Raw genomic sequence first — 60,948 nt, 5'->3', positions numbered from 1 at the left:
CAAGAAGTTGCTGGGGCCAAGTTCAACGAGGGTGTTGCCTGAGTTCTCCTCTAGGATTTTGATAGATTCTTGTCTCACATTTAGATCTTTCATCCATTTTGAGTTTATCATTTTGAGTTTATCTTTGTGTCTGGTGTAAGAGAATGGTCTAGTTTCATTCTTCTGCATGTGGCTGTCCAATTTTCCCAGCACCATTTATTGAAGAGACTGTCCCTTTTCCAGTGGATAGTCTTTCCTGCTTTGTTGATGATTAGTTGACCATAGAGTTGAGGGCCCCTTTCTGGGTTCTCTATTCTGCTCCATTGATCTATGTGTCTGGTTTTGTGCTAATACCACACTGTCTTGATGACCACAGCTTTGTAGTACAATTTGAAATCTGGCATTGTGATGCCCCCAGATCTGGTTCTCTTTTTCAACTTTCCCCTGGCTATTTGGGGTCTTTTCTGATTCCACACAAATCTTAAGATGATTTGTTCCAACTCTCTGAAGAAAGTCCATGGTATTTTACTAGGGATTGCATTGAATGTGTAAGTTGCCCTGGGGAGCACTGACATTTTCACAATATTAATTCTTCCAATCCATGAGCATGGAACCTTTTTCCATCTCTTTGTATCTTCCTCAATTTCTTTCAGAAGTGTTCTGTAGTTTTTAGTGTATAGATCCTTTACCTCTTTGGTTAGCTGTATTCCTAGGTATCTTATGCTTTGGGGGCAATTGTAAATGGGATTTACTCCTTAATTTCTCTTTCTTCAGTCTCATTGTTAGTGTATAGAAATGCCACTGATTTACGGGCATTGATTTTGTATCCTGTCACACTGCCAAATTGCTGTATGAGTTCTAGCAATCTTGGGGTGGAGTCTTTGGGTTTTCTATGTATAGTATCATGTCATCTGCAAAGAGGGAGAATTTGAACTAGTCTTTGCCATTTTGAATGCCTTTTCTTTCTTTTTGTGTCTGATTGCTGAGGCTAGGACTTCTAGCACTATGTTGAATAGCAGTGGTGAGGGTGGACATCCCTGTCATGTTCCTGATCTTAGGGGAAAGGCTCTCAGTGTTTCCTGATTGAGAATGATATTTGATGTGGGCTTTTAGTAGATGGCTTTTAAGATGCTGAGGAATGTTCCCTCTATCCCTACACTCTGAAGAGTTTTGATCAGGAATGGATGCTGTATTTTGTCAAATGCTTTCTCTGCATCTCTTGAGAGGATCATATGGTTCTTGTTTTTTCTCTTGTTGATATGATCTACCACATTGATTGTTTTACAAGTGTTGAACCAGCCTTGCATCCTGGGAATAAATCCCACTTGGTCATGGTGAATAATCTTCTTAGTGTACTGTTGGATCCTATTGGCTAGTACCTTATTGAGAATTTTTGCATCTGTATTCATCTGGGATATTAGTCTATAATTCTCCTTTTTGGTGGGGTCTTCATCTGGTTTTAGAATTAAGGTAATGCTGGCCTCATAAAACGAGTTTGGAAGTATTCCGTCCCTTTCTATCTTCCATAGAACAGCTTTAGTAGGATAGGTATGGTTTCTTCTTTAAACGTTTGATAGAATTCCCCTGGGAAGCCATCTGGCCCTGGACTTTTGTGTCTTGGGTGGTTTTGATGGCTGCTTCAATTTCTTCCCTGGTTATTGGCCTGCTCAGGTTTTCTATTTCTTCCTTTTCCAGTTTTGGTAGTTTGTGATTTTCTAGAAATGCGTCCATTTCTTCTAGGTTGCCTAATCTATTGGCATATAGCTGCCATGATATGTTTTTAAGCCATTTGTGTTTCTTTGGTATTGGTTATAATCTCTCCTCTTTCATTTGTGATTTTATTGAGTCTTTTCTCTTTTGTTTTTAATAAGGCTGGCTAATGGTTTATCTATCTTATTAATTCTTTCAAAGAACCAACTCCCGGTTGATCTGTTCTACAGTTCTTCGGGTCTCTATTTCATTGAATTCTGCTCAAATCTTTAGTAACTCTCTTCTTCTGCTTGATACAGGTTTTTGCTGTTCTTTCTCCAGTTCCTTTAGGTGCAATGTTAGCTTGTGTATTTGAGCTTTTTCCAATTTTTTGAGGGATGTTTGTATTACAATGTATTTCCCTCTTAGGACTGCTTTTTCTGTATCCCAAAGTCTTTGAACTTTGTATCTTCATTTTCATTAGTTTCCATGAATGTTTTTAATTCTTCTCTAATTTCCTGGTTGATCCTCTCATCTTTTAGCAGGATGCTCTTTAACCTCCATGTGTTTGGGTTTCTTCCAAATTTCTTCTTGTGACTGAGTTCAAGTTTCAAAGCATTATGGTCTGAAATTATGCAGAGGACAATACCAATCTTTTGGTATCAGTTGAGACCTGATTTGTGACCCAGTATGTGGTCTATTCTGGAGAAAGTTCCATACGCACTTGAGAAGAATGTGTATTCAGTTGTGTTTGGATGTAAAGTTCTGTAAGTATCTGTGAAATCCATCTGGTCCAGTGTATCATTTAAAGCTCTTGTTTCTTTGGAGACGTTGTGCTTAGAATATCTGTCATTTGCAGAAAGTGCCACGTTGAAGTCTTCCAGTATAAGTGTATTATTATCTAAGTATGTCTTAACTTTGGTTATTAAGTGATTGATATACTTGGCAGCTCCTACATTAGTGGAATAAATATTCATTATTGTTAGTTCTTCTTGTTGGATAGACCCTTTAAGTATGATATAGTGTCCCTTTTCATCTCTTACTACAGTCTTTGGGTAAACTTTAATTTATCTGATATGAGGATTGCTACTCTTGCCTTCTTTTGAGGACCATTTGAATGATAAACAGTTCTCCAACCTTTCATTTTCAGGCTGTAGGTGTCCTTAGGTCTAAAATGAGTCTCTTATAGACAGCAAATTGATGGGTCTTGCTTTTGGGGGGATCATTAAGCCCATTTACATTTGGAGTTACTATTGAAAGATATGAATTTAGTGTCATCGTAATACCTATTCAGTCCCTGTTTTTGTGGATTATTTCTTGGGGCATCCTCTTTCTTTTACAGGGTCCTCCTTAATATTTCATGCAGAGCTGGTTCGGTGGTCACATGTTATTTCAGTTTCTGCCTATCTTGGAAGCTCTTTATCTCTCCTTCTATTCTGAATGACAGCCTTGCTAGATAAAGTATTCTTGGCTGCAGGTTCTTCTCATTTAGGACCCTGAATATATCCTGCCAGCCCTTCCTGGCCTGCCAGGTCTCTGTGGAGAGGTCTGCTGTTAATCTAATAGTTCTCCCCATATAGTTTAGGGATCTCTTGTCTCTTGCTGCTTTAAGGATTTTCTCTTTATCTTTGGAACTTGCAAGTTTCACGATTAAATGTCAAGCTGTTGAATGGTTTTTATTGATTTTGGGGGGGGGGGAACCTCTCTATCTCCTGGATCTGAATGCCTGTTTCCCTCCCCAAATTAGGAAAGTTTAATTCTGTGGCACAGAGTACTGTTTCTGATTCTTTATTTTGTGGTGAGTTCTTCTTTCTAGTCATTTTTCTCAGTGCAGAGTGGCTGTATGAACAGGCTATATCAGGAATATCAACCATGACCTAGGTAAATTTCACCCTACATGATTCTGCTGAGGTCAGAAACCAGAAATTGAAAACAAAGATCAGAATGCAATAAAACAAAAGGACAACTAAAATGAAAAACAAATTTTAAAACAAAGTAGTAAAAAATAAAAAGCCAGGAATCCTAAAGAAGAGAGAAAAAAAAAAGAAGAAAAAAATGGGGGGTACTGGGAGATGGTGGTGGTGATGAAGTTGTAGTGGAGGGAGAATGTAGTCTACCTGAGGGGTCCTAAAGGGTTATCCTCTTGTTTCTGAGTATATTAAGTTCTGTATGTTAAAAGATGCTCAGTCCCAAATTTACATAAACCAGTACTTGTAGAAGGCCCCAACATTGACCACCAAAACATAAATGAGATAAATGAGGGGGGGCAGAATGGGAATGGGGAATCTCACAGAATGAACCAGCATGGTATACTACTTGGTTATGGGTGCATGCTGGTCATGTTTTAACTTCTGCCATTGTAGAACAAAATGAGGCAGAGAAAACAAAACACACACACACACACACACACAAACATATCTTGTATAACTCCCAAAATTAAGTTGAGTATGTTGAAGGGAATCTAGAAGTGGAAAATAAATCTAGGACCTGTAATTGTAGAAATAGGAAAGTCAAAAAGGAAGCATCTTAAAAATGAAGAGATGGTAAAATATTGTAGTGAAGGTGGGAAAAGAGAAAAAAATAGAAATTTACAGTCTGATATCAAAATGAGTTGTACTGGAAAAAGGAAGAGAAAAAAAAAGGAGGGGTACCCTCTGGTTCCATATACTGTAAATTCCTTGACTTCCCCTGGAGCTTTCCAGTGCTGCTCAGTCCAGAACTTGCTCTTCCCCCGTCCTTCCAGCTGGTCTTCTGGGGGAGGGGTTGCTGGGCTCTCCCCAGGGTGCCCCTCCTCTCCTAGTGACCCTGGGGGACTGGAGGCCCCACTGCCCCTCCTGGGATCCTGCCCAAGTTCCCTGATGAGTTCCTTTCCCTCTGGGAAGAATCCGGGGTGGGTTTTTTAAAGTTCCTGTTTCTCCAGGGCTGGGCTCTCCTGTCAGGGGCTCCTCATGCCCCCCCACCACTGGATTATTATTTTTTTCCGCCTTCCTACCTTGTTAGAAGTGAGAACTCTTCTCCCTGTAGGGTTCCTGCTGTTCTCTCTTTAAATCTCAGGTTGAATTCATAGGTTTTCAGGAAGGTTTGAAAGTCATCCAGGTAAGTTGGTGGGGCCAGGTGACTTGGGGACCCTACTTCTTCGCCCTCTTCTCCAACACCTATTTTTAACTTCTTAACCTGATTCAATTGGTTATATTTAATATCCAAGATTCATACTACTGTACTACAGATTGTTTTCACAGCAATGAATCTTTAGTTTTAATTTATGGTTTCACTCAACAAATGGCTTGTAGAAGTGATTTCTTATTTTGGTATTTTGAAATGACATATTTGACAGTTTAAAAAAAAACTGTTCACTCTATACTGAGTTGGGCTACACTGTTGAGTACATATTTAGATTAGAATGAATTATAATGTTGATCTGTTGCCTTTTTAAAATGTAACATTTGACAGAAAATGTGAAAATAAAGGTCTTCCAAAATATATCTAAATTCTAGTTCCTATAAATGTTACTTTACATGGGGAAAAAGACAGGTATTTGCAAATGTAATTAAATAAGGATATTGAGATGGGGATGTTACGTTGGATTACTTTGGTGGACCCTAAATGCAAACACATGTATCTTTCTAAAAGGGAGGCAGAGGAGGCCACGTAAAGATGGAGCAGAGAAAGATTTGAAGATGCTAACTTTCAAGATAAAATAATCTGGCTACACCAAGGAATACTGGCAGATGAAAGAGGCAAACAGCCTCATCTAAAGTCTCCAGAGGGAGTGTGGCTCTTGGTGGCAGCTTGATTTTGTGACAACCCCCCCGCCCCCCCACCCCAGGACACTTAAGAGAAAATACTTCTGTTGTGTTAAGCCATTAGATTTGTAGTAATATGTTACAACACAGAAAAGTAATCAAATTACCTCATACTTTTTTTTTTAATTTTTCCTCTTCCCACTCACTATTGTATTTTCTGCGTCTGCCTGGAAACAATCTTGTCTAACTTGCCAGTAACCATTCTTATTTCTCAACTTTAATAGGTGCCGGTCCCTACTGGGATCAACATAATCAATTATAAATGAAGGGATTAAATGCATTTTACACATGCAGATTCTGTGAATCTGAAAAATCAACCAGTTCAAGGACATACAGTAACTTATAACTAACTTAAATATAGATTCAGATAACACAAATTACATTATTCTTGACACTACAACTACAAAAAAATCACAAATTACAATCTGTTACCTGATGGCCAAGTATATAAATATTTATAAATATGTATATGTCATGCATATTTATAAATTCTTATCTAGCCAACTAATATACATATCTCTTATCCTGAGACCTACATGTAAATACAGTGGTGGTGTCATAAATGATAAAGCTGCATGGATTCCATTCTCAATATGGTCATGAGTAACTTGAACTCCAACATTTTGAAGTCTTGAAACATACATAAGTCCATCATCCCTCACAATATCATATTGACAGGTAAGAATATAGGTTGGTGGCAAATTCTGTAACAGGGAATCATTGGCTAGTAAGGGTGATATTCTAATATCCATAAGTCCTGGAAATGAAAAATTATGTTTTCCAAGAATTGGTTCAGTATAAACATAACCCTTCCTATACTTCTCGGGTAAAAGAGTGCTCCAATTAACAAACTGAAACAGATGTCTTGATTCCTGAGGCATATGTTCATTTCTTCTCATCGCCTCGACAAATGTTTCATCCTTGGTGAGATATAAACTCACAAGTTTTATGGCCAAGTCCCTTGGTAGAATTATACCATGCTCATTTTCTTGGTGAGATGGAAGATAAGAATCAATTATCTGTAAGGAAGGGTAAAGTAAAGCTTGTATCTTGATTTTATGTTTAAATCCAGTGTCTGTCTGGACCTGAAAAAACATAATGATGTCCTATAAGCAAAGACCTCTGAAACACCACGAGGAAGGAATTTAATAATTTAAGCAATCTTGTGATAAATCTATACAAATTGATGTGATATTATAGCTATTTTCACAATATTTATAATGTCTTTCAGTGGTATGGAAAAATGTCAAACTCATTTCAACAGTAAAGTCTTAAAAATGTTGGTTACGTGTGCGAGAAAGGGAGAAGATACAAACTCTCAGTTACAAAATGAGTAAGTCCTGGGGATGTAATGTATAACATGGTTGACTAGTCAATTATCCAAAGTTTGTATATTTGAATGCTGTGAAGATAGTAAACCTTAAAAGTTCTTATCACAAGAAATACAATTTGTAGTCATACATGATAATAGATGTTAACTAGATTTACTGTGCTGCCAGTTTGCAATATGTACAAATATCTAATTATCATGCTGTACATCTGAAACTAATATGTTATATATAAATTATATATCTACAAATTTTTTTTAAAAAATAGACATATGGGCTGTACCCAAGAGCAATTTGAGAGACTGGGAACAATGGACATAGTGAGCTCCTCAATCTGAGGTAGTGACAGAGGTAGTAGTTGTGACAGTAGTGGCTTCATAACCACTAACAGCATAAACCCTCCTAGATTTGCTTTAGCAAATTGATGATTTATTGTCAATTGGGTTGGTACATAAAAGGGGTTCAGTACAGTGAGCAAAGGAGAATAAAATAGAGGGATGGGGGAGAGGGAAATATATACATATAATGTTGTTTTTGTCAAAAATCACCAATGCAAATAACCCAAGTAGTGTCTTCCTGGGGAAATTGACAGTATATAGAAGTTTGTGAAAATTCCTGACTCAAAAAAACCACAGTGAATAGAAGAAATAGATGTAATTACTAAATAATATTTTATCTTTATCTTAAAGTTTAAAAATTAAAATTAAAAATTAATATTACAATGAAAATATTTTAAAACTTTTTAAAGTTTAAAATAATATTATTTGGCTATTAAGTATGTTCCCAACTGTACATTTTAAGAAATATATTTAAGTGCAAAAGTACACAGACAAAAAGAAAAAGAAAAAAAAAAGCCAGTTAATAGGTAACTTACCTTCTGAAAAAATGGTAATACTTGGAAAACAAAGGGACAAAATTGATTTTTTTTTAAAAACTTGTTGATATTTACAGTTTGACATGCAAGGAGAAAATGTGTAATATTTGACAAGGAGCCCTTTTTTCTTTTTCTTTCTTCCTAAGATTTTATTTACTCATGAGAGACACAGAGAGAGGCAGAGACATAGGCAGAGGGAGAAGCAGGCTCCCTGTGCGGAGCCTGATGCAGGACTTCACATTCTGGGACCCTGGGATCACAACCTAAGCTGAAGGTAGATTCTCAATCACTGAGCCACCCAGGTGTCCCAGGAGCCTTTTCTAGAGGTGAAGGGTGTCCTGAGGTTCACCTATGACCCTGTGGACCATAGGCAAAACTTTGAAATAACCTCCAGGGAGCAAGTGTCTCAGCTAGAGCATGGCATCTGAGACAATGGCATCTGGACAAATGAAAAAACCTGCTGCTGCCCTAAGTGCAACACACCTCAGGATCCAGTCCTATGTACCTACAAGTCAATCTTTCACCACAGCAGCCAGCTAAACCCAAAAGAGTGAAAAAACTGAACTGTGAGAGGTACCTCAGAAAGGGGCATTGTATCCTATCACCTCCAGGATGCTTTCCAAAGTGCTAGAGGTTTCACAAGTTTAGAATGAAAATGAGCCAAAACAGTGTTTTCTGAATGAAACTTCTAAGTCTCTCCCAAGTGCCCTCAGGTCGATGATTTACTGAGCAAAAGTCCACCATTAACATCCCACTGCCAAAATCCCAAACCTAGACAAAGAAACAAACAGCACCACATACACAGGGAGAGGGCAAAAAGGAACCTACCAACACCCTTATCTGGCTCTCACCGCCCTCTCTGGAATGTTAGATGAAATAAGTTTTCCCACAAAAGTGACACCACTTACCACCTCTATGTCCCCATTACATCATTTGTTGCTTGGCCATTCACTGCCGCTTCCCATCCCCTGTCATCCTTTGAAGCTCATTTCAAAGTTAACCCCCTTCATTATATTGAAAGAGCACCTGCTGGTCAGATTCTCCAACTTTGGCAATTTTTCCCTGTTATCAGTCTGGTATGAATCTTCTCAGATGTTTTCTACACGTTTTATGTACATTAATAGTCACATATGTATGATTATGCCTGTGAGTACCTGACCAAAGTTCACTTCTCTTTCTCTAAACTCCTCTCAACTTCCAAAAAGCTCTCTACCTCTTTAAGGTCAATGATCATGAATGATCATTTTCCCCTTATATTACAAAAATATACATAATGGATCTTTCTGCTGGATTTTGAGTTCCACAAGTGCTGATAATATCTAACTTATCATTGTATCTCTTACTGAGTCTAAAATACTGAAATGTTCAATATAGTATAGAAAAGGCAGAGAAATGAATAAATCAATATCACTGCTCAGTTTATAATGCTCTGACGAGGACACTATCCTTAGAATCAGAAATCAGAGGCTGTAAGAAGCAGTAAGAGACATATAACAAATAGGTCCCAACAATAACACTGAATTATTGAATTATCTATAGCTCTGTTCTTTCCTTCTTAGACCCATATGGACTCAAAGACAACTAGCTGATCAGAGTGCAAAAGTGCAAATGAGCATTGATACTGATCCATAAACATTACTACCAAAAGCCCTGAGTGGACCGACCTTTAACAGAAAAGTGATTCTTACATGAATGGATATGAATTTCTCATTTCATATGGACCTAACTGCAACTCATATGTACCTGAATGCAGAAAATGTATAAGACATTTATCTCAGGACACTATTATTATTTTGAAAAGAACAAGAATGAAAATACAAAGTCAAAAAAAAAATTGAGAGAACATGTCTTGCTTGTTGCAGTATCCTTTGAGGTTTAAACACTGGTAATGTTTCTTGAATTGTCCGTTTAAATTTTTATTTTTCAGTATAAGAAAGACCTTTGGTAACTCAGTAAAAGGCTATGGAATGTGCTCAACAAAGCCCATCCTTATTCTTAATCCTTTTCAATAATTAACAGTATTTCAAGGAGAACACAATGGATAGGATGCATTTGAACTTCCCTTTTATACTTAAGTACCATTAATCCTAAATTCATGAAAACTACAATAGAATTCTCCCACATATAAACTATTCCCTCTGCCCTTCTTTTACTAAACCATGCAATTTGAGTCTCTAACTGGTTTTTCAAGTTACAGTTCATGCCACTGATAGGACTATCATGAGAGTAGTTTATTACCACCATGGTAAAGACTGATCTCCTAAGTCTGCATATTTGGGAACAAAATTTGGAACCAGTTCATAAAAGACTTCTCATCATGCTAAAAAGCTTGGAGTGACATGTGGGTCAGAGCTATTTTCACTCCTACATGAAACCTACTTGTTATATGTCTCTTACTGCTTCTTACATCCTGTGATTTCTGGTTCTAAGGATAGTGTCCTCTTAAGAGCATTATTGATTTATTCATTTCTCTGCTTTTTTAATACTACACGTTGAACATTTCACTACAACCAACCCCTATGAGTTGGGACCGGTGGCTGAGTGGTAGCCGATAGCAAAGTCAGAGAAAAGATGCTTCATGACTTTATGCCCTGTGCACAGAGGCCAATATCAGTCTACGGACTCAATGGCTTTGAAGCCCATTCAGAGCAGTTGTCTGTCAGATACTTATATCTGACATAAGGCCTGCTCCAGATAGTGTGAAGCATTACTGAATTCTCTCCCTTTCCCCAGATGCCCAAAGACCGTCTATTAAGGCATGGCGCTTTCCTAGAAAATAGTAGGTTCTTCCTGCCAAGGGCACATACAAGAGTTCCTGACTGAGTCCCTCATTATCCACTATCCTTTTCAAACCAGTCACTGGTTTTGCAAGGGTCCTTACTATCTCCTCCCTGGTCTGGATGTGTGTTATTCAAAGTCCTGCATGTTCACAGCAACTTATCCATTGCCTGTCATCCACAGAAGGAGAGACGTGTGCAAAATATTAACTTGTACATAGAATTCCTACACCGCTAGTACTAAGTCTTATTCACCTAACTTAGCAGATCTACTATTTTCAACCAGGTAAACCCAGTTCCACAGCAACTATGATGTTCCTCCCACTAATTTTCCTTTTCATTGACCACCCCCCACCCTACCTCACACCCAATTTCACCAATACACAGACAGCCAGTGAGTATTTGTGGGAACAATGAACCATTATGAAGGAATTCTGATATGAGAGGCCTTTTGGTCTCATTCTAGGGCGCATGTTCCAACGACACTGGGAGCTGGAGAACTCCCACGTGGAGCCTGCTATAGTCTGAATGTTTATGTTCCTCTAAGTTCATATTTTGAAAAATCTAATGACCAAGGTGATGGTATTAGTCAGTGGGGTGTCTGGAAGGTATTTAGGTCACTGGAGTGTAACTTTCCTGAATGGGATGAACATACTTATAAAAGAAGGCTCAGAGAGTTAGCTTGCCCTTTCCACCACATGAGGATATAATGAGAAGCTTGCAACCTGGAAGAGGGCCCTCATCAGACCATCCTGGTGCCCTGATATCAGACTTCTAGCCTCCAGAACTGTGAGAGATAAATTTCTATGGTTTATAAGTAATGCAGTATCTGCTATTATTTTTGAGCAGCCCAAATGGATTAATACAGAATCCTTCAAAAAGCCCAAAATAATCAACTTGCTTTCCTCCTTAAGGATTTATCCATATTATTATCTCAAATTAAGAAGATGTTTATGACTCGAATAAATAAAAATAAGGCATAAGTTACTTTAAAATTAAGTTGGATGAGATGGTGATGAAATTGCATTTAAATGCTATGATTAAAATTTTAATATTTGTTCCTTTAAATTAAAAATTAAGGGACTATGTCCAGAAAAGTTTCCTTGATTGTAGTGATTATTCAGATCCTTGTGACTGGCCACCAACTTTAGTGATTTTAGGACACATTATGTGATATTGCCAGAAAGTCTTCAGGAGAAATGTCTTCATTTCCTTTTCAATAATTAAAACATAATTGAAAAATAGACAAAGTCCACAAAACAAAATTATAGAAGAATCTATTTGACTTCTTAATCCATGAGACCAGCTTTTTATATTGTGAATTCTATATGTTTTTTTTTCTTTTTTGGTATACATACTGGAAAAACAAGTTGAATATATCCTCTTGAAGTCTTCTCAGAGTACAGAACAATATTGATCTCTCAGTGATAGATTCTTATTGAAACTGAGTTTTTCAGGCCATCAATCTTTAACATATTATTAAGCACAAGGTCATGAGACTTTGGGGGGAAAAAGGTTTATAATATTTACAAAGTAAAAGTTGATTTTGATGACCCAGATAAAGAACCAATCTAGTATGGGGAATAAAACTTTTGGATTAAAATATAACTCACATAGGAAGTTTAGCAGACTGTGAATAAGTAGCTTAAAGTATGATCATAAAAATAAACAAGAAAGCGTAAAGGAAGTCACCTTTTTTATGTAATTTAAGCTTATTGAGTTCTGACACAGCATTTCCAGTTGTAATAATCTCTTTGATCAGATATATCAGCAAGTTAAACAGATACTATATTCTTGTATAATTATCTAATTCAAAGAAAGGAATAATGTCAAATTTTAATTCACTGTAAGACAACTTGTACTGTCCACAAATTTTACTGAGAATTGCATCTGGTTTTGGTGGCTATGTTAATATTTAGGATTGCCCTGCTGGAAAGCAATGAGAGGTCTTCACATCTTGATGAATCTCTAGGACTATACCTGTCTTCATTTCAAAAGCTTTCCTCATTTACTAAGCCTGGGAAATATTACAATATGTAAACAGAAATTAGAGGTGTAGCAAGGTGCTTCTTGATTTGGTAATTACTGGATAGTTTTCAGAATTTCAAAGTCCATAAAACCAGTTTTAGGTGAAATTCAAGATTAGATTGCTAGGGGCACCTGGGGAGCTCAGCTGGTTAAGCACCTACCTTCAGCTCAGGCCATGATCCCAGAGTCCTAGGATCGAGCCCTGCATCGGGCTCCCTGTTCAGCAAGAAACCTGCTTCTCCCTCTGCCTGATGCTCCCCTGCTTGTGCTCTCTCTCTCTCTCTCTGTCAAATAAATAAATAAAATCTTAAAAAAAGATTAAATTTCTATATGATGTGTCATAGCAATTAATAATGTAAAAAAGGGGATAGTCTGCAATTTTCATTCCCCACCACACGTCCCACCCTATCCCAGCAAGATCTTTCAAATAAGTGATATATTATTTCAAATACACAGAAAATTAGTTCAGGTCAGAAGAGGCCTCAGGAATCAACAAGTCTAATGGTATGCAAGTTTTCTTTTTGGTAATGAAATTCTCTTTTATTTTTTTTCCCCTAAGAAAATGTATATAGAACTCTAAACATGAAGGGGATTAAAGTGAAACATCTTGGGCTGAAGGGAAGCCCAGGGTGTAGATTAAAGGTGAAGCCTTGCTAACAATTGCCATTCTGGCTCTACAGTAGGGCTTTGTAAATGTATGTGGTAATACAGAGAAATATATATGCATAGGTATATGTACATGCTCATACGTATATACATATATATTTGTATATGTGTATATATAAAATATTAATATGTGTGTGAATATAATTTTCCTGTAAGTAGTCTAACTTGATTATTTTATTTTCATTCTTAAAAGGAAATAATTTTTTTTTAAAAGAGGGATATTGCAGGTTTCATGGAAATTTGGGAAGATAATCTATTCCCTGCTTGTGTTAAATCTAACTTTTATCAACCTACCTAGAGTAACTAAAGTGCTCACAGGAGATCAGTCACCAGATAGTGAGTATCCAATCAGAGAAATAATTAGGCAGTTCATCATTCAGGAGAGCTGACTTTGGCTGTTGCCCTAGCCAATATTAACCTTACAAACTCAAATCACTGAAGCTAGCTAAAGATGCTGATCATCAAGGTCTGAGAACCCCTGGAATCATCACCAAACTAGACCTTACAGATGAAGAAAGAGATGCCAGGGGTGTCCTAGAAAATAAGATACTGCCTCTTCACAGGGGTTACGTGAGAGGGTAAACAGAAGCTAAAAGAACATCATATGGTTTCACTCATACGGGGAATATAAGAAATAGTGAGAGGCAAAGGAGGGGAACTGAAGGGGAAAAATTAGAGAAGGTGACAGATCATGAGAGACTCCTAACTCTGGGAAACAAAGGGTTGCGGAAGGGAATGTGAGTGGGGGAGATGGGGTGACTGGGTGACGGGCACTGAGGGGGGCACCTGGTGGGATGAGCACTGGGTGTTATACTACTGTATGCTGGCAAATCAAATTTCAATAAAAAAAAAAGAACACAGGTAGAAAGAAGGACATAAAGGCTGCCATATTGACAGACAAGAATCTGCTTCTCTCACACCCACCTCACAAACATATTGCTGATCAGATGGAGACCCCATACCTGCAGAAGCCCCTTAATCAGCAAAATACCAACCACATTTGAGATACTCTGCCAAACTTCAGAAAGAAATGATAAGGGCAGTTGCTTTCCACACAACACAAAGTAGAAACCTAAAAAAAACCTTCGAGCCAGAAAATCCTATCAGGAAGACCAAAGCATTGCTACAGATAGATCAACAATTTGCTGCAGACTCTGAGAAGAGAATCAAAGGGTTAGGGGATCAAGTAGATACTCTGGAACTCTCAAGAAGTGCTAAAATAAATTGTATTTTTATGAAGGCTTTTCTTCAAAGATTGTAAAGATGGAGTTCAAGTAGAAAGAATTGTGAAGAGGAATATCCTATGCAATCAAAAACATACACTGTATCAGGACAGGGTTGTTTTCTACAGACATGGTAGTCCAAGAAATAGTCAAAAGACGAATTGCAAAGCTGAGAGGGCCTTCCTTGAAGAGTGTAGATCTGGTAACACAAAAATTAATCAACACTGTCAAGATACCCCTCAAAATGGCAAACTTTCCCAGACCCTGAGAGGAAATGGAAAGGCTTGTTGCTAACCACATTTGACAGCAAGAAGTCAAGACAAAGCATTAGGTACTACTATTGATTGACACCCAAGTCTCCTACATCAACGCCAAACAGGAAGAGATTTCATTAACTTTGCAAATGCTCAGCAGAGGAGCAGTCAAGTTAGCAAGAAAAATACAAATGGAAATTAGGGTAATTTGCAGGGAGTAGCTAGCCACCAGCATCACTGGCATCATACAGGGAGGCTCTAAAGGATATTGGTTTGTCCTTACCACTGAGTTTTTCCTCATACAAAGATGACAAGGAAAAAGAAAAGAAGTATACACTTCCCCTGGCAAACCTGGAAGTTTGGGATGTGGACTTTTTGTCTAGCAAATACATGTTTCAATTCTTTAATAAAGAACAAAAGAATGTATACAAAGATTGTTGCTCTCTTGAGCTGGCCTGTGATTCACTGGAGGATGTAGGCAGCTGGAAGACCTCCCTACTAAGAACTGAAGTTTGTGCTTATGAATCTTTAACTGCAAATAATGAGGCTAGCCAAGCAGAAATCTTTTCCATGGATGCACAAGTGGAGAGACAAGTGAGGACCTTTCATAACCTAGTAGACTTCTACATATCTGCCATCCCAACATGTGATGACATCAAATTCCAAAAGTGAAAATATACCTTATAGTCAATAGTGTTAAAGCATTTATAACTTCAGAGCTCTTAGCGCAGTTATATTCTTCCGAGGACCAAAATACTCTGATGGAGGAACCTGCTGAGCATGCTCAGCACTGAGATGAGATGTTTCAAATGCACCAAACCCTTAAAGAAGCCTTTGTGAGCATTGATGACATCAACATAGCACTCCCTTCCCCCCAACTCTGCTTCCTGTGGATGACTTCTGGAAACAGCAGTCCTGCAGTTCACCACCTCCAAGCCTCACAGCCCAAAGGAGGCAGACATCAAGTGCTCCCCTCACGTGGCCTACATGGCCCAATCCCAACCAAAGGTCTGCTCCTGTCATTCTGTTCCTAGACCCTGGTCCCACTGGGGAGCTCTCCCAGTTCCATTCCAGTGGGCCCCTCACCTCTTTTTCCCAATAGCAGCAACTCATTGGAACATCTCTGCAAATTCCCTCTCAGCTCACAGGGGCCCCTCCCAGTGTCCTGAATTAGTTCCCCCAAATTTTGAGTGAGGACAAACCCACACACAATTCTTATGAGTGTCTCTTTGTGTACCTAACATCAAGCTTTCGTGTCATGAATGAAGAAGCTGCCAATCCTTGGAGACTTGGGCTCAAGAAACATAGATGATAATTGACTTGTGCAACTAGCCTGTGTCTGAATTCTCTACAATCACATCCTGGAAATGACCTAACTTATTCCCTCCTTCAGAGCCCTCTAAAAGTTTGACTTTAACCAACTGTCATTTGAACAAATGATGAATTTATGTTGTGATTTCTGACTTCAGCTGTGAGCTTTCTGCTTTCCTCACCATTCTTCTCCATTAAAGAACAAATAAATTTATGATTAGGTATTCTGAAAAAAAAAAAACAGAGAAGTTGGAATGCTTCCCAAATGATTGAATGAGGCTGTGACAAGAACTTTTTAAAAAAAATAGGTATCAATCCCTCAAATCTTTAATTTTAGCAAATGGAAACCAGTAATATATAAAAATTTGTCATCATGACCAAGTGAGGCTCATGTCTGGAATGTAAGCATAATTTTACATCTGAAAATCAATTCACATAATTTACCATGTTAAAAGAATAAGGGAAAGAAATAACAAGTCATGTGTGTTTCACAGTCATGCATCAATAGATGCATTAAAAACATTTAGGAAATTGGGGGTACCTGGGTGGCTTAGTTAGTTAAGCATCCAACTCCTGGTTTCAGCTCAGGTCCTGAACTCAGGGTGCTTAATGCTCAGCATGGAGTCTGCTTGTCCTGTCCCTTTCCCTCCCATTCTGCTCCTCCCTAGCCTGTTTACTCACTGGAGATCTCTCTCTCTCTCTCTCTCTCTCTCAAATAAATAAATAGATAGATAGATAGATAGATAGATAGATAGATAAATATCTTTAAAAAATTAGCAAATTTAATACCTATTTGTGCAAACACCATCTGCAAACTAGGAATAGAAAGGACTTCTTCAATCAACAAAAGCCAATTATGAAAAGCCTTCAGTTAACATCATATTTATTAGTGAAATATTGAACGATTTCCTCTTCAGATTTCCTCCTAAGCTATCAGAGCAAGACAACTGTATTCAATATCATCCTGAAAGCCCTAGGCAGTGCACCAATTAAGAAAAGTATAAAGGGTGGAAAGAAGGAATTAAAACTATTTCTAGTAGTGGAAGATAAGATTATGTAGAAAATTCTGGAAAATGTTTTTTAAAATATTGTAATTTATAAGTGGAACTTATAAAGATATGACTGTAAAAGGCCAATGTAAAAATCAAATTTCTATATACTGTCAAAGAAATGTTTGAAAAATACTATTTTACGTGAAAAATTTCCAAATAACTCAGGAATAAATTGAAAAAAGATTTGTAAGATATCTACACTGAAAAAGTAAAATAGTATTGAGGAAATTGAAGAGAATCTAAATAAAATATGAGCTATACCATGTGCTTTAATTGGAAGTATTAATATTATATTATTATTATATCAGTATCAATATTATCCTCAAATCTATAGATTCAATGCGTTACCAATCAAAATACAATCAGCCTTTCTATTTTAGAAATTGACAAGATATCCCAACATTTTGGTGGAAAAGATTTAGAGTAGTCGAAATAATTTTGAAGAAAGAACAAAGCTGAAGTCAAAGTAATACCAATGGAACAGAAGAGAGGGTTCAGAAATAGTCATATTATGGTAAATTGATTTTAGACTCAAGCATCACTGTAATCCAATGAGAAAGGATGGTCTTTTCAACAAATGTTGCTGGAAGAACTGGTTATCTGTATAAGAAAAAAAAAATGCGTTTTAAACTTAACCTCTCAGAATAAAGACAAATAAAACATACCTGTTGAGTCACTCCTGCTGCCAAACCGGCCCCAGAACTGTCTCCTGAAATACAGATTCGTGTAGGATCTACTCCGTATTTTGCAAGAATTTCATCTTGGAGAAAAAACTTGACTGCAGCGAGGCAATCTTCAAACTGAACTGGAAAGTGGTGTTGAGGAGCTAATCTATAACTTAAAAAAAAATTCATTTTAAAGGTACCATTTATGGTTAGATCTTTCCAAGTAGCTTTTAAATACCAAATAAATGCAATTTAACACCAGTCTCTGTTGTTTAATCTTCCAAATATCAAACCTGAATTTTTCCACTGGCTCCTTATTCTTTGAAAAAAAATGAGAATTGGTATAAAGGTTTTCAACCTTGTGTCTAAGTTCCCTGGATAGCATTGTATGTGAGGAGTAGGGGATATTATGAACTCTCTAAACTGTAAGCATAATTTTTAGTCCGAGCACATTTTGGATCAGAGATACTCTACAACTTATATCATCTTCTCAATGTAACTGATGATCCAAACATTAAAAAAGCACCATGGACTTTTGAAGGCAGCAGATCTAAGAGAATATTCTAGGCAAAATGTTATATTTTTTCAAGGTCACTTAGGTAAAAATTCTACATGCTTACAATGTACAGACCTCACTATGGATAATGCCCAGGGTTGATTTTAGATGAAAATTTTGAAGTATAAATAATATTTTAAATATGCCAGGGAGGTTGCTTGTTTCTGATAAATACATTCACAAAGCAAACTACCACACCATTCTTTTGATGGATATAAGTGGCTTTTTCCCCCTCTATATGTGGAGCAGTAAAAATAGAATAATTCTATTAGCTATTATCTATCAGGACTTTTTCTTTTTGCTCTTCAGAATAAAAAATTTGTATTTAATATTAAATGTTGATGAGATAATACTTAAAATTTTATGATAAATATATTTAGAAAGTCCTAAACAAAGTATAGGTTAAACACATCCCAAAGATGTTGGTATCTATTACTTTCAATGCAGTAGGTTTAGACTTCTTTAGGGCAAAGAACAACACAAATTATAAGGATTTAATAGGATATATATGTCAGACACAAACATATCACTATATTAAAATAGATTTAAAGTGAGAAGGTTTAGATTACTTCAAAAGCTATGAAGGTAAGGGGTGTCTGGGTGGCTCAGTTGGTTAAGAGTCTGGCCTTGGATCAGGTCATGATCTCAGGGTTCCAGAATCAAGCCCCATATCAGGCTCCCTGTTCAGTGCAGAGTCTGTCTCTGCCTCCCCCACCCAGCTCATTCTCCCTCTCTAATAAATAAAATCTTAAAAAAAAAAAAAAAGAGCTATAGAGGTAAAAAAAGAAAAAAAAATGTAATGTCCTCGTATTATAAATTAGAAGTACCCTTGAAAATAGGAAGTGTAGGAATGCCTGGGTGGCTCAGCGGTTGAGTGTTTGCCTTTGGCCGAGGGCCTGATCCTAGAGACCCAGGAATGAGTCCTATATCAGGCTCCCTGCATGGAGCCTGCTTCTCCCTCTGCCTGTGTCTGCCTCTCTCTTTCTCTCTCATGAATGAATAAATAAATAAAATCTTAAAAAAAAAAAAAGAAAAGAAAAGAAAATAGGAACTGTAGGTACTGAAAGTGGCCAAAATGACAACATTGATGATCACTCTTTTGGTGATCAAATTGTCACTTTAGTTGTTTTTCTGAACATTCATAGCTTCCTAGCTACAAAAACAAAACAAAGCAAAAAACCTGTCACTATAGCCTTTAAGAACTATTAGATTGGAATTCTCTAAGTATGTTTTTGTTACTATGGACTAGGGGAGAGGGGTAAGAAAAAAATTACTCTTGGAGATGTCAGCTTCAGAAATTTATACTGTACCATTCTAAGAAAGTAATGAACTGTCCTGAGACATTCTGATATTTTCTAGCAAAATCCAGAACGTAAGATCATTTTTCCTGAGAGTGGCTCAAGATTCTTAGCTGATCCCAATCTTTATCCCCCACATTACTCCAAATAAGAATTATAACAAAATAATTTTTGTTTGCCAACCCAAACACAACCTACCATCCCAAATGTGTAAAAATTCATTTATTTCTATCTGTTACCGGAGATACAAATTGGGACTTGAATTCTACACATCTAAAGCAACAGTGTTTCCACAAATGCTCACTCAAGAATGTCACTCAGAGATTCACATAATCCAAGAAGAATATGAGATACTGGATTCTTTTGGGTCCAAAAATAGGGGTAATTTAAGTTAAGCTTAAATTAACTTAAATAAATTTAAGTTAATAATTTCATGGTCTATGTTGCAATGGTGACAAATAAAATAGATTAATTTTTTAAAAGTTATATCTGAGTATAGTTGACTTGATTTGGAAATCAAACCTCTACTTGATAAAGGCAAAAAAATCATAGTAACCAAAGAAAATCAATCTCTTACTCCACTCCTACAACAACAGAATCGAGTTTGTTTGCAGTCCATCTGTTCAAGGAGTCAAAACCCGCATTTTCTGAAATGAAAAAATAAATGTCAAAGTACTCTCTGTAATTAAACAGCAACAGAAATGCTTATAGCTGTGAACTTGGAAAGAAATGCGATTTGGGTGTGTTATATAGGAACTTATATTTCCCACCCCATTTCTATGCAGAGGGACCAGAATCAGCATGAAACACTCTGCAGGAGTTTCTTCTCAGGCACTGTCTCCAGAGATGGAAGGATGTCTAGGCAGAGTGGTGGTTTTGAGGAAGAGAAACTAGGCTAAGCCCATTCTAATTTTTCTCTTTTCATCTGCTACCTATACACAAGGAGCCTGACCCCTGAGAACCTTCTGTGGCTTGTTGCATTTTATTCTGCTTGTTCCTTCAGGCAGCAAGTTTCATAAGGAGGAGGTGCGTGATTGATCAACAGGGCCAGCCACTATAGATGAGTTAATCTAACTCAAGAGTGTCATAATACCTAAATACACATTCTCCAAAACCTTCTTTGGAAATAATGGTTATGCTTTGACTGTCACTCACTCGAATCTTGTGTATGATCTTCAAGCTCAGAATTCAGGGGAGAAATAATAGATGTACTGATTCTCTAAAACCACAGCACTCAGTAATATGGTTCTTTGAATCTCCAAATTCTTTTAGTATGCCACATTATAAAATGTTGCAATAACCTTAGTATCTGAGACAGAGTCTTAAGGAAAAACAACTAAATTTTGGGAGAGCCTCTGGCAAGTCAGTATGTGGACTTAAATGTACATATCCATTTTGGCACACATGGCACACAAACCATAATTCATCTCCCGAGTACACACGCATATCTCATCCCAGGTACTTCCAAATCCAATTTCCCAATGCCCTGGCCACAAAACATTGTCAACTCTATGACATCTGCTACATCTGCTATTACTTTAGTTACTACAAGACCCTAGAAATTCAGAAAATTCTAGAGCTGTGATCAAATTCCAGACTTTTCCAAGATGCTTCCTGCACATTAACAAAACTTCAAATTAAAAACTAATTAAATACTGGGAGTGAATACCATGAAAACAGAAAAGTAAGTCAGCGAGTCTTGTAGGTAGAAAAATAATGTTTTCATTAAAGATTTAGTTGATGATTTGCAAGACGAAGCCATGGGTAGATGAACACCAAAATGTACAAGAACCCTCTGAAAGTCCCTCAATGATTTATTTCAAACCTGTCTTTATTTTTTATTTCCCAATACTTTCCACTTATCTTGCAACAAAGTCAGTTTAAGTGTTTTGTTTCCCATTCTTTATCTCCAGCTGTCTTAACTCACTATATTTCCTGATAAAATTTGTTGGTTCATGTTTTTCTTTCTTCTATGTCCAATTATTGAATTTATATCACTTGAAGAACCCAGGTAGAAACAAAAAGATATTAGGATAGATGTCAAAAACAACAACCACAGTTCTATGTAAAAAAAAAAAAAATCTACTAAAGAAATATCTTCTTATACTTCTTAGCTTTCAGCAAGTCTAATGGAGAAAAAAAAAATAGGAAGCTTGGGAAACAAAGAAAGGAAACTGAAATTTATAAATACCAGACAATAGTTAAAATGTCTAGTCCTGACCTGTCACAAAATAGAAAGTTTCTCAATCTACAAACAAATAATGTGCAAATATAAAGCCAAGACCAGAAAAAATACACAACTGAAATTCAGCTGAGCAAGAAATTGGAATGTGTGTCCTAAATAATAATTCACATATTTTTAGGAATTGCAGATCACAATCATTGCATATGTCAATGAAGGGGTAATCAATCTGATATTCAGAAGCACTTCTAAGTATGTTTCCAACAAAGTATTTTTCCCATCTGTGAGCATTTCTCTTGTGCTCATTGAAGTTCCAGGTAAAATATATATATATATGGATACTTGGATATTTCATAGACTTTATAAAAGCTCTAATGGCACTAATACGTCTCTTTAGAGAAAAATGAGGTCAAATTGATATTTAATTTATCTTCTTATATATCTTATAATATCTTATAATGTATTTTATAAAGGAAGCAAAGTATTCCAACCACCCTAATGTCTGATATAAATTAAATTACAAGTGAAATCTAATTTGTTGAAAAGATTAAGGAGGTGAAAACGATATAAAAGGACTGGGAAAACATTTTGACTAATAATCCCTCTAGTGAACAACCACAGAATTTCCTTTTAGTAATCTAGTATATTTTTTTTTTCTCAAGACATTTATTTTTTGAACATTCATTGTATGGAAAATGCTTTGGTAGATGCAAAGAGGTGATTCTACTTCCTGGAGAGATGCTAACTGAGCACGCAACACAATTATAAAACAAAACAAAAAAAAAAAGATTGTTGCCATCAGGTAAACACATGATGCAATGGGCCCCATAGCAACATTACTAAAACCTTTTAAAGCCAGGGAAGACTAGGGGCACCTGGATGACTCAGTCAGTTTAGCATCAGCCGTGGGCTCGGGTCATGATCTCAGGGTCTGTGATCAAGGCCCTGTCAGGCTCCATGCTCAGCGGGAAGTCTGCTGCTTCTCCTGCTCCTTCGCCTACTCGTGCTCTCTCTCTCTCTCAAGTAAATAGATAAAATCCTTAAGGAAAAACAAAAAAAGCCAGAGAGACTACATACACACATACACACACACTTACCTACAAAATGATACTTTATCTGAACATAAAAGGGTAAGCAGAAGTTTTATTAAAATAAGCTAGGAAGGATATTCTAGAAAAGCATACCAGAGATCAAAATAAGAATTCACAGAGAGTTTGGGAACTAAATATAGCTTAGTATGGTTGAAACAAAATTATGAAGGGTAGCGTTAGTAAGAAAAGTTAAAAATGTAAGAACCTGGAAACCTGAACAATATGCTAATGGTCTAGATATATGATGAAAGTCACTGAAGAGTTTAGTCAAATAAATCATATAACCATATTTGCACATTAGAAAGATCCAGCACACTAAGTGTAGAAAATGAACTAAGATTGAGCAGGAAAGAGACAGACAGAGACATCAAAAGGAATGTATGTAAAAGATCATGAGGTACTAAGTTGTGTTAAGGAAGTCAAAATGGAAGTTCAGAAGTGAAATAAATAGGATATGGTAATTTGATGTGAGTATCAAAGAACTGTAAATAATTAACCATAACTGCTATTTACTGAGAGCTTTCAGGTATTGGTTTAGATGGATGGTGTTTTTTTTTTTTTTTCTGAAGCCATTTGGACATAAGACAATAAATTGTGTATGGTCCTATTGAACTGAAATGTCTGTGATTTGTCCAGTATGTAAATGTCTAAGTGATATTTGTATATATGGGTCCAGGACTCAGGAATACTATCAGACAAGCATATTCAGGACTGGATGTCAGCAGAAGAAGAGAAGGGATTAGAAAAGAGGGTGTGTAGAATCGAAACCCAAAGGTAGGGAGAGAATATTTATGGAGACAAGAATATTTATGAAGAGTAAATATGGAAAATCTCTTATTTTCTTTGGTTTGTTTTTAAAGATCGTATGTATGCATGTATTTGTGAGAGAGAGAGAGAAAAAGCATAAGCAGGGGGAGGAAGAGGGACAAGCACACTCCAAGATGAGCACAGAGCCCAATGTGGGTCTTGATCTCATGACTCTGAGATCATGACCTGAGCTGAAACCAAGAGTTGGAAGCCTAACCAACTGAGCCACCTGGGCACCCCTGCCTTGTTTTGAGATGAGAGACGAGAGAGAAAGATGAGAAAACAAGGAATGGCAGAGGAAATCGAGGAGATACTTTGTCAGAGAAAAAGGGAGGACCACTGCATGTCAAAGAGAAAAGACTAGTCTTCAGCCAATGTAGTGGATTGTAGAGATCAAAAAATTAATTAAAGGTGGGAAAATAAGAGGATAGGGAAGGACTAGAGCCTATAGGGCATAGAAATGGGAAGTGAAAATGAGACTGATTAATTACACTGAAGAGCATGTTCTGGGGCATCTGGGTTGTTAAGCGCCTGCCTTCGGCTCAGGTCATGATCCTGGGGTCCTGGGATCAAGCCCCTTGTCGGGCTCCCTGCTCAGAGGAGAGTCTGCTTCTCCCTCTCTCTCTGCCTCTGCCCCTGCTCATGTACCCATTCTCTCTCTCTCTATCTCTCTCTCTCTCTCTCTCTCTCTATCTCTGACTCAAATGAATAAATAAAATCTTAAAAAAAAAAGAGAACCAAATGAGGCTTAGAGAAAGGCAAAAGATTAAAAAAATCATTTATTACCTGTTTATATTTTCTTCAATTCTATTCAGTTTTTAATTAAATAGAATAGTGACTCCTTATGTATGAGCACCATTGTATCACAGGGTTTTCCAAAGTTCCATAAAAGAAAATACATTTCTGTTTTCTGTTTTGGACCTGCTATATATGCCTCTTAGAATGATCACCAAAGGTAAATAGGGAAACTAGACTTCATCAGGAGAATTTATTATACCATAGGTCTATTTTGTGTTTTCCTTTAAGAATCAAGACTAGCTACCATTCTAAGTTTCATCACTGTTGGCATTACTGTTATCAGCAACTGCAAATTCGACCTTGTAGCAACCAACAGTGTATGACTCTGATTTATCATTTAAAACATCTGCATCCTTTCAATGTTTCTGCTCCCAAATATATTCTTATCCCAAAGAAAACAAGTTGTATTAGTTGACTCATTCATATCCTACTTTCATCTGATATGAGCTATGCAATATAAAAGCTGATAAGAAAATGCTTAGCAAAACCAAACCAAACCAAAACTGAAATAACCATCTCCATGTCTTTTTTTTTTTTTTTTTTTTTTTTTTTTGCCAAACATATGTCTGTGTCTATCTCTCTACGGGATATCTAATACTTACAGCTACACTTATAACTATTGTATATAAGTATTCATATATGAAACAGTTCTTATATCAAAAATACACAGCCAGTTGTTGTTTTTCCTCATATGATTAACTTACTGAAGCTTCCAAAACAAAATGCACCACCGTGAATATAGATTACAGCTCGTCTTGGGGCGTCTGACTTTCTCTTTGGCAAGTACACACGCACTGGAACGCCAGAAAATTCTGTATCCATCACTGTGACATTCTCATCTGAAACTGGTTGGGTTTCATCCAGTCTGAATAACATGGAAACAAGCTCTTCATATTTTATAATACCCATACGTTCAATACACATACCCTGTAAAGCAAAACAACATTGAACATTTTCATCCTTAAGTAACATCAAAAGCACCTGAAGAGAAAAGAAAAAAGAAACAAACAAGCAAATAGAATGTTTGTAACAATTATTTCCAAATAATACTGCATGGATCTTATTCCATAATCCTGTCGAAAATCCCACATATTCTATATTTTAGATTAGTAACTGGTCATTCAAAAGCTTTCAGTTTACTGGCATTTTTTTTAATGCCAGTTGTAATGATATCCTAATTGTAAAAATTCTTGTCTGAAAAATGTCCAGGTCTTGTACCACCTTTTCTTTTTTTTTTTTGTTTTTTGTTTTTTGTTTTTTGTTTTGTAGGCATGTTGCATTTTTCTTCTTTATGGTTCACTTTATTTAATCTGAAATTTTAAAGGTTGTCTTATGACCGCACTACTAATTATTTAAATGCCCTGGTTTTCAACTCCAGATAGATTTGTGTCCTTTACCCCCACTCCCTGTCCCTCAAATCTCATATTTGAGATCACTGAAGAAAGCTCTTCCGGTATTTCTGACAACTTTTCTAGGATCTTTGTGATGTGTCAATGGACAGTTTATTCAAAAGAAGAACCTTAACAATTATATGGTCAATAAATAGTACATTAAAGAGCCTTTATTCCTACAATTATTTCCCAGAGTTTAAGGTATGACAGGGTCTCAGAGAACGCCTAATGCCTATACTTTGGTGATAAGAAAGGTATACAGAAGCTCTTAAATTGCAGCCAAGAAATGTCAAAACCAAATCTGCACCCATTTTTCTAGACCAGCCTCTTAGACTATCACTTACTGACTATACAACGGGGAGCAAATTGCTCTCTACTTCAATTTTTCTAATGTCTACAATAATAAAAATAACAACAACAAATTCCTCAGTGGGTTGTAGGATTTAAGTGAATTAATGTACACAGAGGAGGGCCTAGCACATGCGTGCATTCAATAAGTGTGTCTTACTTAAGTATTCTTCACTAATAAAAATTCTTTTTTTTAAAGATTTTATTTATTTATTCATGAAAGACACAGAGAGGCAGAGACACAGGCAGAGGGAGAAGCAGGCTCCATGCAGGGAGCCCGATGTGGGACTCGATCCCGGGTCTCCAGGATCACACCCCAGGCTGCAGGCAGCACCAAACTCCTCGCCACCAGGGTTGCCCAGTATCCCCATTTTATATGTGTATTTAAAAAAGGAAGTTAAAAAAATAAAAATAATAAATAATAAAAAAGGAAGTTTTTCAAGGTTGGACATGCTTTCTTCAACCAAACTCAGCCTTCCAATTTAGCATATGAGAGACATAGCAATGCATTTTATTTATCAAGGTTACTTTCTCAAAAACTTTAATTTTCACTTCCCTTTTACACATTAAAGAATTCATTTTTCTTCCTGGTATCCCAACTTTGATTTATGAAATTCGATACTGAGAAGAACAGAACTCTTTTCTCTAGAACAGCCAATGACTGTTAATTTTACTAGAATGGTCTTTAAATACACAGATGATTTTCTTGTTATCTTTTGAAAAAATAAAGAACCACCCATATACAATATAAAATCTTTAAAGTGTTTAATTTTATTGTAGATGGGAAATGGTGAGAATAATCTGTAGCTGAAAAAGGAAAAGCCTTCATGGAGCTGTTACTTGCTTATCCACACCTACTTTCATGTTACATTAAGTCCAGGGGGAAGAGCATTGGAGGAAGAGACGGTTATGGCAAAGTTCTGTGCTGCTACAAGTGATCAGAGAGGTACATATCAGGGCTTAGCAGACACAGGCAGGAGTTGGCCATGATTTCATAGAACTGCTGTCTGCTATAGGAAGTACCAGGGGATGGCTTCTCCCTCTGTTATCATCGATGGCTCTCTCTTCTCTAATCATTCACTGCTGCTAGGTTCTCCTTTCAGCTTCTTATTGTTTCTGTCATCAAAGAACCTTTTTGGGAGCCTTTTCGTTCTGCAGAAAGAGTATGAGCTTTGAAATGAGGCTTTTGTGGGTTCAAATTCTGAATGTGTCCCTTTCTAGCTGCAGGAGCTCCTCTGAACTTTTTCTTCCTCTGTGAATGGGTATAAATAATCAGAAGATGGGATGGGGGATGCACAGAGGTATATATTATAGAAACCCTATATATTCCAAAAGCTCAAAAATGCTAGCTTCTAACTATATCTCGCCTTTACCAAGGAGCTATTTTAGCTCAAATTCATAATCAACCTCCTATATTTCAAGTCAGACAATCTCTGAAACCTAGCAATTTAGAATTAAAAATAGCCAATGGAAACATTGAAATAGAGCCCTAAATTAACATCAAGTAGCTACAAACACCTATACTATTTATCTGTATAATATATCTAAGTAAAACAACCAGAATCTCAAATGTATCAAATATAACTCAAACACAAGTTATCAAGTAAACTTCAAAGCTTTTCCCTTTAACAATACTACTTACGCGTAACACAATATACACAATCTTTACAGTTAGATATAAACTCCTCAGAAGCAAGAATTCTGTCTCTGTTTGCTCAGATGTAGATGCAGCAAGTCTTATTTAGTTAAATTTATGTAATTGATGTCTTCTAACAAAGAAGCGATGGTTATTTATAAAACAGCAATTACTAAAAAGTTCACAAGCACAGATTTTTAGTCAACAAGGCATTACAATATCCAGAAAGAAAAAAAAAATGTTAATCTTACCATAAATGTGAAGGTTTTAGCAATTGTAGCTAAGGCCACTACTTTCCAGTACTCTTCAATGTCATCTGGTAGGGAGATATACAAATGAGAGGCGAAGAGAGCACAAAACAGCCCCAAACAGAGAGCTTTGAATCCCATGCTAGTCCTTTCTCCAACCTCCTGACAATGCTGAGGTTAAAGTACTTCCATTAAATACTAATAAGTAGCAGAACAACTATAGATTGGAAACCCCTTTGGGTATATGTGATCACCTTAACAGCGTGTATTTTTAACTCAAAAGTTATTGCATCAGTGGTGACTTGTTTTTGAAATAAACAGATTCTGAGACAGATTTTGTAATATCGTAGTCGGTGCTTATTTTGTAACAATTAACAACTTTTTGTAACAATTTTACAACTTTGTAAAAATTTGTAAAATTTTAACAGTTTTTGTAACAATTAACAACTCCCACAGTGTTTCTTCATCCTGCCATAATGTCATCATTATCAAGTAACTTAGTTGTGAAATCAGAGCCTATATGAGAGCTCTTAATACACCATAAAGTGAAATTTTGTGAATGGTTGTTTGCATCATTTTGTAGGAAGAGACTTTAAAAAAAAATTAGTGGACACTTAGTCAAAGTCCAGGTTTGTTCAACTAGCATGGATTACCACATTAATAGACCCTGTGTGCTATGGTAGATCAAACTTTGAGCTGAAAGATAAGGCATGTGAAGGCATGTCCATATGCCATTGTTCATCAGGTTGGAACTGTATAGTCTTAGGTAACACAAGGCTCAGTATAAACATCTAGGAAACACTTCTTTTTTTTTTTTTTTTTTAATGATTGTTCAGTGACTTTGTTCTTATGGTGGTAAATTTTTAAAATCAATCTAGACCAAGTAGCCTAGTGTAGCAGGCAATATTGAGTGCAGATATTGGACTTCTGCTTGCTGCAACCAGAGAGAGACCCTATCCACAAAGCTGATCACTTTGACATTCTTTAGAGATGCAAGTAATTGGATATTTTTTGTCCGTTATGTCAGGACTTAGGAAATAAAAGAATAGTCACAAATCGATAAACCTGCAATTCTCAAACTCATTACCAAAGATTGGTACTTAAAGAAAGTGATTTTTAGTAGAAGAATAATCAGGGGCCTAATATTAGTATATATTGGGCCTCTTGAAAGCATTAACTCCAAAGTCTATCCTAAATTTCTCTATTAAAATTTTTATTTAAAAAAAAATAAAAAAATAAATTTTTCATTTTTATTCACTTACATTGAAGTCTTCCCTGAATCCCTTGGGCATAGCTTAGTAATATTATTTACTATTCAATCTGCAACACTATTACAAGTGAAAGAGAAACTATTAATAACATACCTAAACTCAAACTGTCCTGGATAAACTAATATTAATAGATTTACCCTAATTATATAACTCTTGTATCAAGTTGAATTTAATTTGTGTGCCTGCATTTCCGAGTAGACTGTAAGACATCATACTTTTTTTTTTTTTTGTCTTTGCAACCTGTAAGTGCTCAGTGCTTTGCAGGTAGAGGTGCTAAATACATATTTTGATTAAATTAATGGATAACCAAGTTGATTGATTAATTAATGCCTAAGGATATTAGGAAGGGGGAAATCTCAAATCCACCAGCAACAATGAAGTTTGAATACTAAAATCTAGAGTGGTCATTGATGACAAAGACTGAGAGAAAAATAGAGTTAAGGTTAACAAAGTTTCTGCCCTCACACTACACCTCTCCCTCTCTCTCTCTTTCTCTCTCTCTCACACACACACACACACACACACACACACACACACACAGAAAGGGGAAAGGGATGGGGAAGAAAGAGAAATAACGTTATCAGGCTGCAGCTGTGTAAAGATGAAGGCCCTAATCAGAAGTTTTTAGGAGAAATAGTCAAGGTAACATATACCAAGAAGCTTAGAAAAGGTATCTGGAATCTTTCAAAAGCCAGATACCATGTGTCTGACATGGGTTTTTTGTTTTTTTTTTTCATATTTGGAAAGATAAGCAGAAGTATCTGATATAATGACTGAATTTCTTTAATCAGATCATAGCAATTTGCCTAACACGTGGTAAGCAAACATGGAACATTCCCTGTTGCAGTTGTCATTCTTAGTATTATTGTCAACATTATTGCTGGGATCAAAGAAAAGAGGCAACTTTAGAGTATGGAATATTTCAAAAAAGATCCAGGTCTATGTAGTGAGGCTACAGGGGGACTTTAGATCTCTGACTGGAGTCAAAGGTTAAAACATCTGAAGAGCTAGAGAGAGAGAAAATATCCTCAAAATTTGTCCCATGTTGTATTTCTAGAGGTACGGGCCTTGGTTTCTGAAGATCTCCAACTTTCACAATTTTCCATGTCCCTTGGGTCATCATTGTTAAGCATGGAAGGAAAACAGATCAGATGCATAAAACTGGTAGGAAGAAGGATAAAACTGGTAGCATCTTCTCCCAGACTCAATGGCTGTGGGTCTTTTCCTACTTTATAGAGCTGTCAACAGCACCGCTTTATGTCTGTCTTTAACCTTTATCTTGTTTGACTCACTACATGAAAGAAAGGTAAGACTTTTATTCACGTCATAGTTTGGTTTGGCAGTTTTGGGCCTTTGGCTTGTGAAGTTAGAAAACACCATGCAGGGATGCCTGGATGGTTCACTGGTTGAGCATCTGCCTTTGGCTCAGGTCGTGATCCCTGGGATAGAGTTTCACATCAGGCTCCTGCACTGGGAGAAGGAGGAGCCTCTGCCTATGTCTCTGCCTCTTTTTGTGTGTCTCAAGAATAAATTAATAAAATCTTTAAAAAAAAAAATAAGGAAAGAAAGAAAAAAAAACACTGTGCACTCAGTTCAGAACAAAATGCACTCAGTTTCCCCGTAAGTTTCCATCACATGATACCATTTTCAGTCAACTGATACCTGTGGAGCCTTGGATGCCCTTCCCATGCCTCAGTTCTGTCCAAATCAGACCATCTCAAGCATCTTTATTTTTTTCCCATTCCCTCCAAGATAAAATTCACATTTCTCAGTAGTGTATTGTATGTTTCTAGTCATCTTCACAGAGTCTCTCCTTTGACCTTACAATCCAGGCCAGCTTCAATGGCTGGAAGTTATCCTATAGCAAAAAGCCATATAAGCCCTCTAGAGCTTTCATCATATTTCTTTTCCTAGAATGAGCTCCTCAAGTTCTCTGATCCTACCTGCTTATCAAATACTTTTCCTGCTTTTAATTTCTAGCTCAGTCACTTCCAGGTTGTTTGTTGTGATCTCTCACAAATAAGTTGATCAATTTCCCTTTCTTTACACCCTCCTAAAAAGAAGTATAGACTTGGGGATCCCTGGGTGGCTCAGCAGTTTAGCACCACCTTCAGCTCAGGGTGTGATCCTGGAGACTCAGGATCGAGTCCCACATCAGGCTCCCTGCATGAAGCCTGCTTCTCTCTCTGCCTGTGTCTCTGCCTGCCTCTCTCTCTCTCTCTCTCTCTCTCTCTCTCTCTCTCTCTCTGTGTGTGTGTGTGTGTGTCTCATGAATAAATAAATAAAATCTTTTAAAAAAAGTATAGACTTATTCCATACTCCTAGAAACACCAGACTGAATTTACATAGTGGGCATGAATCTCGATCTTTTTTTTTTTTTAAGATTTTTTATTTATTCATGAGAGACACACAGAGAGAGGCAGAGACACAGGCAGAGGGAGAAGCAGGCTCCATGCAGGGAGACCGATGTGGGACTTCATCCCGGGACTCCAGGATCAGGCCCTGGGCCAAAGGCAGACACTCAACTGCTGAGCCATCCAGGCATCCCTGAATCTCGATCTCTTAATGGTATGTGCACACAAATATTTCTTTAAATCCTATTATGGACTGAATGTTTGTGTTCCCCCAAAATGCAGATGTTGAAAACTTAATGATCAAGTGTGTTGTGAAGTGTGTTAGGAAGTGGCTGTGTTAGAAAGTGAGCTCTGGGAAGTTGATCGGGTCATGAGAATGAAGCCCTCTCATGAGTGGGATGGTGCCCTTGTAAACAAGACCTCAAACAGTTCCTTTGCCCCTACTGCCATGTGAGGACACAGTAAGGAGATGGCTCTCTATGAGCCAGGAAGCAGGCCCTTGCCAAACAGCAAATCTCCTGAACCATGATCTTGGATTTTCTTGACTCCAAAACTATGAGAAATATGCTTGTTGCTTCAGCTATTCAGTCTATCATTTGTTTTTGTTTTTGTTTTTTAACAGCAGACTAAGACACACCACAAACAATATTAGCATTAATGCATTATACCAGTGAGGTGTTGCAAATAAAACATAAATAAATCAGGGACAAGACAAAGATCCTACTTTTAATGCTAGTGGGTTAACATTGTACTGGAAGTTCTAGATAGAGCTACCAGATAAGAAAAGAAACTAAAAGTCATCCAAATTGGAAAGGAAGAGGCAAAACTATACTGATTTGCAAATGACATGATCTGATTTATAGAAAACTCAATAAACCTACAAGAAAGATACCAGAACTAGTAAAATAATTCAGCAAAGTTGCAGAGTAAAAGATCAACAAATAAAATAAGCTGTTCACTACCAGTTACAATCTGAAAACCAAGAAAGTAATTCTATTTACAATAGCAACTAAAAGACTTAGATACTTAGAAATACATCTAACCAAGGAAGTTGAAAGGCTTGCATGCTGAAAACTACAAAAAAACTCCAGAAATAAACTAAAGAAGACATTAAAAAATAGAAAGACATCACCTGCTCATGGATAGGAAGACTTAATGTTATCAAGATGTCAATACTACTCAAAGTAATCTATAGATTGAATGCAATTCCTATCAAAATTCCAACAGTCTTTTACACAAAAATTGAAAAGCCAATCTTTCAACTTATATGGAATTGCAAGGGGCTCCAAATAGCCAAAACAATCTTGAAAAATAATAAAGTAGCTCCAAATTCCCTATTTGGGGCCAGTGGAAGTTACTACCCAATCAGAAAATATGTGAAAACAAGCCATTCTATTTGTCAACACTTTATAAAAACTAAAGAAGGAACCCTGTGATATTAGAAGCAAATATCTGAACTGTCTCTACAAGTTAAAAAAAAAACAAAAAAATGGTAAAGAAAGGTATCAAGGTCCCAAGCCTATACAAAATAACTATACAACGTAGACAAGGAAACTAAATAGAAGAAACAAACAAAAGCCATTTATATGAAAAAATGCAATGTGGAAATAAAAAAGGAATAAAAATTTAAATATCAAAAAGAAATAAATAGTATTCAAAAGAATATGACAAATATTAAAGATAGGCAAAGAAAAGACAAATGTGGACAATAAGCAGTCATTTAAGAAAATTAAAACAAGGTAACAAAAATATTAAAAACTGTAATCAAAGAAATTTTCCTGAAATTAAAAAAAACCTTGCAAACACATAATGAAAGATTGTTCTGTGAATCTGAAAATGTTGAACCAGAATAGCCAACAAGTTATATTCTTGTAAATTACTGTACTGTAAAGAACAAAGGAAAAGAAATTATTTACATGTTCAGGCAAAAAGACCATTTGGCTTATGAGGAAAATAAATTAAATTATTATCAGATTTAATGATCATCTTTATGTCAGAAGAAAATATAATACATATGTAGCATACTTAATGAAAATATGTGAGTAAATAATTTATTATCCAGAATTTTTCAACATATAATGACTCCGTGTATTGCACCAAGAGTGCTTACCCTAAGGAATCTCGAAGAGAATGAGCTTCATAAAACTAAAATTTAATAGACATTATATATACTGATTAACATTATTGAATATATTGTTACTGTAAAATTAATGTTCAGGAATGGTTACAAAGGGGGAGGATATAGTAGGTAAGGGCATTTCTAATACTGTAGATCTATAAAGAACTTATTAAACTCAACAGCAAAGAAACAAATAATCCAATCATGAAATGGGCAAAAGACATGAACAGAAATCTCACAGAGGAAGACATAGACATGGCCAACACGCACATGAGAAAATGCTCTGCATCACTTGCCACCAGGGAAATACAAATCAAAACCACAATGAGATACCACCTCACGCCAGTGAGAATGGGGAAAATTAACAAGGCAGGAAACCACAAATGTTGGAGAGGATGTGGAGAAAAGGGAACCCTCTTACACTGTTGGTGGGAATGTGAACTGGTGCAGCCACTCTGGAAAACTGTGTGGAGGTTCCTCCAAGAGTTAAAAATAGACCTGCCCTATGACCCAGAAATTGCACTGCTGGGGATTTACCCCAAAGATACAGATGCAGTGAAATGGCAGGACACCTGCACCCCGATGTTTCTAGCAGCAATGTCCACAATAGCCACACTGTGGAAGGAGCCTCGGTGTCCATCGAAAGATGAATGGATAAAGAAGCTGTGGTTTATGTATACAATGGAATATTACTCAGCTATTAGAAACGACAAATACCCACCATTTGCTTCGACGTGGATGGAACTGGAGGGTATTATGCTGAGTGAAGTAAGTCAATCAGAGAAGGACAAACATTACATGGTCTCATTCATTTGGAGAATGTAAAAAATAGTGAAAGGGAATAAAGGGGAAAGGAGAAAAAAATGAGTGGGAAATATCAGAACATGAGAGAATCCTAAGTCTGGGAAACGAACTAGGGGTAGTGGAAGGGGAGTTGGGCGGGGGGAGTGGGGGTGACTGGGTGACAGGCACTGAAGGGGGCACTTGATGGGATGAGCACTGGGTGTTATTCTGTATGTTGGCAAAATGAACTCCAATAAAAAAAAAAAAAAGAACCCATTCGCCACAAAACAAACAAACCAAAAATAAATAAATAAATAACATTGTAGATAAAGTCCAACCAGATAAATGAAGGAAGAAAAAAAAGAGTAAAAAGACTGTCGTTAGTAATCAAAATTAGTGGTGATGGTGTTCATATTGTTATTCTAAAAAAAATTGTATACAGTATGGTTATCTTTATATATTATTTAGTTAAATAATGGCATGCTTCATTTAAGGCAAGATAAAATATTTATTTTCTTTTATTTAATACCACTTTTCAAGATAATGAATTGATTCCTTGTTATCTTCAGAATGTAACCAATTAATTAAAAAATATCAATATAAAAAAATATCAATACAGACTTGAGAATTCAAGCTTATTTTATTCATTAATTTTTTTAAAGAGAGAAAGAGCGCTTGAGCTAGTGTGGGGGAGGGGTAGAGGGAGAAGGAAAGAGGGAATCTTAAGTAGGTTTCATGCTCAACGCAGAGCCTGATGCAGGACTTGATCTCACATCAAGACCTGAGCAAATTCAAAACTGGATACTTAACCACCCAGGAACCCCTGATTAATTTCTTATTAAAGTAGTTCACTATTCCCTCTTTGGGCCAGTGGAAGCTCCTTTCAGTCTTCTTGATATGACTCTGAAAGTCATTGAGATCTTCCTTACAATCTGGTATGTCAATATATTCCAAGCTCATCTTACACATTCCCTGAAAGAGATCTGGAATTACCTATTCACCCCAAAATCCCTGGTTTTTCTTCAATATCTTATTTATTTTAATGATGGTGATTTTTCAATACCACAATCTGAGGACTAGATTTCTTCAGTGGACAAAACTTGGAATTTTATACAAAACAACCCAAATGTCCAACAATAGATAAATGGATGATGAAATCATATATTTTTTTTCAAATATTATGCACCCCTTAAAAATAAGGAAATTCTGTTACATGCTACAATATGGATGAAACTTGATGACATTATGCTAAGCAAAATAAGTCACAAAAGAACAAATTGTGTTAGATTTTACTCATATGAAGTATCTAAGGTAGTCAAAATCATAAAAATAGAAAGTAGAAAACTATTGGCAAGGGCTAAAGGAAGAGAGGAAATTAGTATTTAGTTGGTATAGAATTTCAGGACTGCAAGAGAAAACAGTTCTAGTGACCTGTTGCACAACAGTGTAAAGATATTTAACACTACTACCGAACTGTACACTTAAAAATGGTTAAGATGGTAAATTTAATGTTATGCATTTTTTACCTCATTTTAAAAAACAGGAAGTAGTTCTCATAAATAGAACCAAAATAAAAAGTTGTTTTAATGTAGCTTCAAAAGAGTGGCACCTGGGTCACTCAGTCACCCAGTTTGGGCATCTGACTCTTGATTTTGGCTCAGGTCATAATTTCAGGGTTGTGAGATCGAGCCCTGTGTCAGGCTCTTTTCTGAGTGTGGATCCTCAAGATTCTCTCTCTCTCTCTCTCTGTCTCTCTCTCTCTGCCCCTTCTACCTCCCCCATCCCGTGCCACTTCCAAGTTCTCTCTCTCTCTCTCTCAAAAAAAATATATATATAGATATATATATAAATAATATATATTATATATTGTAAATATTTAAATATATTTATAAATATATAAATATATAATAAAATATATATATTTAGAGAAAGATAGAGATAGTATCAAAATAAAATAAATATAGTCTAATAGGATTCTTAAATATCTATCCATATATTAGTCACAAAAATAAAATCTAAAATATAGTACACAAAAATTATGGCATTCAATATGTGACAAAGATACTTCAGGAAATTACTAAGCTGACATAGCTATATCGCTATTAATCAAAATAGACTCAAGGCAAAAATCATTTCTGTAAAGTCACTACATAAAGATACAAAATTTATGCACCTAGATGATAGATCAGTTCCATACTCTAATAAACCACCTCAAAATAGGAAAGAAAAAAACTGAAACAGAACTCCAAGAAACTGACAAAGGTATAACATTAATATAAGAGAATTCTAATACGCCTTTACTATAATGAAGAAATCAGGTTGAGAAAAGTTTCAGGAAACATGTGGAAGATTTTTACAGCACATTAATAAGCTCAGTTAATGGTATAAGTAGGCTGTTTCATCCAACAATTAAAGAATATGTACTCTTTTGAAGTGCATGTGGACATACACAATGAATTGATTACATGCTATGCAATAACTCTAATTTCAAGACATTTTATAGGATTATAACATCATGACCATATTCTCAGACCCCATCACAATTAGGTTAAAAACTTAAAAAGTCTCTAAACAACCCAGATATCAAATAAGACTCAAATAAAACAGAAAATATTTAGAAATAAGGAGACATTAACAAATACAGAAAGCCTTTCAAACGGGGAAATCTATGTTAAATTCTTATCTAAATGAAAACAATCTTAAAATGTAGGAGTTATGCATATGGTGAACTCTCCCTTTTTTCCTAGCCACTCACCATTAAGGCAATAAATGAATAAATGGCTATAGAGAGGCAATCTATGCATAGGAAGTTACATGCATGTGCATTCATATTTACCTTTTTCTCTTTATCTCAGTGGTGAATTCACAGAGCAGTTGAGTAATTCTTAGGAAGTAAATCAAAAGCTAAATGTGTGCTTCTCTGGTGTGTGTTTGGGGAAGGTAAGAGGTAACACCATCCCGGCAGAAGGAAATCAGGCATGTGAAAGATCTTGGTTTGGTTGCCTAATTATGCACAGCAGCTAAGGACACAGAGAGAAGCCTGGAAACAAAGACAGACAGGCTTCATAAACCAAATGTAGGAGTGGGAACTTTATCCTAAAGGAGTTGGGGGGAACACTGCGTGCTATATAAGGTGATCTTATGTTCCTCTTGCCTGAGGTCATCACAGCCTATTTCCCTTCACCTTCACAGTTACCTTGGTTTGTACAATAAATTATTTGGTCCACCACTACCAAGGGGTTTTGGGTAAATAGGTCTGGCCCAGTAAAGTTAGGCTGATAGGGGAGAGGGGAGAGGGGAAAGGTACTGAAACAAATACTCAAACACCCACAGAAGATCTGATGATACTGAATGGTGTGTGATGCAAACCCCAGCAAGAGGGCAACTGCTCTCCTGTTGCATCATAAACGTGAAACCAAAATGCAGAAATTTCAAACTAAATCCCCACTGTTACTTGGAACTGTAGAACCATACCTGGAAATTTATTATTTATGCGAGGAGGAGAAACAATAAAAGCTAAAGCCAGTGGAGGGAAAAATTCTCTAAAGGCCTGATATTTGAAGGAAGCCATTTTGGATTTCTTTGCAAGTCAGCAGGACTTTACATAAACTTTGTTCAAACTGAAAGCCTGATCTATGCCTCACCAAGAGAGTGTAGGTTGTATATCTGCTTTGCAAAAGAGTAGCCTGAAGGAAAACCATCCTGTCCTTAAGGTATCACTCAATGCCCCAATTCCCGGCATTCCTTGATGTTAAAACATGTGATTCCCGTCTATTTGTTAATCTAAATTCTTTTGAACATTTAAAAAATGTACCAATTGCGCATTCTCTGTAAAAACTTCATTTTCTGTGAAGATCGTGTTTCCTAGGCAGCTGTCCTAATAGGCTCAAAGAAAACTAACTTTCTCTTAGAAATTCTAAAAAGTTCCTTCATAGTGGGTCAATGGGCCCATCATAAAGCTAAGTGGCCGAGAGCTTGAGCCAATAGGAAAGATGCTCCTATCCACTGAGAATGGAGTGAGGAGGGGTCTGCTCTGTGTCTTTCTCTAAAATTGGCATAGGCTGCCTGATGGAGCAGAACAGCATCTGGGGCTCAGCCACAGAAAGCTACAAAGTTGATCGAACACTACAGTTGTCTTCCATCCCACTTTCTGCAGCCTCTCCCCCAGGCACCTTCAAAAGTCTGAAGCCTCCCCTCTTCCCCCTTCCCATGACCACCCCTTCTCAGACCTTCCCTTCCCTATAGGACTTACACACTACCTAACTCATCTCTAATTCTCTCCTTCTAATCACAACCTCCTTTCCTTTAGAGCAGCTGATATGATGTGTTATGAAAACATGAACACCAGGCAAAAGAAAAAAAAAAAAAGAAAACATGAACAGCAGCAGCAACAACAAACTAAAATTGGATGAACGTGTACATGTGTCAAACAAACTGGTGCATTTTGATTGTAGCAAACACAATCATCACTTTGCATATCTCCCATCCTTCTAAATATCTGATTGTTAAGCCTCAAAAACATGATACCCTATTTTTGAGATACTTCGCTTCTGACTGCTAATTTTTATTATTGTTGTTGCTCTAACTGTATCTACTAAAGCTTTCCAATTAGCTCATCCATCCACCTCTATATACCTACAGATATAATTCACCTTATGGTTTGAAGAGTAAAGAACTTTATCTTCACCCTGTCTTTCCTTTCACTCTAGAAAAAAAATATTCACTTCACTTAAAAACAAAAACAAAAACAAAAACAAAACAAAAACCTGTTATATAGCCTAAAAGACACTCTTCAGGTCATCTGCTTACACTTCTAGTTTATCTGAGCCTAGTCTTTAATTGTCTTTGAAATATTTTACAATTATGCATTGCCTACATTCAGCACATTCTCTACTGCTCGTCTTTGAGCTGTTTTTATTATATTGGTCCTTTGGATTCTCTACTAAAGAAGTTGTGATGTGTGCCTGGTGTCTTCATTGAATTAATTAAAATATCGTTTTTAATAGGTACTCATTTTGTATCTGCATGAGTCATAATTTTAAGATATCTAAAAGTTATCATCAATGGCATAGATCTTTCCAAGCCCTGGTTAATCACCATAATATTTACGCATCAATATGGTGGTTTATAATACTCATAGCTACAATGCTTTTATTTTATATTAAGCTTTGTAATGAATTCTGATATTTTAAAGAGCTTTATTAAATTCTTATAATATCAACTTCACTTTGACCCTACCCAGAGTTTCATAGGCTGATTACCTGTTATGTAGATATTGTTACATTATTACTCATGATGGTATACGCTTGAAAATGATGGAACAATGAATATATTTTCTAGGTTTTGAAGCTTAGTCAATAAGGATAGAACATGGCCGGTAGCTCTAATATCTGAAAAGATTCTGAGAAGCGACTATGGGAGAAGTCTCTCTCTTTCCCTGTCTTTTGGTCTGGCTCCAAAAAGAATAAGTCTTGAAATAAGATACAAGGTCATCTGCTATTTTATATCAACATCAAGTGGTGCATTAGTTTTAAAGTTTTATCTCTAACCCAGATGAACCAAATTCAGCACGTGATGCATCCTAAAGCCATATAAGTTTCTGTAACCTTTGTTCTTTAGCCCTCAGGACTCCGTAGAGCACTGCATCAGTGATTTGTAATTGGCTCCGACAATTTGGCAATATTTTAAAATCCTTGAAAAAGCAACAGAATGCCTTTAGCTAACATTCATTTTGTTGCTATGATTTTCCTCAGTTCAGTCAATCTTCTCTGCTCCCTCACTCCTAAAAATAAGAGACTGAGAGTTTAAGTACTGATGAGTTGACGGCTTTCAGGGACATTACGTAAGGTATCCCTTCCTTCTGGCCCAAGCTTTTAACCAGATTCCCTTATATTGCATTCCCACCAACAGTGCAAGAGGGTTCCCCTTTCTCCACATCCTTGCCAACATTTGTTGTTTCCTGTCTTGTGAATTTTAGCCATTCTCACTGGTGTAAAGTGATATCTTATTGTGGTTTTGATTTGTATTTCCCTGGTGACAAGGGATGTGGAGCATTTTTTTCATGTGCCTGTTGCCCATCTGTAGGTCTTCTTTAGAGAAATGTCTGTTCATGTCTTCTCCCCATTTCTTGACTGGATTGTTTGTGTTTGGGGTGTTGAGTTTGATAAGTTCTTCATAGATCTTGGATACTAGCCCTTTATCTGGTATGTCTTTTACAGATATATTTTCCCATTCTATAGGTTGCCTTTGAGTTTTGCCTGTACCATTGAGAAAATGAGATTTGTGCCTGCTGCATAAGTATAGTACTGTGCTATTGGTACTCTACTGGAAATCTCTACTGCTTTAGGAGGGAATACAAAATGAAAAAGAGATCAATCCTTCCTGTGAGGGTCAAAAAGGCAACATGAAGGTAGGTAAGGTTTGAGCTGAGAAATTAAAATTCCACAGAGGGAGAAACAGATGTGACAAAAGTTCCAGTGGCCTCGTGTTGTTGATGCCTTACGGTGCCTTCAGTAGGTGAGGCTGGCCTGGATTATAGAGTTGAGAGAGGAACTCCATCGGGCCGGACAGATGTAATGTGTCTGATATTTGTATTTATCATGGAGAAAATTGGGAGAATATAACTTATTACAAACTTGTTTGAAAACCCCTGTGTGTCTCGGGAAAACTCCCAAATCTCCATGGATATTTGCTTAACACAGTTTCCATGCGATGGAAACATCTCAGAGAAGATGTAATAAACACATTCTGCCCGTACTGGTTTTCATGTTGCCTCATTAACTCGCACACACCAAAAAAAAAAAAAACTGTCTACATGTTCCAGAACACTCTTGCCCTTCTCGTTTTCAGGGAGAAGAACAAGTTAATTGTTAATACAGCCAAAGAACAATGATGCTGGAAGCTCCCAAGTGAGATGGGGGGCCTGGGAGAAGATGAAATGAGGCTTAAGCCTTCTATATGTCATCATGCATGTGATCCTTTTGCCCTCATTTCCTCACCATGTTATTTACAGGGACGTGTGTCATTGTCAGAATAAAAGATCACTGACATCAGACCTGAATCTCAAGAATGGCAAAATAAAGTTTGTGCATCTTGACCATTCTCTACTTTTCCAGCTCCCTAGATCCTGGTGCCCTGACACTGCTCTCTGGCAGGCACCAGAAAGCTCTCAACTGAGGGACATGCTTCAAAATAACTGCCTTGCACTCCTCAAAACCACCAAGGTCATCAAAGATGAAGTCTGAGAAACTGTTATAGCCAAAACAAGCCTAAGAAAATCTAATTAAGAAACACAAGGCATTAGCCTGTGTATGATCCTAGAACAGAAAAGAGGCATTAGGTTAAGAAGTAAGAAAACATGAATAAAGTATAAACTCCAGTTAGTCATGTTTCAATACTGGCCTGCAAATTTTTAACAAACATACAGGAGATATTAGTAAAAGGGATTACTGGGTGTGGGGTATATGACAACTCTCAGTACCATTTTTGCAGTTTTTCTGTAAATCTGAAGCTCTACAATTTAAAGGAAGTTTTAAAATTAAAAAAAAAAAAAAGTGCTGGAGTCAGGACCTTGGCAAATACCACTGCCCCCCATGATAAAACCGCAAAAATTGTCAAAAAGAACCATAAACCAAAAGTCAAAAAAGTGGCATATTGAGTGTCGGGCTTTGGAAAGTCGCATTCTTCTCTCACCTCCCTGAGTAACACAAGGTGAAGTTTAAAGCCATCCGTTGAGCAGCGCTGCTCCTGGAAAATGGCTTGGCAGAGGATGGGGTCAACTTTATTGCTCCTTCAATTCATACAACTGATTTGTTCTCCCCTTACACTCAATACTGATGACCTGAGGGACACATGTCATTGCCAGAAGAAGAGAAAATCTTTCCAGACACACAGCAGGGTCTAAATGGTGCAAAGAAGAACAAGAGTTTTGTGTATCCTCTCTTGAGCTGCACCCCCAGAAGTCCCCCACGGGTCATTTACTAAGACCTGTGCCTCATGGAGGACCCCACACTCCTTGGTTTATTACTTGGTGTCAACTGCAAGACCTGATAACATTTCTAATTATGAGAATAAATAACAATCCCAGGGTGCTTACTATGTGCCAGGCAAACACATGAATATGATTAGCATGATTCAGTCATCACGTCACACATATTTTCTCCTCTTTCTAAATGAAATGTATTTGGTTATTCTCTACCTTTCTTAGGGCAAGAGATGAGAGTGTGTTGTAACAATAATGCTGGTGAGTGTGTCACTTATCACACTAACTGCTGTTATAACTGCCAGTGGGCATGTGTGTAGCTGGTATAACAAGTTACCACCAATTTAGTGCCTTAAAACAACGCAAATCCATTACATTACAGTCCAGTAGATCAGAAGCCTGAAATGCCTGTCCCTGGGCTGAAATCGGGTTGGGACAGCTGCCATTCTTCACCGGGGTTTCTAGGGGAGAGTCTGTTTTCCTGCCTTTTTCCTCTACTTTCTAAAAGTTCTATGTACTTGGGCTTCACAGTGCATCACTCTGACAGTGATTCCCCTGCCTCTGTCTTCCATTGTTTAGAGACCCTTGTGATTGTATTGAAACTACCCAGATATCCCAGGATAATCTCCCTATTTTAGGTGGGATGATTAGCAACCCTTAATTCCTTCTTTTTGTGTAACACAACGTGTTCATAGCTTCTCAGGCTTAAGAACATGAACATCTTTGGGGGGCCATTATTCTGCCAACCACAGTAGTTCATTCCAAATTCCAAATCTATTTAAAATTTGAGTGAATGAGCTTCAGTCATTTCATGTCCCAGTTTGGAAAGTTCTCAGACACCTACCCATAATTTCTTTTTATAGACTGGCCCTTTCATCTCTACATACCTGCGACTGCCATTTGACCTCACAAAATCACTCTCTTTTCCTTGCCCTCTAATTGGTAAGGTGGCTTCAAGACAGGAAATGTGTTTACTATAACCTCTATTTCACTTCTTGGCCTCTCCTAGTGTTAATTCCAAATGCTAATGCACTGGGTCGATTTAATATGGTCCGTGTCTTTGTCCCTTTAGTGAATTAATTAGCCATTTTAAAATTCATCTTAAAATAAAAAGCACATACTACATGCAAAGTACTAAATGTTTAGGTGTTAGAAGAAAAAAACCTTATAATGCCTTCCGTCAATGAGTTTATCGTCCATTTGGAAAGACACAAATAAAACATGGTAAAGTGTCATGATTCCATAAATGGCATGAGTACTGGTTAGTTAGATCTGTAAAATATTATGAATACTATTACTAATAGTGCTTGTTTCACTTGCAAAAGTGCTCTGGTTTAAATGATAAATTATGCTGCCTACGTCAATCTAAATTCCAAACAATAATATATGACCATGCCCCATGTCCTTTCTTGCAATGAATTGTTATCAAAAGTTTTATTCTTTACCACCATTAACAGGTGATATATAGTTTTTATTATAAATTTAATTACATTAACTATATTTCTTTTTTTTTAATGTTTTTATTTATTTATGACAGTCACACAGAGAGAGAGAGAGAGGCAGAGACACAGGCAGAGGGAGAAGCAGGCTCCATGCACCGGGAGCCCGACATGGGATTCGATCCCAGGGTCTCCAGGATCACGCCCTGAGCCAAAGGCAGGCGCCAAACCGCTGCGCCACCCAGGGATCCCCATTTCCCTTTTTTTGAGTCTGATGATTTTTCATATATTTTAAAATCAGTTTTATTTTTTTATTTTCCCATTCCTTTTGTCAATTTTTAAAAAGGGATTTTTGGTCTTTTTTCTCACTGATTTTTGATAGTTCCCATATGTAATACGTAAGTCAGAATTTTATTTATGATGTAAGTAGCTCTGTTTTGCTTCAGCAGTTTTTTTAAAGTAGTATTTAAAAATTGTGTTTACGTGCATGTATTTATGTTAGGTTCAGCTGAGTTTGACAGAAAATTTATAGTTTGTCTTCATGAGACCAATTCTTTTTTAAAAACTTTAATTCCAGTCAGTTAACATACAGTAGTATATTAGTTTCAGGTGTACAATGTAGTGATTCAACATGTCCATATATCACCTGGTGCTCATCATGACAAATGCACTCCTTGATCTCCATCACCTATTTCACCATCCCTCCACCTACCTCCCCTCTGATAACCATCGGTTTGTTTTTTTATAGCTAGAAGTCTGTTTCTTGATTCGTCTTTCTCCCTTTGCTTGTTTCTTAAATTCCACATATAAGTGAAATAATACCGTAGTAGTTTTTCTCTAACTTACTTCACTTAGTGTCATACTCTCCATCCATATCATTGCAAATGGCAGGATTTCATGCTTTTTTCATGACTGGATAATATTCCATTGTGTATTCTATTTCTTCCTGTTTCAATTTTGGTCATATATATATATATATATGTAATTTATATGTTGCTAGGAATTTATTCATTCCTTTCAGATTGCCCAATTTGTTGGCATATAAATGCTCATAACTGTGATCTCTCCTTTTTCATTCATGATTTTATTTGTTTGGGTCCTTTTTTCTTTTTGATAAGTCTAGCTAGAGGCTTATCAATCTTACTAATTCTTTCAAAGAACCAGTTCCTAGTTTCATTGATCTGTTTTTTTTTTTTTTCTATAACATTGAGTTCTGCTCTAGTCTTTATTATTTCTCTTCTTCTGCTGGATTTAGGCTTTATTTGCTGTTCTTTTTCCAACTCATTTTGGAATAAGGTTAAAACATGTATTCGAGACTTTTCCTGCATCTTGAGAAAGGCCTGTATTACTATATATACTTCCCCCTTAGGACCACCTTTGCTATATCACAAAGATTTTGAACTGTCTGTCGTGTTTTCCTTTTGATTTGCTTCCATATATATTTTTTTCATTCCTCTTTAATTTCTTGGTTGACCTATTCATTCCTTAGTAGAATTTTTTTTAACCTCCATGTATTTGTGGTCCTTCCAAATTTCTTATTGCAATTGACTTCAAGTTTCATATCATTATGGTCTGAAAATAAGCATGGTATGATCACAATCTTTTTGTATATCCGTATTGATTGAATACCTGGCAGTGAGTACTACCTCCTGTTCTTTCTTTTGGGGGCTGAATTTCTCTGTCTCATCATCTTGTCCAGAATATAAAGGAAGAAAGTAAAACAACAATAACAACTTCAGGAAGTGTTTCTGGTGTATGCTGTGTGTACACTCTACTGTTGCATTTTGGCTGTTGTTTTCCACTGGTCCATCTTCTACAGAGTTCCTTCTTGCTTGTAGTGGGAAGTGTTGGGACCTTTAAATAGGTATGTTTTGATTCATTTGTTGAAAAGAAAAAGAAGAAGAAAACGAAAGAAAAATTCATCCAATTTTAGTTTGTCATTGCCGTTGTCGTTCATGTTTTCATAACACATCATATCAGCTGCTCTAAAGGAAAGGAGGTTGTGATTAGAAGGAGAGAATTAGAGATGAGTTAGGTAGTGTGTAAGCCCTACAGGGAAGGGAAGGTCTGAGAAGGGGTGGTCATGGGGAGGGGGGACGGGGGAGGCTTCGGACCTTTGAAGGTGCCTGGGGGAGAGGCTGCAGAAAGTGGAATAGAAGACACCTGAAGTGTTCAACCAACTTTGTAGCTTTCTGTGGCTGAGCCCCAGATGCTGCTCTGCTCCGTCAGGCAGCCTATGCCAATTTTAGAGAAAAACACAGAGCAGACCCCTCCTCACTCCATTCTCAGTGGGTAGGAGCATCTTCCCTTTGGTGGAAACTGTCAGCCACTTTGCTTTGTGATGGACTTTAGCTTTTATTGTGTTACCTTCTTGATGAAATATCAGGGTGTGACTCTACAGTTCTAAATACAAAGTCAGGCTTTTATGATCCTGGGAGCCTAGTTTGTGAATCTCTTACCTTCTGGTTTTAAGCTTATAAAGCAACAGGAGGACAATTGTTGCACTCTCTCCCAGGGTTTGTACAATTCAGTGTCATCTGATTTTCTGTGGGTGTTTGGGTGTTTTTTTGTTTTTTTTTTTTTTTTTCCCCAGTACCTTTCCCCTATCAGTCTAGTTACAGGTCAGAGATATTGTTATCCTAAAGACCTTCATAGATGAATAACCAAAAAATTTACTGTACAAGCCAATGTAATTATGAAGAGGAGAGGTTGTTGTGAACATGGATGCAAGCACAGAAGGAAGAAATTGTGACAACCTCAGGCAGAGAGAAACATATAATCACCCTGGATAGCATACACCATTACCCCAATTCCCGCAAGATAAAGCATAAACTTCTACTTATGGCCTACACAGTTTCTGTGCCTCATATCAATTTATCTATCTCTACATCCAGAATTACACTTTGCAATTATCTAGAGTTAGGCAATCAAAATAAACTTTCACATGTTGACAACTACTACTTCTTACTCTCTCTCCATAAACACATGGGAAACACTCAGCTTTTTTCACATCCAAGATGTACTTGCCTACTCTGTGATGCATTTTTGTGATATTCTCTTAGAATTAACCACTTCCTGCATTTGGTCTACCACTGGAATAAAGGGAGAAAGTACATAAATGCACAAACTTATATATTCATTGACATAAATTGTTTATATCTGGGGTTTCATTATTTCAATAGTAGTGGTAGAGAGGGAGGTTGAGTGTGCCATAAACCCCTTTTTATCTTTCAAGTTGCATTGCATATGAGTTAACGTCGTCCTCAACTGAGTGTTTTGAAAACATTTGAATCATGCTCAAGGTATTTCCAAGAGCCCTTAAGATTTTCATAGATTTAACCAACTAGTAAAACATCACAACCAAGAGCCAACTATTTTGTGTATTTTATATACATCTTGATTTGAATTGCCAACTATTTAATATTTTTGCATCTATGTTCATGAGTGATGATTTTCTATAATATTCCTTGGAATGTCTTTGTCAGGATTAGATATTAAGGTTATACTGAACTCTTAAAATTAAGAGAAAATCTTCTTCTCATTATATCATGTGGAAGAGTTGGTGTAGTATTGTTCTTTTTATTTAAATGTTGGTCATTGGCATGTGTGCCATAAGCAGTGTTGTCCAGAAGCAAATCCATAGACAAAGTTACATGTCCCAATAATATCTTCAAGGAAATGTTCTCAGAGAAATCTGTAGGATAATGCCAGAACCAGTGAAAGAAAGGTGATCAAGCCATGTAAGTATATGGTGTTGGGCTATGGCCCTTACAATGTAGCTTCAGCCTGACTCTACACAAAAATTCTGGAGTGTATGTTGCACTGCAGAGCTGTCTGGACTCCAGGAGGTAGAGCTTCCATAGGACTTTTCTTGACAAAATGCAGCTAAAGCGTAAGTGGTGGTTGTTGTGGTATGGAATTCAAGGCAATATGATTGTTTAAATTTGATGTTTGTCTATGTGTACTGGTTCAGGATTCCACAGAATGTCTTCAAAATGAGTCACAGGTGGATGTCTGAAACAGAGCATACTCAGCCCAGGATACACAAAAAGGAATCTAAGTTCTGAACAGCTCACCTGCACAATCCATTACTGTACACACATTGCACTGCAAAGATCACCTGAATCCCAAATTTATCGTCTTCAGCTATAGAGATTATTCAAGAAAGTACCATGTTTTGAATGATTCCTATTCTTTTAAATTTGTTAAGGTGTTTCACAGCCCACATTGAGGTCATCTTTTACATGTGAGCTTGAAGAGAATGTATTTTGCTGCTGTTGAATGAAATATTCTATAAATATCAATGAGGTTCATTTGTCCGATGGTGCTGCCCAGTTCAACTATATCTGTACTGATTTTCTGTTTGCTAGATCTGTCAATTACTAACAGATATGTTAAAGGCTTCAGTTATAATAGTTGATTTGTATATTTTACCTTACATTTCTACCATTTTTAGATCATATATTTTGACTCTTTATTGTTAGGTCCATACATGTTCAAGATTCTGATATCTTTTTAGAAACTGACCACTTTCTTATTACATAATACTTATTATCCTTGATAAGTTTCCTTATTCTGAAATCTGCTTTGTCTAAAATTATAATAAATGATAAATGATATAAGTGATAAATATATCATGATAAATGATCAAGGATATGATAAATAAATAACAAATCCATGTTTCTTTTGATTCCACATTAGCATGATGTATCTCTCTCTCTTTACTTTGAATCTGTGGCTTTATAACCAATGTGAGTTTCTTGTAGGTGACAAAAACCAAGTCTTATTTATTATCCACTCTGACAGCTTTTTTGTTATTTAGTCTATTGATATTTAAAGTAATCCCAGGTGTAGTTTTATTAATATCTATCATGTTTGTAATCATTTACTGTTCATTACTCTTATTCTTTGTTTCTTCATGTCTTTTCCCTCTTTCCTCCCTTCTCAAGATTTAATCAAACGTGTTATATGATTCCCTTTTCTCTCTTCTCTTAGCATATAAATCACATTTCTTTTACAAAAACTTTTAGTGGTTGCTCAGAATACATATTCATAACTATATGTTTTCAAACAACACTATAGCATTTCACTTTTTATATAGGCACTTTATAACAATGTTCTCAATTATTCCCTCCCATCCCTCATAACGATATCACTCATTTCACTTATCCAAAGTTATAATGATAAAATATATTGTTTCTCATTAATTTGGACAGTTATCTATTGATTGATTAAGAATAAGAAGAAAAAAGTTTGGTATTTACTTTATCCTTTCTCCGACACTCTTCCTCATATAATTTTCCTTATCTTTGGAGAACTTTGAACATTTCTTTCAAGGAAAGTCTACAGATGATAAATACCTTCAGTTTTTGTTTGATGAATTCTTTAATTCTTCTTTACTTTTGAAGAATACGTTTGTTAAATGCAGTATTCTAGTTCTTTTTTTTTTTTCCTTCAATGCTTTAAATATTTCATATGACTTTCTTCTTATTTACATAGTCTGCAAAGAGAAGTCTGGTAGAATTCTTACCCTTGTTCTTCTTTGTTTTTTCTTCTGACTTCCTTCAAAATTTATTTTTTAAATAAACTTTTAAAAATATTTATCCCACTTCATGTTTGCTGAGCCTTCTGGATATGTGGTTTTATGTCTACTATTAATTTTAGAAAATTATTAGCCATTATTATTTTTTTTTTGCTTTCTTTTCTTCTCTTTGTATACCCATTAAGTATATGTTCCATCTTTTATAATTGTCCCACAGGGCTTAGGTATTCTCTTCCATTTTTTTTTAATTCCTTAGTTGTCTTTACTTTTTAGTTTAGGAACTTTCTATCACCATATCTTCAAGCCTCCTGATTCTTCTTTTGGCTTTGTGCAGTCTACCAGTAAGCTTTCAATGCATTCTTCATTTCTTTTATATTGTTTATTTCTTGAATTTCTTTTTAATTCTGAGTGCTTTCATTTCTTTGTATATATTATCCATCTGTTTTTGCATGTTGCCTACTTTTCCTTTAGATTCCTAAATATATTGATCATAGTTATTTCAAGCTCCCTGATAATTCCAAAATCAGTGTTCTATCTGAATCAGGCTCTGATGCTTTGTCTCTTTAGACTGTAGTATTGGATTTGTTTTTGTTTTAGTGACTCTGAATCTCTGAGCTGTTACCTTTTGGTTTTTTAAAAATTTTTATTTAAAAAATATTTTATTTATTCATGAGAGACAGAGAGACAGAGACATAGGCAGAGGGAGAAGTAGGCTCTGCACAGGGAGCCCAAAGTGGGACTTGATCCCACAACTCTGGGATCAAGCATGCCCTGAGCATGAAAGCAGATGCTCAACTGTGGAGCCACCCAGGTGTCCCTGAGCTGTGACCTTTTAAGATATTTTTTAGCCTTTTCTCTTTTCTCCCTTTCTACTTCACATGAGAAGATTAAAGGGAGCTGAAGTTGGCTAATTACTCTTCCTCAGGTGAGAGAGGTCTTTTTCATTGGAAAGGAGGTTTTTCCAGATATAAAGAATAATCTGAGAAAATTTCAAAAAAATTTTCTTCTCCCCCTACTCATGATTGGAATAATTTTTTTTTCTACTCTTTATCACAACAACGTACTGAGTGGCGCAGGGTAAGGGGGGTGGAGTCCTGAATGTGACACCCATGAAAGTACCGCGAACCTCTCATCTCTGGATCCCCAGATGGTTTCAATTCCCCAGTTTGTCCACAGATCAAGCCATTTGTCAAAATCAACATTTAAGTCTTTCTACCAGTTCCTGGCTCCAGGGTCTTCTGCCTCCGATAATCTGATCTTGGCTGTGATTCTTTATACTTGCATGTGTGTCCAGATTTGGGAAGCTGTTTTGCTCTGTGATCTCAATTCTCTGGTGCATCTAAGAAAAAAATTATTGGCTTTAGGATTGCTTGGATTTTGTCTTTTTGTAAAGATTGTATGATGACTTGCAAGCTCTTTACATGTTGGAGCTTACTCTACAATTTTTTTTTTTTTAAGATTCCATCTTGATAAACTGAAAAATGTTTTGAGTGTATCTTCCACGATGTTCTGGAAGAGTTTGCGAATATCATTTTTAATCATCGGTTCCACTGGACAGGGGAAAGGTGGGCCATGAATGAATGGAATCTGCGGAGGCACAGACCAACATGCTTCCTCGCTTTGTTGGGTGAACTTGGACTTTCCACTCCTGGGACTTGGTTTGAGGATCAACTTCACACACAGGGAAGTCCACACAACTCCCAGAGTACAGCTGGGAAGACTGAGGCCCCATCCCAGAAAACTCAATTTACCCAATGTTTATAAAAATGCATTTTAGATGCTTTTCAGAGTCATAGAAGTATTCCTTGAAGGAAGGAAGGAAGTCTATAGGGTATATTGTCTGAGCTGGGGCTGGAATGAACTTACCTGCATCATCTTGTTACCATGCTGCTATGTTTTTTCTCTAGTCTTGGGGTCCCTAATCTGCTCACTCTCTTCTTTCCAACTTTTAGAGTTTTCCTTTGTTTACTTCTTGCATTGTTTCCAGAGTTTATAGCTGTACTTAGAAGAAGCAGGAATAAATGAGTCTATGCCATTTTGTTCAGACTGGAAGGTCAATTTGGCTCATTTTTATATCTTCCATGTTTCTATGTAACCTATAGAACATTTCGGTATACAGGTATGAATACTCTCCTAATATCTTTGGCTGCTAATTCTGACATTTGTGCCAGTCTGTTCAGTTTTGACTCATTGATTTATTCATTATGGGTTTCTTTCCTCAGTATATCTGCATGCTAGGTTATTTTTTTATTGGGTGCCAGGAATTCTAAATTTTACTTTTCTGCATGCTGGATATTTTTGTTTTAATAATTTGACTCTTTCAGTTCTTGCTTTTAAGATTTGTTGAGCAGAACCCACACGATGTTCAGGGTAAAGCTAATGATTCACTGCTCCTGAGGTAAGGCTCCTCTCTGTTTTCTACCCAGTGCCCCACACATCTTCAGATTTTCCATAGGACTCTTAGAACAGCTATGATTATTGGCACTCTGTGAATACTAATCACTGTTAACCCTAATTTTTTCAAGTGGTTCTTTCCTCTGCCCCTGTTATTCTCCCCTATAGGCATGTGTCAGTCAGTACCCAAGGAGGACCTGCTGTGGATCTCAGAAACTATTTTGCTGTGCAGCTCTCAGCTATGATCTTCTGTCCAGTGAACCACAGCCACAGTGGTGTCTAGGGACACCTAGCTCTGTATCCTCATCTTTGGGTATCATCAGGTTTCTCCTGGTTTCCCTTCTGTATGCCACCAGAAACTCTCCCAAGGCAGTAAGCTACAGTAATAATTGGACTCGCTTGGCTTATTTTTCACCTTTCAGGATTTAACACGCTTTCTTTTTCTGATGTTCAGAGTCTTGAAAACTATTGCTTCAAATATTTTCAATTATTTTGTGTTAGATTTTCTTCTACCTGTGTTACGAAGTTTATATCTGCCTATTATTCCATTTGGGGCAAAAAACTAATAGATTTTTAAGTGTTTGCTTTTAAAATTTATACTCAAATTCTTTGTTACTAGCATGTGAACATATATGGGACCTGTAATATTTATATTTTATTCAATGATGTTGCTAAATTTACATTTCAGTTCTAATGGCTTGTTTACAGTCTTCAGGATTTTCTGTATGTATTAGTGTATCACCTGAGAGCAAAGAAAGATTTGTTTTCAGTCTTGATGCTTTGTATTACTTTGTCTTGACTTATTTTACTGGATTCAGCTAATAAATAACCAATAAACAGTAGAATAAAAGTAGTGGGAATGAATATACTTAATATGTTTCCAATCCAATTTGATTTCTTCTTGCCAGATGGCATTATTCTCTGGTATAATTTTTTTTCTGGTATTATTTTGGTTTTTCTTTCAGGATTTCTTGCAGTATGAATGTGCTGGTGACAAATTAGCTTTGTTTATTTTTCCTCCATTGGAGGATACTTTTTAGATGTATAGAATTTTATTTTTAAATATTTTATTTATTCATAAAAGACAGAGGCAGAGACACAAGCAGAGGGAGAAGCAGGCTCTCTGCAGGGACCCCTATGTGGGACTCGATCCCAGGACCTCAGGATCACAACCTGAGCCAAAGGCAGACATTCAACCACTGAGACACCCAGGCATCCCAGATGCATAGAATTTCATATTAGCAGTTTTTTTCTGATTCAGTATTTTAAAGATATCATTTATTGCCTTCTGGTGTCTATTGCTTGGTATGTAATATCATCCATCTTTATTATTGTTTTCTTTAGTAATATGATGTACCTTCCTCCTTAGTTTCCTTTAACACTTGTAGGAAGGCATGCAAAATTAAATTGATATTTTAAAATGTTGTCTTTTCCATTATGCACATGTTGGATTGTTCATATTTAGCTTATTTTCAGTCTTTTCTTCCTCTTCCACTCATGTGACTCTTATTCTTTAACTATTTTAGAATGATCATTTTTCCTGTCAGTCTGATGCTTAGAAATACAACAAAGCTGGGTTGCAGTAAAAAATTATGGCATGGGAAATAATATAGCAATTACAGTAACAATAACAACTTCTTTTTTTTTTAATTGGTGTTCAATTTACTAACATACAGAATAACCCCCAGTGCCCGTCACACATTCACTCCCACCCGCCGCCCTCCTCCCCTTCCAACACCCCTAGTTCGTTTCCCAGAGTTAGCAGTCTTTACATTCTGTCTCCCTTTCTGATATTTCTCACACATTTCTTCCCCCTTCCCTTATATTCCCTTTCACTATTATTTATATTCCCCAAATGAATGAGAACATATAATGTTTGTCCTTCTCCGACTGGCTTACTTCACTCAGCATAATACCCTCCAGTTCCATCCACGTTGAAGCAAATGGTGGGTATTTGTCATTTCTAATAGCTGAGTAATATTCCATTGTATAACAACTTCTGTTGCAAAATGAGCAGAGAAACAGGAAGGGTCCTAAATAAACTATTCTGTGATAAAATTCCAAAAGTGGTCTTAGGAAATGGAAGTCAGAAAGATAGAGAAAGCTCCACAAAGGACTGGACAAATGTCAGGTTTTGCTCGATTTTGTATCCATTTTGTCTAATATTGAATTTAGTATTTATAAGGCATACAATAAATATTTGCTTAATGAATGCCTCTCCCATGATCATACAACAATATGGATCTAAATTTTTCATGTGTAACTTTAGGTAAACATTCAAATAGTTCTGTACTGGATGATTTAATTCTGGAACTTGGACTAGAATATCAGGTTCTTCTCTTCTCGTGCAAAGCTTAGTGGCTCACCGTGGATTTTAATTTTGTTAATGATCGATGCTACAGGCATTAGCTTTGAGGTTGACTAAACATTACCTGACAACTATTTTTTCTTAAGCTTCTTCTCACCGATCTTTGCAAAAAACTAATGGGAGAAACAGACTTCATGGCCTGTCTTGTGTTCTGCAAAGACTCTCAGGAAAATTTGTTGTGCTGGGATGATTACAGGGTCACAGAGTTAAAAACCACCACCAAAAAAAAAAAAAAAAAAAACCACTTATGCAAGCATTTTAAATTATTTACTATTCTTACTATTCTATCAAGATACTTAATTGGATCTACGGTGAATTGTGTTTCAAATATACTGCAAAATTGTTAAAAAACAATTGCCACTATCACTGTCAATGCTGAAACCAAAAGTTGGAGTGCCTTGTTATAAGTACATACAAATTGCTTTCGATTAGTATTTTGAAAGAGACTTTGGTTTTCTTTTAGGACAAATTAGCCACATAATACTAATTTAATTTAATTATTATTTTAAAAAATATTGTATTTATTCTTGAGAGACAGAGAGAGAGGCGCAGAGACACAGGCAGAGGGAGAAGCAGGCTCCATGCAGGGAGCCGGACGTAGGACTCGATCCGCGGTCTCCAGGATCACGCCCTGGGACGAAGGTGGCGTTAAACCCCTGAGCCACCTGGGCTGCCCTGATTTAATTAATTATTAACAAACCAATTTAATCTCTAGTACAAAGCAGAGGGCAATAAAATTCTTGCTGATAAGAAACGATATCTAAAGATATATAAAGATAAATATACCATATGTTGTGCTAAGAATAAAAGAAATAAGATTATCTAAATGGAAAATTTGGAGATTGTTAAATAACTTGATTATTTTTGACATTTCTGAGAGAACCTGGTTTCATATATTCTCTTAAAACTTACATGTATATATATTGATCATGCTTATATTTTGATATATTGAGTACCTTTACTGTTTTAATGTCTTTCTTAGTAGTTATCAAACTTTTTGATCACAGGAACTATATAAATTATTAAAAACCCTAAAGAGCTTTTAAATAATATTTATCAATATTTACTGCATTAGATACTGACTTCATAAAAAATTCGACTTACTAATGATGATGGCGATAATTTCATTAAATGTTAATAAAGATAATAATTTTATTAAAATTCAATGTTTTTAAGACAAGAAAAATTAGTTATGATAATGACACTGTTTTCCATTTTTGCAAATCTTTTTAATGTCTCGCTTTATAGAATATAGCTGGATTCTCATATCTGCTTTTGCATTTACTCTGTTACAACATTCCATTTCTTATTATAGCCTCTGGAAAATTCCACCACTTATTCATGAGGGAATCTGATTGAAAAGAAAAGGCAGGAAGTGTCAGTATTATGCACACTCTCTGATCAGGTTTTAGAGAACCACAGGGATTCCAAGACCACACCTTGAAAACCACTTGTTTATCTTGAATCCTAAATTGCTGGATTTGGGATTTTTTGTGATAATGATAGAATTTCAACTCAGATCTACCTCATAAAAAAATATTTGCTCCCCTGTCAAAACATGCTGCTATCCGGAGGTTTGTGGGTGACAGTGACAATAGGAAATTTTAGAGAGAATGCATCAACAGGCAATAAATGATCAGAGAGCAATGCATGGTATATGTGTGAGGCTACCTAGTGTGCTACACAGGGAAGAGGAGAGATCTGTCAAACTAGACAGCTGGGATATCTCCTGCTCAAAATCCAAAGTATGCTAAGTCATTCCTGGCCCCATTTTCCCCCATTTTATTGCTAATGCTTTATCTTTTCATTCACTGTATGAGGAATAGGTACATGAGCAAGTGCTAGCCTTATAGAGAAACTAAGTTAGCTTCTCAAATAGCTCATATTTTCTTTCAACTTGAGTAAACTAAAGCTTATTTCCTCATCAATGTTAGCACATTCTGAAAGCAGACAGCTGTAGAATTCAACTTTTACTCTATCATAAGCAAAACAGAAATAAGACATTGCACATCTAAAATAGAACTGTCTACAATGTACACACAGACATATGAATTATGCTAGCAATTGATCAGCTTCTACCTGTTAAAGCCATAACCATTTTGTCACTGTCCTATCTGAGTTATAGTGGCTCAAGTGATTTCCAGAGAGAAGTTTAATTTTTTAATAGATGCCAGGAAAGCAGACAGTTCTTGCTTGATTAATTGGTGTGCAATAAATATAAGACTGTGCAGTTACACATTCAAATTACAGAAGAAGAAAGTAGAAGAAAGAGCATGAGCTTCAAAGCCAATCAGATCTTGACGGGATGAGCACTGGGTGTTATTCTGTATGTTGGTATATTGAACACCAATATAAAATAAATTTATTTAAAAAATAATAAAATTATATTGTCCAAAAGAAAAGAGCCTACTTAATCCTTTCATGGCTCGCTTCTTCCATTCCAAAATAAGAAATGTAATCCACGTGCTGCAGCTTGACTATAACAATAAAATTTGTGTGTTTTAAGCATCGCTTAGTAATGTCTAAATGGTAGTTGGTTATCACTCATTAGAGAGCTAGTCAGCATCTACTCCTTGGAGCTGTGAGAGATGAAGAGCCAAACTTTATAAAAGTTACTTTTAAAATGACATATTTACTAAATTGAAAGGATCTTCACTATAATCGTTTTCAGCTAGCAATGAAAAGATTTAAGAATACTTTTAATATACATTAATAATGAAAAAAGCTAAAATGTGTTGAACATTTAATGTACCCTGACCAACTTTGCTTTCCTTAAAAGTATTTAACATTTACAACTGCACTTTGAAGAAGTTGCTTCCAGTATCCTCTTTTAAAGATGAGCAAAATGAGGCACAGGGAATAAGTAAAACAATGACTTACAGTTAATCATTTGTGGAATTGGGACTCAGACCCAGACTGTCTCACTTAAGATGCTATTTTTTTTTTATCATTGTGCCAAATTTTACATTTAATTTTAACTTTGCGTATAGTAAAATCTCATCTGTTCATTGACAGTTTTATGAGATCTAACATATGTGTAGACTCAAGCAATTACAACAATGAAGTTAAGAAACACAATCCTGCAAAATCACCTCTATGCTTCCTCATCTTATTCTCCTGGTAACCACTTGTCCTTGTATGTCCTTATACTTTTTTATTTCCATTGCATCATATAAATGGATTCAAACTGCATGTGGCCTGTTGAGTCTGACTTAATACACTTCACTTAGTATAATGTGTTAGAGATTAAGCCATACTGTTGAGAGTAAAAAAAATCAAATCCTTTTTAAAGCTGTGTAGTATTCCCTCATACAAATGTATCAGTTTGTCCACAATAAATAGTTGAAAGATATTTGGGTCATTTTCACTTTGGAGTGGATATGAATAAAGCTGATAAATCATTCAGATACAGGCTTTTGTGTGGACAAAAATTCCAGTTTCTGTTGGGTAAATACCTAAAACTGGATGTATTGGGGGATATGACATAGTGTGTATTTAACTTTACATAAAACTACCAAATTGTTTTCCAAAGAGCCCATCCTGTCTTGTATTCGCATCAGTAGTGTATGAAACCACTAACAGTTCTGCACCCTGATCACTTAGTATTTTCTATTTTTCTTTTAAAAATGCTAATTTTTTTAAAGATTTATTTATTTGAGAGACAGAGGAGAGTGAGCTTGGAGAGGGGAAGAGGGAGAGTCCCAAGCAGTCTCCCCACTGAGCATACAGCCCAATGTGGGGCTCCGTCTCACAATCCTGAGATGATGACCTGAGCTTAAACCAAGAGTCTGATGCTCAACCAACTGAGCCACCTGGGTGCCCCTCTGAAAATCACTCTAATATAATGGTACAGAAATATCTCATTAATATACATTTGCATTCCCTTAATTACTAAAGATGATGAGTATCTTTTCATGTACTTATTTGCTGTTTCATATTTTTGGTGGTGATGTGTATGTTCCAATCTTTTCCTTATTTCAAGAAAATTGGCTGTTTTTTGTCGAATATTGAGAATTGTCCTATTCTGGACACAAGTCATTTGGCAGATGATTTGCACACATTTTCTCTTAGTCTGTTCCTTCTCTTTTTATTGTCTTAAGTTACATAACAAAAGCCATTAATTTTGTTGAAATCCAATTATTTTGATAAAAACTTTCATGTAGCTGAGTGAAGTAAGTCAGTCGGAGAAGGACAAACATTATATGTTCTCATTCATTTGGGGAATATAAATAATAGTGAAAGGGAATATAAGAGAAGGGAGAAGAAATGTGTGGGAAATATCAGAAAGGGAGACAGAACGTAAAGACTGCTAACTCTGGGAAACGAACTAGGGGTGGTAGAAGGGGAGGAGGACGGGGGGTGGGAGTGAATGGGTGACGGGCACTGGGGGTTATTCTGTATGTTAGTAAATTGAACACCAATAAAAAATAAATTAAAAAAAAAAACTTTCATGTATTATTTTTTAGTATTGTACCTAAGAACTTTTACCTAACCTAAGATCACAAGGATGTTCTTGTCTTCTAAGAGTTTTGTAATTTTACATTTTACCTTTAAATATTGGGCTTTGTTCTTCATTTTCAAAATCATTTTGTCTATTATAATTACTCTTCCTTTTCATAAAAATACTTAAATTTAGCTTATTGGTGATCAAAAAATCTGATGAGATTTTGACTGGGATTAGACTGATTCTATAAACCAGGTTAGAAGGAATTGACGTTTAAACAATATTAAGTTATCTGATCAGTGAACATGTAATTTTCAATTTAATTAGGTCTTTGGTTTCTTCCTTCCGTGTTCTACACTTTTCAGCAAATGAATACTGCATGTATGTTGTTATATTTGTAACTAAGTATTTTAATTTTTGGTGCTGTTGCAATTGGTATTTTTAAATTCTGATTTCCATTTACTCATTGATAAATTTGAAATAAAATTGATTTTTTATATTGACTGTGTCCTTTGGTTTAGCTAAACCTACTTATTCATTTTAAGAGTTTTTAAAATGTATATATCTCATAATATTTTCTACCAAGATAATCATGTTGACTGAAAACAGAAAGAGACTGTTATTTCTTTCTGATCCATATAAACTATTTTTTCTCTGCTTTAATGCACTGTTTAGGACATCTACCCAAAGCAATATACAGATTCAATGGAATCTCTATCAAAATTCCAATGAAATTGTTCATAGAGATAAAAGAAACAATTCTAAAATTCAGTGAACCACAAAAGATCCTGAATAGTCAAAGCTATCTTGGGAAACAGAGTTGGAGGCATCATCCTTCCTGATTTCAAACTATATTACAAAGTACAGTAAGCAAAACAATATAGTATTGGCATAAAAAGACACAGACTAATGGAGCAGAACAGAAAATCCATAAATAAATGAAAGCATATACAATCTACTAATTTTTGATAAAGGCACTAAGAATAAACCATGGAAAAAGGGTAATCTTTTCAATAAGGGTGTTGGGATAACTCGATACCCATATGAAAAATAATCAAACTGGATTCCTATTTTATACCAAATACAAAAATCAACTCAAAATGGATAAAAGACTTACATGTAAGATCTGAAACCATGAAAAATCCAGGAAGAAATCATAAGGAAAAAGCTCCTTGACATTGGCATTGGCAATCATATTTTGAGGTGACACCAAAAGCGTGAGTAACAAAAAAAGCAAAAATAGACAAGTGGCATTACACATCAAACTAAAAAGTATTTGCACAGTAAAAGAAACAAAATGAAAATGTAATCTACAGAATAGGAGAAATATTTGCAAACTATGTATTTGATAAAAGTCAATATCTAAAATACATAAAGAACTCATAAGCTCAATGGCAAAAAAAAAATGTGTTTTTTTTTAATTTGGAAATAGGAAAGGGCTTAAATACACCCAAAGAACATGAGATATACGCCCTTTCAAGTTGATTGCAGTATTTTTCACAATAGCCAAAATATGGAAACGACTTAAATGTCATCAATGGATGAATGGATAATAAAATATGCATTATATACAGTGAAAAATCTTTCAACCTTAAAAGAGAAGGAGATCCTGCCATTTGCAATAACATAGATGAACCCAGAGGGTGTTATGCTAAGTAAAATAAGCCAGATGAGAGAAAAAATAAGAACTACAGGAATTCACATTTATATGGAATGTAACAAAGTTTAGTACATAGAAGCAGAGAGAATGGTGATTACCAGAGGTGGGGTGGTGGAAGCGAAGATATGCTGGTTATGTAGGATGAATAATCTAGAGATCTAATGTTCCATATGATGACTACAGTTAATAATATCATATTGGATACTGGAAATTTGCTAAGAGTAGATTTCAAGTACTCTCACTATGTACACAAGAAAAGATAACTGTAAGGAGATAGATATGTTAATTAGCTTACTAATCATTTTGCTATGTATATGCATATCAAGTCAGTATGTAGTACACCTTAAACATATACAATTTTTATTAAAAATATTTTTTTAGTTTTGTAATATCTGGCAATTTTCTTATCTTTTGTTCTTGATTCCTAGTTTAATTATATTATAGTCAGACAACATACTTTCTGTGATTTCAATTTCTTAGGTTTGTTTAAAGACTCATAATGGGGTATATTTTAAAGTATGTATGTATGTATGTATTTATTTACTTACTTACTTACTTATTATTTGACAGAGAAAGAAAGAGAGAAGCA

At 36.1% G+C, this 60,948-nt stretch overlaps 1 protein-coding gene and 1 pseudogene across 3 annotated transcripts; one reads left to right on the top strand and one right to left on the bottom strand.

The window, feature by feature from the left end:
- Nucleotides 1–5,568: 5,568 nt before the first annotated feature.
- Nucleotides 5,569–28,323, bottom strand: AADACL2 (arylacetamide deacetylase like 2). Of its 3 annotated transcripts, XM_038571234.1 has the most exons (6): nucleotides 28,259–28,323; nucleotides 28,008–28,072; nucleotides 25,086–25,308; nucleotides 20,081–20,150; nucleotides 17,650–17,821; nucleotides 5,569–6,556 (listed from the first exon to the last, which is right to left on the bottom strand). In XM_038571234.1, exons 2-6 carry the CDS (start codon nucleotides 28,008–28,010, stop codon nucleotides 5,954–5,956), a joined length of 1,071 nt encoding a protein of 356 aa, XP_038427162.1. In that variant the 5' UTR covers nucleotides 28,011–28,072; nucleotides 28,259–28,323; the 3' UTR covers nucleotides 5,569–5,953. The 3 variants fall into 3 exon arrangements, with proteins under 3 accessions (XP_038427162.1, XP_038427161.1, XP_038427163.1); XM_038571233.1 differs by having other exon boundaries at nucleotides 28,008–28,318; XM_038571235.1 differs by lacking the exon at nucleotides 25,086–25,308 and having other exon boundaries at nucleotides 20,081–20,151; nucleotides 28,008–28,318.
- On the top strand, nucleotides 8,091–15,723 carry LOC102156189 (annotated as a pseudogene).
- Nucleotides 28,324–60,948: the final 32,625 nt, after the last annotated feature.

This window comes from Canis lupus, chromosome 23, assembly GCF_011100685.1.
Source record: "Canis lupus familiaris isolate Mischka breed German Shepherd chromosome 23, alternate assembly UU_Cfam_GSD_1.0, whole genome shotgun sequence".
NCBI classification, from domain to species: domain Eukaryota; kingdom Metazoa; phylum Chordata; class Mammalia; order Carnivora; family Canidae; genus Canis; species Canis lupus.
This window is presented reverse-complemented; position numbering and strand designations above follow the sequence as displayed.

Bases quoted from the DNA above. Each gene is read 5' to 3' on its own strand.
- AADACL2 (XM_038571233.1), bottom strand. From the start codon at position 28,145: ATGGGATTCAAAGCTCTCTGTTTGGGGCTGTTTTGTGCTCTCTTCGCC. The intron at 25,309-28,007 runs GTAAGATTAACA...TTTGCTTTACAG, and splicing joins CTAAAACCTTCACATTTATG to GGTATGTGTATTGAACGTAT. The intron at 17,822-20,080 runs GTAAGAGATTGA...TTTTTTTTTAAG, and splicing joins TCTGTTGTTGTAGGAGTGGA to TTATAGATTAGCTCCTCAAC.